Source organism: Haliotis rubra, unplaced genomic scaffold (genome assembly GCF_003918875.1).
Source record: "Haliotis rubra isolate DU_JTF1 unplaced genomic scaffold, ASM391887v1 Scf802, whole genome shotgun sequence".
In the NCBI taxonomy this organism is placed as follows: domain Eukaryota; kingdom Metazoa; phylum Mollusca; class Gastropoda; order Lepetellida; family Haliotidae; genus Haliotis; species Haliotis rubra.
Window position 1 is genome coordinate 392,764 of NW_025767527.1, and position 72,089 is coordinate 464,852.

General features: G+C 40.3%; 4 protein-coding genes and 1 long non-coding RNA gene across 5 annotated transcripts in view; 2 read left to right on the forward strand and 3 right to left on the reverse strand.

Annotated features, from left to right (window-relative positions):
- The first annotated feature begins 3,919 nt into the window (after positions 1-3,919).
- Positions 3,920-5,683, forward strand: LOC124261654 (toll-like receptor 4). Its single transcript, XM_046695996.1, has one exon. It carries the CDS (start codon positions 3,920-3,922, stop codon positions 5,564-5,566), a length of 1,647 nt encoding a protein of 548 aa, XP_046551952.1. The 3' UTR covers positions 5,567-5,683.
- Positions 5,684-8,342: 2,659 nt separating this feature from the next.
- On the forward strand, positions 8,343-15,819 carry LOC124261667 (MAM and LDL-receptor class A domain-containing protein 2-like). The gene is made up of 8 exons (XM_046696014.1): positions 8,343-8,653; positions 9,625-9,838; positions 10,247-10,402; positions 11,079-11,242; positions 11,590-11,700; positions 13,679-13,802; positions 14,796-14,993; positions 15,470-15,819. Exons 1-8 carry the CDS (start codon positions 8,402-8,404, stop codon positions 15,748-15,750), a joined length of 1,500 nt encoding a protein of 499 aa, XP_046551970.1. The 5' UTR covers positions 8,343-8,401; the 3' UTR covers positions 15,751-15,819.
- LOC124261668 lies at positions 11,263-26,013 on the reverse strand. Its single transcript, XR_006894388.1, has 3 exons — positions 25,932-26,013; positions 21,361-21,362; positions 11,263-11,273 (listed from the first exon to the last, which is right to left on the reverse strand). It is a non-coding gene; the product is annotated as an uncharacterized LOC124261668 (long non-coding RNA).
- Positions 26,014-27,477: 1,464 nt separating this feature from the next.
- LOC124261655 (sulfate transporter-like) lies at positions 27,478-49,659 on the reverse strand. Its single transcript, XM_046695997.1, has 15 exons — positions 49,208-49,659; positions 46,054-46,164; positions 44,358-44,545; positions 41,734-41,898; positions 41,121-41,276; positions 38,823-38,905; positions 38,262-38,409; positions 37,277-37,390; positions 36,073-36,150; positions 35,533-35,628; positions 34,484-34,590; positions 33,597-33,666; positions 29,333-29,497; positions 28,699-28,753; positions 27,478-28,285 (listed from the first exon to the last, which is right to left on the reverse strand). Exons 1-15 carry the CDS (start codon positions 49,503-49,505, stop codon positions 28,173-28,175), a joined length of 1,947 nt encoding a protein of 648 aa, XP_046551953.1. The 5' UTR covers positions 49,506-49,659; the 3' UTR covers positions 27,478-28,172.
- Positions 49,660-71,197: 21,538 nt separating this feature from the next.
- The window catches only part of LOC124261656 (solute carrier family 26 member 6-like), a gene marked incomplete at its 5' end in the record, with an annotated part of 3,818 nt that continues 2,926 nt past the window's right edge, over positions 71,198-72,089 (reverse strand). The window contains 2 exons of the mRNA XM_046695998.1: positions 71,198-71,242; positions 71,541-71,732. Coding sequence (XP_046551954.1) covers positions 71,198-71,242; positions 71,541-71,732 — 237 coding nt within the window. The remainder of the gene's footprint in view (positions 71,243-71,540; positions 71,733-72,089) is intronic.

Genomic DNA, 72,089 nt, shown 5'->3' on the forward strand with positions numbered 1-72,089 from the left:
CATTATCCACTCATGAAAATATTTCTGAGCAATAGAATAAGATAGACTTAATATGTGTATTAAACATTTGAAACAAGACAGTGGGAGAAAGATTTTTTAATTACGATGAAGCTGTTTAATTGGAAGAAGGGCTTTATTAGCTTTATGAACAAGAGTCTGGACTGCTTTTGACCACGGTAGTCTGCTGGAAAACAAAATACCAAAAATAGCTGTAATAGCTTCTAGTTTTCAACTTCACATGGTTAAACATCCATTTTTCGGTCTTCTTAAATATACCTACATTGCGAAAAACAATTATCTCTGTTTTTGTAAAATTAAGCTTTAAGCCCCATTTTGTGCAAAATTTGGATAAAATATTAATCTTCCGTATCTGTGTATAAGTGAATATATTTCCGCATATCTCCATCAAGGAAATACCTCTATAGTTATTAGCATAGCTCTTATTTCCCTTTTGGTGAAGAGGGAAGATAAATAAATGCTCTTGTGACCAAACAGAAGGAAACTCTCCACAGTTAAAAAATCAGTTAAAAAGTACACGCAAATAAGGTAGTAACATATTACATCCGTGTTTAATCATACTGATATGACAAAACTGCGTCTTTTTACGATGATGTTAGCACAACATAGTCAGTATCACTGACTTTCTTATCAGTAATATATGGCTCATGGTATCCAGCACGTTTACCATCACAAACACAAATATGTTCCTGATGTTTCTAATGAAGGTTGCCTTAATTTACTTTTTATTGAATTTACACATATGATAAATATGGATTTTCGGAAAACAATGATTTTCAAAAAATGACTTGTAGAAAGTACTCGTAGTTTTCTTTTTCCGCTTGAGGTTTGCGACAACTCAGCTTTACTGAAAAGGAATACTGAGAAAAACATTGTGTTTCATACGAGGAAGCACGCGAACATCACTCACATCAATATCACTCACACACAAATCAGTGGTAACGCCACTATTTATAATTACTATGGCATTTTGTATCCCATTTGTGCTTTAATGTTTCCAGCACATCCGTCAATCTCACTTACCTCTGTGTCGAAACTTCAGAGAGTCAAAGACTGTGTAGTTTAGGTGTTGTCGAGTTTTCACTATCATCTTCGTCTGCCAGCCCCCCAGGTAGATGCTATTGAGGTCGCCTTCGCCGGTTGGCATAGTGTGGGGTCGTGGGTAGGTGATGTCTCTTGATGGACGTGTCCCACCTTGGGATTCATAGTGGGAGGTGACCCTCCTTGGGACGCATGTTGTTGTTTTTTTGTCGTTGTTGTTTTTGGTTGTTGTTGTTGGGTTGTTTTGGGGGTTTTTTTTTTGGGGGATAAGGTCTCCTTGGACCTATCCCGCCTAGGGATGCATGAAATGTCCCTCTCTTTGGGACGCATGGGTTGTTCCTCCTTGGTACGCATGTGATATGACCAGGCAATGTCTTATGGTCAGTGTGAGGGTCGTATTGGACTTATCCCGCGTAGGGATGCATGGAATGTCCCTCTTTGCGACGCATGGGTTGTTGGAAGGGTCACATTATAAGTAGTTGGCCGGATGACGTCACAAATGACAGTTGCGTCATGTATTACTACGCCACGGTGATTATGAGAATAGATTTGTTGTTTGGTTTGTTGTTGAACGTCGCACTCAGCAACATCCCAGTTGTATGGTGGCGGTCTGTCAGTAATCGAGTCTGAACCAGACAGCCCAGTGATCAACAGCATGAGCATCGATCTACGCTACTGGGTTACGATGACATGTGTCAACGAGCCTGACTACCCGATCCCGACAGTCGCCTTCTTACGCAGATATATGTATCTGCATACTGCATATGAATCATAAATATAAATGCCCTCTAGTGATTTACCACCTTGAGATAAAGAGGACCAGTGAGGCCACCTCACCTGTTTCATAGTTAGAGTGCGTGAGTCTAGTTTTACGCCGCACTCTGCAATATTCCAGCTATCTGGCGGCGGTCTGTAAATAATAGCATCTGGACCAGACAATCAAGTGATCAACAGCATGAGCATCGATCTACGCAATTGGGATACGATGACATGTGTCAACCAAGTCAGCGAGCCTGACCACCCGATCCCGTTAGTCGCCTCTTACGACAAGCATGGATTACTGAAGATAAATTCTAACCCGGATCTTCACGGGCGACTATTCAAAGGTTAACACATAGACGCTCCATATACGTAAAAATGAATATCGAAAGTAGCGCAGGTCAGGAATCAGAATTAGCCAGTCAAATGTAACGTTTTTCTAAACACAATACACGCTCCTTCCATGGTGATGTGGGCAAATTGGCGAGGCTCCAGCACAAATTAACCCACCTCTTCGCTGTGGTCGCCCCCAAAAAAAAAAAAAGAAAAAAGAAAATGGATAAAAAATAAATAAATAAATAAATAAATAAATAAAATAAAAAGTAAAAATAAATAATAATAATAATTAAAAACAAAAAATAAAAATTGCAGTTTCATCTTCTTTGGGTATTTTGTCATACCGTGCCTGCCTGTGTGAAATCCGTTATTCATAGATGTATAGATATCTAGTTGTGTAAAATGTAAAATATTAAAATTGATTGTCACACACTATGGAAATGATCACGGTTACCGATTCTAATGTTTATTGCCCTGGTTATAGTGAGTGAACGAGTTTAGTTTTACGCCGCTTTCAGCAATATTCAAACAATATCACGGCGGGGGACACCAGAAATGGGCTTCACACATTGTACCCATGTGGGGAATCGAACCCGGGTCTTCGGCGTGACGAGCGAACGCTTTAACCACTAGGCTACCTCACCGCCCCTAATTACAAAGTCTGGGTGATGTATGGGTACTTACATAGATAGATATGCCATTGGTTATATCAACACTTCGAGCTGAAGGGAAAAAGGGTACATTGACTCTCTGAATACAATTGTACTCTTTCGTGATCAGATATTATCCCCGTCCTGATTATAGGATGACGCATAGATAGAAGACGTCACTGTTTTCTCAATTATGACTATCTTGTATTTGTATTGCAGTTTCTCCCCAAATGGCTACTAAAGACTGTGTTTGTTTGCTACTTCTCATAATGATATCCCAAGGACGAAGTGATCCCAAGGAAACAGACCTGTGTTCGCGATGTACATGTACAAAACCCATGCAAGGAGACTGTTACCATGCAGACTGTTCAAACCGTAATTTGACGACAATTCCGCTGTCCCAATACCACGATATTTGTCATCTGAATCTTCATGGAAACTTCATAACTATCCTTGGGAACTCTGACTTAAGCAACTACCCCATGCTGACCTCCCTGGATCTCTCCTCTAATGATCTATCTGAAATTCACAATGACTCTTTTAGTGGTGTTGGGGAACTGGCCCTCCTTGATCTGTCCACCAACAGACTAAAGTATATTCTCATGTCTACACAAATATTTTCGTCCTTGGAAAAACTCAAACATTTGAGCTTGAGCAACAATACATATGCCGAGATACCCACGTCGTTGCTCTGTCCACTGATGTCTCTCGAGAGTCTCACTATGGATGGTATTTTTCGAAGTCCTGTTGGTAGTGGGTGTGAAGTGATGTACAATCTTACATACCTTTCACTATCTGGATTAAATGGGCGTTGTAAAATTGATTATTTGTCCAAGGACTTCCTACAAAACGTCCCGATGCTACAGAGTCTGAATGTTTCTTATTGCAAGATATTTACAGTAGAGCCCGGAGCTCTTTCCTTCTTGCGGAACCTTGACACTCTTGATATATCAGGTAACACCTTCTTAAAATTAAACGGAGTCGCGAATGCTACAAGGGGATTAAATAATTCGAGACTAAGACAACTGTTTATCAACAAGATGGTGGGAGAACATACTATATGTGTTCTGGTACCAAAGTCGATTGGTTTAAATCTTCAAAATACGTCCCTGGAAATGCTAGAGGCCAACGACAACCGGATCGAATTGATTCACGAAGATGTGTTCAGGTTGTTGCCGAATACACTGAAGACAGTCAGCGTCAGGAACAACCGTCTCACCTACGGTGCATACATCTGGTACCTACAGAACCTGACAGGACTGGAGACTCTGGATTTAAGCACAACGAGGGGACTCCACACCTTACCATTTGCGGAACCGGAAAACCAAACCAGATATACGTTACCGAGTCACCATCAAACTGAAAACTGTTTCACAACACCAAGAGCAGAGAAATATTTGGAGGATTCTCCACACGAAAAAATACCGGAAAATGCTCATACGATCAAACCCTATGGCATTCCTCCAAATCTAAAAACACTAAAATACACAGATTGTAAGTTAGCATATGATTTGTCAAAGTTGCATTTTGCTGATAATAGCCTTAGACGTGTTGATCTGTCTTATAATATATTTGCTGTTTGGTTAGGTCCTATATATGGCTTGGAAAATGTCACACATCTTGATCTCTCAGGAAATCTTGCCACGTATGTCAAACCATATTTTTTTGCAACCTTTCCATCACTAACGCACCTAAATGTATCCCACAATGCATTCACTATGTCTGAAAATTGGGAATATTTTCGGAATCAAAGTAAAGTAGAAGTTTTAGATTTGTCTAGCAACAAGATATTGTTCTTGCATCGGTATTTCCTTACTGGACTGAAATCACTGACAACATTGAATCTTTCTTTAAACTACATGGACAGCCTATTTGTAGATCTGGACCATAACTTAAATCTTACAAGTATAAATTGTTCACACAACTACATCAAATATATATCGCCACGGTTGAGATCCCAGATGGACAGGCTAGCCGCTTTGCACAACTTTACCATAGACCTGTCTGGAAACGACCTCCGCTGTACATGTCAAAATATAGAATTTCTTGAATGGTTGCTAAACTCCAACATTCATGCAGCAAACAGAGACCTGTATCATTGCGTTGACATCAATGGGGAAGTAATACATTTTAAAGATCATGATGTACTAAAGAATCTGAAAGATTCTTGCTCTGATTTCATAGCTCTATCTATGGGACTACTTGCAACATTCGTCCTCATCTGTTCCCTGATAGCAGCAACTATCTGCTATCGTTATCGTTGGAAAATTATCTACTTTTTTTATGTGTTCAAACTGAAACTAAGAAAAAACAAAACTGAATATGAACGCATTTACGATTTTGACGTTTACGTCTCTTACGCCGACCATGACCTTCATTTTGTCCGCGAGGACATGATTCAGAAGCTGGAACACCAGAAGGGGAAGAGACTTTACATCCGGGATCGAGACTCTCTTCCAGGAGCTCCTATTGCTGAGAACATCATCGACGGGATCAGAAGCAGCAAGAAAACTGTGCTGTTGTTGTCCCAGGCGTTCCTGAAGAAGAAGTGGTGTAGGTACGAGTTACACATGGCCAACATGGAGACTGTGTCCACTGGCCGATCTGTCATGGTCATCATCATGTTGGAGGACATTCCGTGCCGGGACATTCCACCCGTGATACTTTACGATGTACAGAACAGCCGTTTTGTAGACTACCCAAAAGACCCCAGCGACCAGGAACTGTTCTGGGCAAATGTGTCCACGGCACTTGATAGTTAGACTGTCATATAGGTGACCTTACACATGCACACTGTTTTGCAGTACAATCCGTGAAGATCCGTGTTAGAAGTGATCTTCAGTAACCCATGCTTGTTGTAAGAGGCGACTAACGGGATCGGGTGGTCAGACTCGCTGACTTGGTTGACACGTCATCGTATGCTGTTGATCATAGGATTGTCTGGTCCAGACTCGATTATTTCCAGACCGCCGCCATATAGCTGGAATATTGCTGAGTGCGGCATAAAACTAAACTCACTCACTCACTCACTTTTGCAGTACATACGTTTAATTCGAACATCAACTGTCATAGGTATATAATATTTTAATAGTTTTAGAGTAATGTAACATTTAAAGTCAATGACTAATAATACCAATAGTCGGTAGAGTTTTACATTAAGTGCCTTTTCTAAGTCTACATGTATGGTCATTACGCATTTTCAAATTAGATTCGGACTTAAAAACAAACACTAATGTCACCTGGGAGTTGACTTGTGTGTGTGAGTCTTTATCGTGGTTTTCCTTTAAGTATCCTCAGAGTTTTACTCACAGACCAATACAACACCCTCAGAGTTGTACTCACAGAGCAATACAACACATGAGAAGAATCATGTAAAAGGATCAAGGAACACTTTAAGGTGTTTCCGTAATCGTATCCCACAATAGATCTAGACGTAATTAGATATTTGTTTCACCGTGAAGTCATACCAATCGTGATATGGCAAGCAACAGAATACAAACGCTGTTGATGTGTAAATAGACGCGGCAAAACCCTTTCCACTTTCATAAGAAATCTCTGCGAAAAGCAGGGTCGATTGTACAGTTGTGACTATATCATGGGCAGATATTTGTTTAAGCTGTATTACAGCTGTACTATGTTGTTTGTAAACAAATCGGGTCTGAACCAGACAATCCAGTGATTGTCACCATGCGATACGATGACAGAGCATGTGATTATGAATCACTATCAAATAGTGATGATACCAGGTGTTCGCGAAAAGGTGAGCGGATCCTGCCCCACCGGTAGCAACTGTCACAAACATATGCAAAGTCTAGTTCACCTGAAATAATTCGGGAACGTATGGTATAAGTCAAAATAGGGAATTGCATCGGACACTATTTTTTGTCACTGATGCATCAAATTTGGAAATTTCCTCGACATGTCTACCATTAAACCTCTAAAAGCTTTACTGAGGCCTTGAATGTTGTGTGGAAAGCACGTTTGTTGCATTCTCCAATATTGATATGTATGTAAATAAAAACCATTGAGAATGTTTAACCCGTTATTGTCGCATGTTTCGTGGTAGGAATGTAACTACTTTTTTGTCAGTTATTGTTGCTGTGCATTTGACTAATAGTTTCATATTTCACTGCATAAGTTACAGTGTCATGTGACAAAATTTATTTCGTATTTCGATAATCATCTTTACTAAAAGTAGATGCTAATTCGATGTCGACTTTATTTGATTTCGAGCTACGATATTGCACTGTTCTATATAGGACAGAATAGACGTATTTACAGACGGTTTTGGATTGTTGTCATTCTCGGTATCTAGCCTTTGATCAAGGATATCATTGCTGTCATGCTATGGAAGGAAAGCCAGAGGTGCCGCAAGTGGGTAAGTGTGCGTGATTGCGTGCGTGCGTGCGTGCGTGCGTGCGTGTCTGTTTGTGTGTTTGTGCTTGTTTGAACAAGTCAGGACGCATGCCATTTCTCTGCCAACAGATGATGAGTGAGTGAGTGAGTGAGTTAATATTTAACGTCACATCGGCAATATTTCAGCCATATCGTGACGAGAACATTCGATATTGAAATGAAATATATGTATATTATAAAAAACCTGCCGACACGGAGATGATGAAGTTTCATATGGATAGTTTTGGATACCCCACTGAAAACCAATGTGCTCATTTCTAAACTTAGTCTACCATTCCTTGAGTTTTCCATGTATTGTCAACAAGTACCATCTCCGCTGCCTTAAACGGTATTTCAGCCACATCTGGACGGGAATGCAATAAACAATTTCCTGTGTGGGAATTGAACATTCGACATTCATAGTTAGACAGGCAAACGTTTCAAGAATAAACTAACCCACTACCGCTATTGGTCAGTGAGTTTTGACTTTCACACTTTCAGCAATGTTTCAGACATATGATTACGTGACTGTCAACAAGTACATAATCGGTCATGGGTCATTTGAGAGTCACACTGACCCTCATGACTTTAATCAATGGAGCGAGTGAGTAGGTGTTTACGCAGCTTTTAGCAATATTCCAACAATATCACACCCGGAGACACCAGATATGGGCTTCATACATTGCACCCATGTGGGGAATCGAACCCGGGTCTTCGGCGTGACGAGCGAACACTTTAACCATAAGACTAACCCAACGCCAATTTGAATCAAATGGGTTATCCAGTTGTTCCTGTTGAAAATAGTGACATTCTGCCAGGTAAGTCGTGTGACTTAGGAATACATTGGTTATGAGTCTTGGTTGGTTGGTTTGCCGCAATCAGCAATAATATAGTTTATATGGCGGCGGTCTGTAAATAATCGAGTCTCGACCAGACAATCCAGTGATCAACAGCATGAGCATCGATCTCCGCAAATGGGATAAATTATGAGGCACTACTGATATTACCGTAAAAACGTCCCGCGTATGTTTTCAATATTTCCTGATCAAGAAGGTATCCTAAGAACCATAGTTATGAACGTGGTTCACATGGAGCTTAGTTGTACACGTATTGAGACTTGGCAGGTGGAAAACTGACACTCACCTTATCACTGGCACACTGATTACAGAGTTATTATACAGGACGCCCTTTACACAGCTGCCATGTTTGTGCTGTTACTTCTGTTGTCCCTGCTCCAATATGGGCCCGGGGACACATTTGACCCTGGATGTAGCTTCATGAATGGCCAGTGTCAGTACAGTGTCAAACTCGGTCACGAAGGTCAGTGCGACACTCACACCACTGTCGCCACCCCCGCCGGCGCTTCCTGCTGCGCCGCTGTACAAAATGACGTCACGTTGATGAAGGCGTCCATGGCACTGATGACGAAGAAGATTGAAGAGCTTCAGAATACGGTAGGTGATATTATATGACAATCCATGACGTACGGTTGCAAGACTTCCGTACACGGCTACGTCTGTGACGTACGGTGCACAGGTTCAGAACACGGTAACTGCGTAATGTACGGATTGCATACGCTCTGAGTACGGTACATTATGTTATTTAAGGATACTTAGAATACGTAGGTTATATTATATCAAGCCATGGTATTTAACTACTGACCATTACATGGTTGAAACATATCTTATTCTCCTATTGTCTCAAAAGTATAAGGGGGCGGTGGGGTAGCCTAGTGGTTAAAGCGTTGGCTCGTCACGCCGAAGACCCGGGTTCGAATTCCCACATGGGTACAATGTGTGAAGCCCATTTCTGGTGTCCCCCGCCGTGATGTTGCTGGAATATTGCTAAAAGCGGCGTAAAACCAAATTCAGTCAGTCAAAAGTATAAAACTGTGGAGGAAAGGCAGCTCAATTATTTGTCTCTCTGCCTACAGAAATTGTTGAATTAAGTATACAGATATTTATATACAACACACAAAATGTATGCATATTACATGAACAATGTTGTGATGGGACATATTTCAGGCATCGACAATGTACAGACACGTACTGTTGGTATTCAATTCGATGCGTTGGCCCAATTACCAAGTACATAGAGGAAGATAATCTCTTCATAACTAATCTACACCTTTTCAATTACACTCACGTCTAGAGAATATATTCTCATGCCTGTATAGTATACAAGCAACAGTTTGATACCAAGAATTCGGATTCGGTGACTTGCCTTCGCGTAAACATACTCCATATCGTTGGTAATAATAGCAGCGTAGTCTGAAATAGCTACACACACACACACACACACACACACACACACACACGCACGCACGCACACACGCACGCACGCACACAGGCATACATACACAAAACAACTGACACATTATATCCCCACAGATAATATATTTAATATGAAACCATTAATATTGCAGAAAGGAGTCCGGTCAACGTCTCCATATGGCGATCTAAGCGTAGAACAACTTCAAAGATTGTTGTTGGAAAAGGAAGATGAACTGAGAAACATCACGAAGCAAGCATCAGATGAAATTAGGCTCCTACAGAGTGAGTTAGACACCTGCAGAAAACGTCCGGACTGTACCCGAAGTACCCCAATGACGACTACATCTACCACGACTGTCAAACCTGGTTTGTTTGTAAAGCAATATTTAAACACAGGGAGAGAATATTTGATCTTTCAAACTCGTGCACAATTCAAGGGGTAGCCTAATGATTAAAGCGTCCGCTCGTCACGCCGAAGACCCGGGTTCGATTCCCCACATGTGTACAATGTGTGAAGCTCATTTCTGGTGTCCCCCACCACAAAATTGCTGGAATATTGCTAAAAGCGGCGAAAAACGAAACTCACTCACTGGTTTGCCCCGATTATGATTCTAAGGTTGTCAGCACCAAACCCCATGCCCATTGGATTCACCAGAGGAATACCTATGTAAGATCTGTGGGCTTTCCCATAATTTAGATGTAAGGTACTCGCATAACTGGATCACCTTTCAAAACAGCGTTAAACCAAACTCACCCTAGTCTCACTCCTTTCAGCGGTGAACTACAACCTGACCTTCTGTGACTTCGACAGCTCCAGCACCTGCGGCTACACCCAGGCCAGCAACAACACCGCCAAGTGGTACAGGGGCAGTGGGAGACCTAGCACAGTCACCGGACCTTGGAACGATCATACAATTGGCACTCCTGACGGTTAGGCGGGATACATATTTGATATTTATATTCCATTCCAGTGTCTTTAGGGGGGTGCTGACTTGGCTGAAATTACAACTTTATATCTATATGTTGGGCTTAAGAAGAACTATGTGGGCTGATGTGAGAAGGTTTAAGAATGTGTGGTAGAATGTTGGTAATAAGGTCATACACCATAAAAATACAGATCACTGAGTTGGAACAACGCGGTAGTGAGTAGAAGCAGTTTGATGATAATGATCATGAATTTATATAGTTCCTATTTCCAAAAAAGTGTTTGCTCAACGGCGCTGAAGAAGAAAGTCTGGAAGACTATAAGAGGGATATTCTGAACGGATGGGTTTTAGGGCATTTTTTGAAGAGTCTTTACAGTTGATTTCTCTGATAGTGCTTGGGAGGCTATTCCACAGTAGTGTGGCTTCAGCTGCGAAGTTTATAAAGGTGGAAATGTGTTGTGTGAACCTTTTTGAGGTTGCAGCATATGAAAACCCCTTTCCGACCTTCACGTTTACGAGCAATCTCATTAGCAAAGTTCTGATCGGTTGGATGAAGGGTCGTTCTGACATGAGCTGTAACTTAATGCTCTCAGAACTATGAGTAGATGTGATGAACATTGTGGTCTGATTTTAATAAGATTGCTTCAGGACATGTTTATGAAGGACTGAAATCGCCACAGGAAACTACATGCACATCGACCCTCATCGATCGGCATTATGGTACAAGAGGGAAACATCCGCCCTGCTAGAGTCGCCTCTGTTCAATCCATCACCTGACTATTGCGTCCAGTTCTGGTACAACATGGCCGGACGGGATATACAGGATCTCAACGTGTATGCCAAAGTGAGAGTGCAAGAACTTCAACACCAAGGAACTTAAATACTAATCCACTAAGAATACGAGTATGAAAAAAGACCCGTTAAGAATAATATTTGAACGCTAACACAAATTAAAAAGAAACCCAGAAATAATGTTTTCACAGTTTCACACAATATATTGTAACTAAAATCTAAAGCACATTTCATTTTGCCAACATCACTGGTCGCTGCCCGAGAGCAGATAACCACAGAAACTTTGAGCCTGGGTGAAAACATATACACAAGGATTCAGTTGTCATTTATCATTTGCTCCAAGCTCCACAGTACCCATTTGTACATCTTCTTGTCATCTGTACGTATTGTATGTCATAGGTTGGCAGCGGCCTGGGCTACCCTGTGTGGACTAGATCTGGTCAGGTGTCTGCCAAATGGCAACTCGGAGAGATTGACATCGGCTCTGAGTACACTTCAAAACCATTCCATGTAAGTATTGTCCTGGCGAATGGTTTATTTGTTTGTTTGTTTGTTTGTTGTTTAACGCCACAAAGAACAAGAGCATGATCGCTATAAAGGAATATACTTATTATTACTCGAAGCATACCACCTGCCTAAGAGGAATATATGCATAAGTGAATGAGTGAGTTTAGTTTTACGTCGCATTCAGCAATATTCCAGTTATATGTACATAATCGAGTCTGGTCCATATAATCCAGTGATCAACATCATGAGCATCGATCTACGTAATTGGAATGCGATGACATGTGTTAACGTTACCATCACGATTGGAATAGTAAGTGGTTTAATTTCCAGATGTATAGACCTGCATTGTTGAAAAGTTAACTGTGTGAGGTAATATTTGAGCACTCTTGGTACATGTGACGTCAGTTAGTTACTGAGACAAATGATCACTGCAAAATACTGACATCACTGAAGCAACTGGAACGATATTTTTTAAAACATATTTCTATATTTCTTGGTCCTCTCGGTTTACACAATAAATTTTATCTTACCTCACACTTAAAGGTCGTTTTCTGATTGGCTGAGGGTTATTCTATATATCATTTCCATTTTCTATGTCACCCGCTGGGATTGCCGAAGTGTGGGAATTCATATGGCACTTCATGTTAGTAATTTTTTATCTCGAATAATTGAGTCACGTATGATGTACGGGAATTACCGATGTTTGCAAATGCAAATCAATGGAAAGGATGTAACTCTAAATTTGTTTTCTTGTCTGTCTTTGTCGGTATCGGATAATTGCTCTGGTACTCCTTATTATGATCCGATACCCGTGCTTCAAACATTTTAAAATTAAAATTGAGGTGTTCAGTAAGATAATTATGTTGTTCACTGGTCCCTCGGTGCACATGGGTCGATGTACCCTCTATATTCGGTTATGTTCCCTGAGCCCGAACAACCCATGTACTCCTCTGGTCTGTAGCCTGTCAAGAAGGGGTATTGGAGAAAGTCACATTCCTCAATTACCTGTAATTGGTTGTAGATAGGCTTGACTCTGTAACAGTCGTGCACTACAGCAAACGTTTGTTTATTTAATCACTTTAAACTGATTTAACCTCTGCCGTTCAACGGTCAAATATTTCATTTTCAGTGTTTTTGAAGAAACACCACGCAGCCGCTACGAAAGTATTTGTTTGATTAATGAAACTCCATGTCAAGCTACTTCATCTCATACTAATCCATGTCATGCTACTCCATGTCATGCCACTCCATGTCATGCTGACCCGTGAAGATCCGGGGTAGAATAGGTCTTCAGCAATCCATGCTTGCCACAAAAGGCAACTATGCTTGTCGTAAGAGGCGACTAACGGGATCGGTTGGTCAGGCTCACTGACTTTGTTGGCACGTCATGGGTTCCCAATTGCTCAGATTGATGCTCATGCTGTTGATCACTGGATTGTCTGGTCCAGACTCGATTATGTACAGACCGCCGCCATATAGCTGGAATATTGCTGAATGCGGCGTAGAACTAAACTCACTCACTCACTCGCCCATGTCATGCTACTTCATGTCATGCTACGCAGTGTCATGCTACTTAATGTCATGCTACTTAATGTCATGCTATTTTATGTCATGCTACTTAATGTCATGCTGCTTCATGTCATGCTACTTAATGTCATGCTATTTTATATCACGCTACTCCATGTCATGCTACTTCTTGTCATGCTACTTCATTTCATGCTACTCCATGTCATGCTACTTCATGTCATGCTGCTTCATGTCATGCTACTCCATGTCATGCTACTTCATGTCATGCTACTCCATGTCATGCTACTTCATGTCATGCTACTCCATGTCATGCTACTTCATGTCATGCTACTCCATGTCATGCTACTTCATGTCATGCTACTCCATGTCATGTCATGCTACTCCATGTCATGTCATGCTTCATGTCATCATATCGATATGTTACAAAACTATTGTCCCTTAAATCCTATTTCAGTTAGTATTTGAAGGAACATCGCGTAGTTATTACGAACACGTCTTTGCGTCTGATTCCATTTACCACGACACCTATGGAAACATCGCCATCGACGACATTTACGTCTACAACACAACGTGTCAAAGTAAGTAAGACTTACAATATACACAATACATTACATACAATACATTAATTGGTCTTAGTTAAACAATATTAATTACTATAATATAGCCAGATGATATTCATTGCTCTTATGGGCGCAATATCAACAACATGACGTTAATTTCTCTTTGTATGTATTGGGACTGTTTGGGTAGCGTAGTAGTAAAAGCGTTGGCTCGTCACGCCGAAGTCGAGGGTTCAATTCCTCACATGGGTACAATGTGTTTTGCCATTTCTGGTGTCCCCCGCCGTGATATTGCTGAAATATTGCTAAAAGCGGCGTTAAACCATACTCACTAACTCACTTAGTGTGCATATGAACCAGAACGTGTTCCATGAGTGACGTGTGCCATTTTGGTGAAACTTACGAACACAATATCAGGGCAAGGAGGGTCAGGAGCTCTTGTGGCCTCCTTTCACAAAGCACTAAGGTGATCGTAAGTCACTAAGGTAACCTTAGTGCAATGTTAAAGAATGGGAGTTAAGGCTAACCTTAATAAAGGTTGCTTCGTGAAAGGAGTCCCAGGTATACAAACACAAAGAGGAACATTTGATGTAACCCACACAAACGGTCTATGTGTGGGTAATCTATATACTTCAAGTAAAGTGACGAAAGTGAGTTCAGTCACTAACTCAGCAATATTTCAGCTAAGCAATCGGTTTCAGGTAAAAAAAAACAAACAGTGGTTGAAATTATGAGTAAAGTAAAATCTGTCTGGCCTGATAACGCACAGCCAACGAAGTCATTCAGTCTGAACGGTTCGTACCTGAAATCACCAGGTCTATTGCAAATGTCAGGTTGATAATGTTCTAGTTGCGTACGATATGTCTGGAACATGGGCTGTTCCACAGCAACTACGTGCAGCCAAACCCGAACCCAATGAAACCCATGCAATATATAGTGTGTGGGCTCATGAGACATGACACAATCTCTAAACAAAACACTGTTCATGTGTACATATTATTTGATATGCAGATCTCCCTGACTGTCCCCCGGGTGCATATCGCCGAACAGGGAACGACAGTCGTTCCTGCTACACCTTCCACACCAAGCCCACTAGATGGTCTTATTGTCAAGAGGCATGTAAAGAAGAGAACTCGGCTTCACATTTGGTTGCCATTGACTCTGAGGAAGAACATAAGTTTCTGGCCAGCATCATCAAGAACGACCCAGGTGAGACAAAACTAAAAACAGGTTTAAGGGTTCATAGTTAGAGCAGATCAGAATATGTTGTAAGTACAATCAATTCAACTCTTAGGTCAGAGGTGGCTCTAAGATTTAAGCGTCTAAGACCAGTGTTACAGTTTCCTAAGACCAGATACGACCTCACACATCAAACTGACATGTCGTGATGTAACTGAAATATTGTTCGTAGCGGCGTTAAACCTTAGAAAATTTCTCAATCGATCTGCCATGGTTGGTGTCACTATATTCAATGATTGCCAGTGAGTACTTGTTGAAGAAAGCAGAAACTATGGCGAACACGATGTTGCCTTTATTTACTGATGGGCTAAAAAATATAGAATATACCTTATACATTTACCAAATAGGTATCTTTGGTTGATTATATGTATTCACTCACTATATAAATCCACTGACGCACTCACCGACCATCCGTCCACTCACTCACTCACCCTGTTTCCCTATAGCACTGACGGCAGCTGGTAGTTCCGGCTTCTTCACCTCAGGCAACGACGAGGAGACCGAGAACAATTTCAGATGGACAGGCATGGATATACCTTACTCCATTGGCTATACCAACTGGTATCCAGGGCAACCAAACAACGTAGGATCCAATCAGCATTGCTTACTCATGGAATATTCCAACGCAGACTACGAGTGGGGTGATAACGAGTGTTCCAGCTCATTCCCTTACATCTGTGAAGTGGACTTGCCCTTGCCATCAACAGCAACCACCACTTCAACATGAGACATCCCAGGCATTGTCATCATTAAGTGATGGTCCTTATAAATAAAAGATGCATTTACCAACAATGAATCTGTGCTTGGATGTATGTATTATTCATAAATATAAAACACCAGAACAAAAAAATTACATTAGACATAAAAGACTAAAAAATGAGAAAATTACATGAAGGATCACTGAAAATTGCATGGGGACATCACTGAAAATCACAGCAAAAAGGGTACGCATGTTTTGACCTACCAACAGCACCTGCCCCTTATACAATGGTGCGATGGCAAACTTTGATATCATTTAAAGTGCAAAGCCAGCTGAAATATATGTGGGAGGTCTTATCAGCATCGAAAGTGCCCAAGCAACTGACTGGTCAATCGATATTGAAACAAAAAAAGTCTTACATTTAAAGTCAGGGGTCAGCTAGAGGTGACCCCTATCTAATACGTGCAGGGAAAATTAGGGAACAACTGATCCAATAGGAGTGAGTGAATGAGTTTAGTTTTACTCCACACTCAGCAATATTCCAGCTATTTGGCGGCTGTCTGTAAATAATCGAGATTTTGCTGTTGATGATTTTTAGGGAGAAGCCTGTACAATGTGAATGACCTCCCTTAAAATTTATGTACAAAGTAAGCGACCTTCCTGCATGTCATGTACTCCCCCTTCCAATATTTTTTAAGCATAATTTTTAAAGATTTTTTTATGTACAAAATTGCTGACCCCCTAGAAACGAGTACAAAATTGATGACCCCCTACCTCCCTAGAACAAAATGGGTGACCCCTTAAAATCATCATCATCAACCCCCAACCCCTAAATTATGAACGGTCCCTAAGGGAGATGATAACGACCAAGAAGAAAAGGGCCAGGTCTACCGATGTGCCGAAGGCTAAGAGTTTGATTATTGAGGGTGACCATCCTTATGAAGAGTGAGTGAGTGTGACTTTACGCCACTTTTATCAATATTCCAGCAATATCGCGACGGGGGACATCGGAAATGGGTTTCACACTTTGTACCCATGTGGGGAATCGAACCCGGGTCTGTTTTAACCACTAGGCTACCCACCGCCCTACTTATGGAGAACGTAATAACAAACCTGAAGATGTGCTGATGCAGAGCAATTATGCTGACAATAAGAAATAAGAGAGTCAATGAGAACACGATTGTTAGAGCGAGTCATCAATTTAGTGTATTGAACCAAAGACAAATGGGACATTTGTATTTTGGCGGAGTCATGACAACAGCTTTGTGAGACATGACATTGTAGTACTTATGAAAATCATAGACATTTCAATAATGAGCTCCCAATGGCTTGTAATGTCAGTCATAGACCTTGAAGCTTGTTGGCGACTACTAGTACTTGACAGAATAGGACATAACACCACAGGACATGTGAAGATCATGACATAAGCGTCCAGTGAAGATCTGAGTTAGAACTCGTCTTCAGCAACCCCATTCACGTTAGAGGGGAACAATGGGATCGGATGATAAAACTCGCTGACTTAGTAAATGCATGTCACCGCATCTCAGTTACATAGATCGAAGCTCATAATGCATTATGGCAGTTAGATATTATGTTGCGATACACATATCCATGTGTATAGAATAGATTTGTAGGATAAAGAGGGTTCTCAATAGAACAGTACAATGGTAGTGGTTTAGTGTAGTCGTAATCTCCCTACAACTTTCGTTCCTTCAAACATTTACTGCAAGTGTATTGGCTTCATGCTACTTTCATTAAAGCATACTACTTTCTACTTTGTTAGTAACACATGTTCCAATTGAGATTACACTTTCCCAGTAAAATACATATTCTAGCATTTTTGTTGGGTTGATTCCATTCAGGATTCGTACCCACACCCTCAGAATCAGGCACCTAATCGCCAGCACTCAAAGTCAACCCTCTAACCCACTCAGCCACCACGGCTTCCACAAAATTGGAAGTCCGACAATTGGTAGTCAAGACTTTGAGACTTTGTGTACCCCTCAAGATACTTTGTGTACCCCTCTGATAAGTGTAACCTGGCACGGTTCTCGGATGGGAGTCAACCCAACAAAAGTAGTAGAATCTGTACTTTACTGAGAAAGCGTAATCCCAAATATAACATATGTTACGTTTGACCACTTTCTAAATGGCATTGAGTATTCGTACCTTGTTAGGTCCTATAAAACAAGCCACAACCCTGATGTGATCTGGTAACAATAAGGCTAAACTGGTGGCTACATGTTCATTTTACGCTAGGGAAGAGTGAGTGAGTTTAGTTTTACGCCGCACTCAGCAGCTAGGGAAGATACATCTAACTTCTCTAGAACATTTGATAGGCATGAAAACTATACGTTCCCAGTACCTTGTGCTTGATATGATCGCGGAAATAATCCTCCAGATTACAAAACAATTCCCTGTGATTTGTACTCGATTTGATAATGGAAAAAGTACTAATACAATAGAACTTCACCGTAATTAACGTCAGTCGAACTTTTCAATCATTCCTTACAAGAATGAGGCCCTACTAACTTCGCCGTAATCAACGTCATTCAACATTTGAGTAATTCCTTATCAAGATGTCGTTCAACGAACCACGGAAAGGAATAAGCAAGTTAATGCTTCATGTATGTAGGTGTTGCATGTGGAACCTTTCACTCACCTTATCAGCAAGACCAGTCACACTCAGGTGTCACTCGGTTGCGTAGTACTGCGACGCTGCCATGTTTGTGAGGTTACTGCTGTTGTCCTTGCTGCAGTATGGGGACACATTTGACCCTGGATATAGCTTCATGAATGGTCAGTGTCAGTACAGTGTCAAACCCTCGGACACGAGGGTGAGTGCGACACTCAGACCACCGCCGCCACCGCCTCCACCTCCGCCTCAACCTCCTGCTGACGTGCTGTAGAAGATTAAAAGTCTGCTTGCAAAGAACATTCTTTTGTCAGGGGTACTTTTGTGGATACTCAATTGTGTATTTTGTTGGTTTATAATCTTATTGCCAAGATTCTACCCCAAAGGTTTCAAATTTTCAGTTTCTGACAAAAGTCAGTATACAATGGCTTTGGCCAAACCACACTGCTCGACTGGACTAGAATGACAAGAATCTCCGAAACTCCTCATGTTACTGGGTACCTTCAGCAGCCTCCTACGAAGACATGAATCACTCTACTTAATTTCTTCGAAGTAGACAGTTACGCAACAGTTTGAAATGGCGGACGAGCCAGTGTTTACATTTTGCAAAAGGTTGAAATTTGAAGTGACAGTGGACAATACTTGACTGACTGTTGAATCTGAACCCTGCAGAATCGAAGAATCGATCCTCTCCTGATCAACCTACGACCTGTAACTCATCAAAGACTGTTGATTTTTATGACCGGCCGATCATGATTTCACGTACTGCCTCCACCCCGGCATGCGACAAAGGAGTCACAGTGCTGCTGCTTAGTGTACATGTGACTAACTTGTGATTCCTTGGAACTTCGTTTTCATCGTTTGGGACTGGACTGTGTCCAAGCGTTTTTCAAAGTAGATGAACATAACAGTGACAACCTTGCGGGGGAGCTGGCAGAGAGCAGAATTATTTTGTGAACGATGCAACGGGATATGATGGAGTATGACTATGAGTGGCATAAATGTGTTAGATCTATCTTGCACATTTCCCATTCTAAACGGAATTAAATATACCATTTACCAGGTAGGTAAATGTTTACTCATGTTTTGCTGCATATTTTGTATAGATAGGGATGTATTTTTACAAGGCTTTCTGGTTTATATGTTAGATATTGTTTTGTTTATGTTTGGGGCTGTGTATTGTAATTGAGTTTAAATATATTTATATTAGAAAGTAATATGATAGTGAGGTTCCCTCATAATTGGGGCTGGCGGAATCATATAACTGTATTTTTTCGAGTTTAATAAATGTTTCATTAGGATTTCCATCACGTCTGTTGTGTTGATATTAGTCATGTTGGTGGTCAAGGTGAAGTAGTGCGGCAGTGTTCTATACGTACGCAGTGAATCGCAATGAAATCAAACGCATTTTTAATCCAAAAATTTCCAATTGCCTATGTGTAAAATTCGAAAGTCAGCGTCAAAATCCATGGAGTTGTTGTTATGATCCGCCATCACTGTGGTCAAACGGAAGTAGTTCTCACAATAAGATTTGTTAAGGCTTTTCTCACACATTCATCTTACAAGGACTGACATAAACTGAATTAGAACTGAAAGCTGCCTTAAAACAAATTTCCTCACTCACTCAAACACTTTCAGTTGAGAACTACAACTTGACCTTCTGTGACTTCGAGGGCACCAATTGTAGCTACACCCAATCTAAGACCAACACCGCCACGTGGTACAAGGGCAGGGGGAGGATGAGCCCACTCACAGGACCTTGGAATGATCATACAATTGGCACTGCTGCGGGTTTGGTTTAAAAAAATGTTTCCACTCTTTTAGACAAGTACTTAAAATTTATAACATCTTTGAACGCACTGGTTGATTTGAAAGATTTTTTGCTGTAAGTGTCACGGTATATTTGGGACACATTTGTGTTGAACATACCTTCCGCGTGTGCTTATGAAAGGAAATAAAAGTTTAGGAAACTTCAAGGGAGAATCTTGGCATTTGGAGTGGGTTGTCGGGACTACAATTCTCTAGGAGACTTTGGAAAGTTTAGGACATACCACTGATGCAGATATCTGGTGGTTCTGTGTCACCTCCTGTAGGTGGTGGCCTCAGATCACCCAGAGACATGTACATGTGATTCCTTCTTTCAATGTTCACAGGATCTTACATGTACATAGATCCCTATAAATCAGCAACATTTTACAAGAGGAAATCATCCGCCCTGTTAGAGTCGCCTATGTTCAATCCTTCACCAAACTACTGTGTCCAGTTCTGGTACAACATGAATGGACCGGACATACAGGGTCTCAACGTGTATGTGAAAGTGAGTGTGATGACCCTTTGTCCCCAAGGTCCTTAAACACTACCACAACGAGGACAGTGGCCCTGTCAGTCTACTCTTAATGATTAATGAAAATCATAAATATGAGTATCGATATCAAAGTAATAATAACTGAGAAAATAGTGTCGCTGATCTTTACATCATCCCAACGGAAAATAACTTGCAAATCTTCCTTTCAGATTGTATTGAAACTAAATTCTACTTATTACACTGTTGTCTTAATGAGTTTGGATAGGTCATGGGTGACTGTGAGAGAGTAGAAAGCTGCTAGTGGAGTCTCTTGGGGTCTTTGTGAAAGCATGTGTACAACATTGTAGCTGTGGTTCTACCTTTTGCTCAGTCCAAACCAGTACCCTCATGCATATCTTCGTGTCACCTGTTGTACACGTTCATGTCTCAGAGTGTTACCTGTTGTACACGGTCATGTCTCAGATTGGCAACGGTATGGGAAAACCTGTGTGGACGCAATCTGGCGACATATCCCCGAGTTGGCAGCTTGGAGAGGTTGACATCGGTCCAGAGTACACTCCAAGGCCATTCAAAGTACGTTGAGGTTCATTTGGAAAACACTGAATTTTGATTGGTCTATCAAAGGTATAAAATTACAATAACGACCTCGGATTGATTGATATATTACCTGTATTACGTGAATTACTATTTTATATACTTCTGTAACTGAAGGTGAGCATTTGAAAATGAATGTGCAAATATAAATTACCAACTAGAGATGTGTGGTTACTATAATATTCCCAGTATGTGTAACAATGCATTTTGGACTGAAAAGACGATAGAAATCGATTACCAGAGTGTTGTGCCGGAGAAAGGATTTGGAAATGTGACAATTTTCTTCAGCTGAGCATATGTTTGCGCGGTTATAGATGATATGACGTAATAATAGTGGCATGCGACATGGAATGGAATCTAACGAGTCTTGAGTAACTTTCAGTTAGCCTCATGCAGTAAATTTGGAAGACATTCTCGAATTTTCGAGTTTTGAAATATACTTGAAATATTAAGACAATAATCGAATTTACGCGAAGTTTTGAGACAGTGACGGAAACATATTGAAAACACTGGAAATGTCGAAAAATATTGAAATGAGGGTAAAGGTCGATTTATAAAAAACAAAACACGAATTGAGGAAATAATTCAAAGTACTCAAAAACTGTCATAGTTAAGGGCTAATGTTTAACTTATTTTGAACAGGTGGTTTTTGAAGGAACATCGCTAAGCTACTACCAACACGTCTTTGGGAAAAACTACCATGACTTTCGTGGAAACATCGCTATCGACGACATTTACATCTACAAAACAACGTGTCAAAGTAAGTAGGACGTTAATGATCTTGATTGGTCATAGTTGAAACAAGAAAATGTTAGTTGCGTTTTGCAAAATATAGAAAAGATAGGGGCAGTCCAGGTTTATGGAGATCAGTTTTAGTCACCACGGTTGTATTAATGTAGTAATGTAAGGGACATAACACGTCGAAAACCTTTTTCTGCCTTGTTTTCTTTTATAAGGTTGGCTGGAGAGCCTAATGGCATAACGTTCGGTCATCATGTCAAAGGCTCGAGTTCTATTGCCAAATTGTAACATGTCTCCTCTAGGATTCCATACAATTCTGATGCCCCCTTTCCTGATATTTTCTGGAATACTCATAAAGTCATTTTCAGCCACACTCATTCATCAGTTACTTTTAATACAATTTAAACGATGGGGTATTTAAACTACCCAATTTGTAAAAGGTATATTCTAGTTCGTTTATTTACCAATAAAATGTTTGATGTTTTAGATGTTTTAGTCCAGAAATGCTTCCATATAGGAAGGCGTTTCCTATTCTCGCGGTACTTACGGATATCGGCTGAAAAATTAACACAAACAATTCTTATCGTATGAATGCTTGTTGTTTTTAAATGAAGGGCCTTCTCCTCTAACATCTGCATCTATCAGCTGCCAGATCCATCAGGTGAATTACCACTCGTCAGCCCGGTGATAAAGAATGCCATCCGCCATTGATGAAATGAGGCTTCTCCTATTCTCGACGTATTACCAGGAATTAACGTTATTGAGTGTATGTAAGAGTCATCCTGCCGGAAAGGGTGGGAAAAAGTAATGATATGTCCAAGTTGGTATAAACTCCCCAATATTCGTGACACTGCAAGATTTTGATCATTCACCGACTTGGTCCACTTCCTATAGTTACCAGTCGGTGATGTAACAACCGCTGAGTTTCACGCATTGGCGATTTCGGCAGAAAACGTATTTACCGCGAGAATAGGAATCCCGCGAGAATAGGAGACGGACCTATACCAGTATCCCTATGAAACGTTGTGTAGTTTATACGCAGTGAAGTAGCACCTTTCAGCAATAGCAGTTTTCTGAATATACATTGAGATGCCTGACCCCTCCCGTTATTTGTAACTGTTCTTCTCTTAACCGTTGCATTCCGATTCTGAAAATAATTGACAGCTTACCTCCGTTATGAGTGACAGTAAGCGAGTTTCGTTTGATGCTGTTTTAAGCAAATTTACTATGTCTCGTGAACTTTATAAGGGATAAAGGTCAGAATTATCTAGATCACGATGGCAAAGTTACATTATAAAAGAGCAAATCTCGGGTTCAACCACGATCAGAGGTTCCTGGTACGCCTAGGAGAGGCAACTCTTCATTTCTGATTGCGGTGGCATGTATGACGAGGTCTCCCGTCTCGCCATAACATTATGAATGAAGGAATGATATAATTGATTATATAGCGCCTGGTTTTCAGATTAAATATTACTGCTCAACGGCGCTTGTTCAAGTGAGCGGAAAAGAGATGAGTTTTGTTGGACAGCTTCCAATTTCCAGTGGTAGAGTATTCCAAAGTTTTGGAGCTGCAAAGCATAGAGCCATTTCACCAATCTTTGTTTTAGTTTTAGGAACATGAAGTAGTTTATCATCGGCTGATCTTAAAGCTCTTGTTGGTTGGTAGCGATGTAACATGCCCTTGATATAGGCTGGTGAGTTTTCATCATTTATTGCTGAATACGTGATAGAAATAGTCTTGAAAGTGATTCGGTGCTCTACGGGTAGCCAGTGGAGTGATTTCAGGACAGGGGTGATATGGTCAGTTCTCTTGGTACCAGTCAGCATCCTCACAGCACTGTTCTGTACTTGTTGCAGTAGTTTGAGGTTAGCGGTAGTAGTCCCATTGAGCAGGGCATTTCCATAGTCAAGACGTGATGTGACATAAACTTGGATAACTGTCCTCAGACTGTCATTGTCAAGGTATGTCTTGATCTCGCTGATCCTAAAGAGTTGGAAGAAGGCAGATCTGCACGTTGATCATTATGATACACAGGTACCAATTACATACACGTAGGCTGTTCACTTATGACGTAAGCCTATCCGGCGCCAAACAGTGTTTGATTTGAAAGTAGTATTTGATTTCCAGGTGTCCATGGCTGTCCCCCCGGTACATATCGCCGAATAGGGAACGGCAGTCGTTCCTGCTACTCCTTCCATTCTACATCAGCAACATGGCAAAACTGTGCTAAGGCATGTAAAGAAGCGAACCCGGCTTCTCACTTGGTTGCAATCGACTCTGAGGAAGAACAGTTTCTGGTCAACATCATCAAGAACGACCCAGGTGCAGTGAGACAAAAATCAAAAGGGGTTTATGGGTTAAAGGTTAGAGCAAATCAGAATGGTGTCTGCAGTTCCAGTATTAGGACAGGGCTGGAATTTAAAAAAAATTATTTGGTTTTGTTTTGTTGTTGTTGTTTTTGTTTGTTTTATTGTTGTTGTTTGTTTTATTGGGTTTTTTTTGGTTATTTTGGTTTGTTTTTTTGTTTGTTTTATTGTTGTTTTGGTTTGTTTTTTATTGTTGTTTGGTTTGTTTTATTGTTGTTTTGGTTTGTTTTATTGTTATTTTGGTTTGTTTTATTGTTGTTTTGGTTTGTTTTATTGTTGTTTTGGTTGTTTTATTGTTGTTGTTTTGGTTTGTTTTATTGTTGTTTTGGTTTGTGTTTTTTGTTGTTGTTTTGGTTTGTTTTATTGTTGTTGTTTTGGTTGTTTTATTGTTGTTGTTTTGTTTTGTTTTGTTGTTTGGGTTTGTTTTATTGTTGTTGTTTTGGTTTGTTTTATTGTTGCTGTTTGGGTTTGTTTTATTGTTGTTGTTTTGGTTTGTTTTATTGTTGTTGTTTTTGTGTGTGACATCCCACGTCAAGCAGACTCGCCGTGATATCGTGATATACTATTCACACTTTGCCAAGGATCAAATCATTGATTCAACCGAAAACTAAGATGTGGGGTCAAATTTGGTTTAAATAGCTAAGCCTATTGTAAGCATGGATCCAAGTTTTCAGTATGTCATTTCATCTGGTGGATCCCATGACTGCTATTGACAGGTGTTGTGTACTTATCAATGACCGTACCATGATTTGCAAAATGGCTGATTGGTGCCATGAAAACCATCCATACGGATAGCTTAAAGCGGCTGTTTTCCTAAAGATGTGTTACCATATCATTATTTATCCAGTTTTAAATTGATACAATTTCTAATTATAAATCTACGTTTAAATAAAGTTGCGAATTTTTGTGATCCTTAGTAAAGTGTGAGAAGTATATAACTGAAATACTGTCCAAGCGGTATTATACCTAAGTACGACTGAATGTATCCATACTTCCCAGGCAATGTTCGCAGATTGCACACTTGAGGAGTAGAGCAGACAGTATTGGAATACTTGCAACTGATGGTTACTTTTAGAAATATGCTTCAAAACAATATGTTATGGAAAGTGTTTTAACAACACCGATTATCTACTTGTTTTCATTTGAATCCCTGTCCGCCATTGAGCTGGACATAGCTTTTTCGGTAGTTGGTTGGTTGGTTGTTTTGTTGTTTAACGCCACACTCAGCAATATTCCAGCTATAAGCGGCGGTCTGTAAATAATCGAGTCTGGACTAGACAGTCCAGTGATCAACAGCATGATCATCGATCTACGTAACTGGAATACGATGACACGTGTCAACCGATCCGGTTAGTCGCCTCTTACGACAAATATGGGTTACTGTAGACCAGTTCTAACCCCGATCATCACGGGTTTTTTTTATTAGTATAATATCAGTGTATGAAGTAAGGTCCGTCCGTCCGCTCGAGACGGGCTAGATTTCTGACGGACGGTCTAAATTTACAGCTAGCCAGTTCGATGATCTGGTAAAAATGTTAGATGTTCCATACATCTAAGTAAGTTCACCATATTTGGTTTGCTTAAATCGATTTTGGGCTGGTAACCTTTTGAATACCAGCCCTGATGTGTGGCTGGATTTTTGGGTTATTTCACAGTGATAATATTCATGAAATAGCAGTTGGGAAGCATGGGTAGTTAGCTGTGGACGTTGCAGTAGTTACTACCTTATCACAGCCGTTTTTGAGATTCCGGTTCATCCACTCTACCACCCATTACACCAAGAATCACTCACTCACTCTATTTCTGCAAATAAGTAGTTGCTATTATTAAGTTGTAGTTTAGTTGAAGTTATGGCTTTTAAATTTCTAACACCCACACGCTCATCCATACTCCACTCACTCACTCACTCACTCACTCACTCACTCACTCACTCAGACGATTTCCTTCCTAGTCCTGACGGCGGCTGGTAGTTCCGGCTTCTTCACATCGGGCAACGACGAAGACAACGATAGCAACTTCAAATGGACAGGTATGGCAGTTCCTCAAGCCATTGGCTATACCAACTGGTATCCAGGGCAACCAAACAATGTAGGATCCAATCAGCATTGTTTAGTCATGGAATATCCCAACACGGACTACGAGTGGGGTAATGACGAGTGTTCCAAATCACATCCCTACGTCAGGTCGCCTGCTGCACCACAATATTCTGTATTGGAATTCAGTAATCCTGGGTTCGAATCCTGATTATATTTCTTGGTTTGTCAGCACCATACCTTTGCTTGTAGGTTTCCAAAAGTGGTAACATCTGGGACTTGCATCAGGCGCGGCTCTCCTCCTATATACCGCTGACATGTGACAACTGGGATGATGTTACAGTACTAAGCGGCATTAAACCCTTCAGTCGCTCTATGAACATGCATGACTAATTGTGTTAAATGTTGTAGAAACATGGCTATTCGGAGAAGAAACTCTCGCGGTGAAACGAGTTGAAGAACTGTGATTCAGGAAAAATGCCACAAATAGTAATCGTACAGAAGATAAGATTTGTATCGGATTTCACACAACACCGTTCTCAAAAGACATATGCTGAATGAATGTTGTTTTAATGGAATCATGAAAGTGCATTGCCCATAGTCCTCGATGCCTTAGGTTTGATACTTACCAATGTATTCAATAACATTGAGAGGGTATCGGGTCTGCTGCCAGGAACTCAGCCCTTCTGACACTATGGGTAATGTGGAAGGTTGCATTGTCGGGGAGGCTTCACATTCTCCCAAATGTTACTGGAGGGTTCCACTAGCCAGCGTTTCCTTGAAGAAGTACCAATCGTTCTCTTGACTACATGTACAGCGGGCTAGGACCCTGACCTGATGATCAACCTCCCCTGATTGACTGTGCCAGGATCATCCGAGCCCCCCTTGCTGAGTGAGTGAGTTTAGTTTTACGTCGCACTCAGCAATATTCCAGCTATATGGCGGCGGTCCCTAAATAATTCTAAATAATCAAGTCTGGATCAGACAATCCAGTAATCAACAGCATGAGCATCGACCTACCCAATTGGGATACGATGACATGTGTCAACCAAGTCAACGAACCTGATAACCCTATCTTTCATTGCTAAAACTATATATTCATCTGTACAATAACAACAAATGTGTTATAAAAATATAATCTAAAAACTGTAGATACTAAGTATCGGCACAGAACGCTACATGATATTATACACAGTATATGTTTTTTAACACCAGGAACATGTATCAATCGAACTGAAGAAAGCTTGTGTTGGAAAGAGCGGGATATCCGGGTATCATGTGGCAGCTAGTTGTACCGAACTGGATCTGAGCAGCTTTAGGGACGGAACCCAAACGATTTATTGTTTATATGATGTTTCTGCGTTCTCAAGATATCGAGCAGTGATCGTTCAGCCTCATATGGCTTTGACCTGTTTGATGAAAACGACAGATGTGAGAAAGCATCTTGAATTCTATTCTTGCTTGCATCAGCAGTTGATGCAAGGGTTTCAGAACTGGCGAAATATGTGATCTGTTTCTGGTCCTGCTGAGCATTCTGGCGCCGGTATTCTGTACCTGTTGGAGTCTTCCATAGATAATACAGATATCGGTATCACACTGAGGAATGTCTTTCGTCATTTGGTCTCACAGTATGTTTTACGTCCGGTATTTTCTCATCACAAAGTCTGGGCATTACATGTCTCGACAGATAGGAATACCTTCTACATTTCTGTGTGAACATTCTGAGTCTTCAATATGAGACAAAATAAAATGTCCAAGTGCTGAAAACCAATGGTTAAAAGGCGATGGTGCTGTCGACAGAGTGGAGGGCGTGAGACATGTCCAAGAACAGTTGGTGTTTGTGTTGGGGGATGAAGTCGCTGGTCTGTAGAATATCTAGTACTTCCTCTGTAACATATATGTTAAATATGGCCCTACTACAGACATTGGATGAAGGAATTGCAGAAAATGGGAATAAGAAAACAGTAAACCCTGAAAAAAGTATACACTCATTTAAAAGTGAACAAGACCTACATGTATGATGGGACTGTGTGGTCCTCAGTGTCACCATTGCGAGTGGATGGGTGAGTTAGTGAGGGGGAAATGATCTAAAGTCGCTTTTAGCAATATCTGAAACTATCAAAACAACAGATTCCAAAGTTACTCTACCATTACCATCCGCCACATACTTGACGGAATTTGCATACAAATATACCTGGACACGCACAACAGTGCTCCTGCAATATAATCCACGCAAATAGTTTAGTCAGTTTGAATTGAAACGTGAACCGTTTTGTACAGAACTGGGCAAACATGCCTACCTCTCAAACCAGCAATCAATACTTTGATGTCCACGGACTCAAACTCTGCCATAACCTGGAAATATTTGGAAAATACTTTAAGGAAATATGTACTAATTATTCTGGCTACATCTTCATTTAAAATTGCCTTGCACTATAGTGTGCATATATGTGAATGTAATATTTGATTTTGATTGCAATTAGGAACTATACACATATGGGGAGGGAGGAGGTGACTATGGGTGTCAGCTTCTGTATTTTGGGGAACACGACGTTTCGGAGAAAATTCCTTCATCAGGTTTCGGAGTATATTCTAACTCCTTCATCAGGTGATGAAGATGGAAGGTTATAGTCTGGAATGTACACGCGTTGACATTCACAACACACACGCAGAGAAAACAACAATCATGCATGGATAAGTGAGTTTAGTTTTACGCCGCTTTTAGCAATATTCCAGCAAAACCATGGCGGGGACACCAAAATTTACTAAACTCACTCACTAAAACTAAACTCACTCACTCACGCATTCCATCAACAACTTGCAAACATTAATTAGAGGTCGGGAAATAATAGTTTAGACGTAGATATTCGCGGCAAAAATACAAAACCAATACTTATATTATTTTAATTCATTTAGGAGTATATTACTACTTACCCTGGACAATGCTTTAACACCCATGGTGTCAATAAAGTTTACCCCTGTCATGTCCAAGATAATGTAGGTGACATGGGAGACATTCTGAGATTCTGGCTCCATCGGCATTCCATTCTCCTCCGTGGTTCCTTCGAATTTCACCTTCCGAATGGTCGTGTTTGTACTCTATTGAAGGTATCGAGCAAAATACAATCGCTTTGTTTGTCATGATTGGAACAATATATTTGGTGCTCATGTTATCACCCATCATTTGGATGATCCTGTCACGATGATTAACATCCCCGTGATGAGATTTCATATTGCTGACTTAAAAAACGTTAACATTCATTGCATACTCCCTTCCCTTTTGACTCTCTTCAATGGGCTTGACCTGTGTCATCAGATACAAGCATTACTGCTACTCATTAATCTTAAAGACCTGTTTTCTTTTCTTACTATTTCAATGGACTTGACATTTACCATCAACTACCAATGATACTGTTACCCATTAATGTTAATTACCTGTTTCCTTTTCTCCCTCTTTCAATGTGCTTGATATGTGCCATCAAAGACAGGTATTACTGTTACCCATTGTGGTATTGTTCATCAATGTTAAATACCTGTTTCTCTTTTCTCCCTCCTTCAATGTGCTTGATATGTGCCATCAAAGACAGGTACTAATGCTACCCATTATGGTATTGTTCATCAATGTTAAATACCTGTTTCCTTTTCTCCCTTTTTCTTTGTTCAGCTTCCAGGGCTGCCCTCTTCCTCTTTATTTTCATGGGATCGATACCAGAATCAGTGAAAGAGTTAAGAACAAACTGTTCCGAATTTGCAAAGTAAAGAGGCGCTTCAAACGTCAAAATCACCATGCCTGGGGGGAATCTTTACCTGAAGTTGAAAAGAAACTACTCTCATGAGCCTGAATTATATCCGAAAATGTGTCAGCCGTGTGAATTTAGTGGAGTTGTGTTACTTTTCTCGTACTGAGTAGTGAGGGTTTTGATAATCATTTATCTGTTTGTAAGATATGTACATAATGACCAATTATATCAAAGAACGCTCTGAAACAGCAAGATCATTAGTCTCACTGCCCACATGGTCAAGGTTAAGCTTTTGGAATTTGAACCACTGGAAACGTTATAAAAGGGTTTGAAGAAACGCAACCAAGGAAAAATCTCACTGCTGTTATATGTTAACTGTTAGAAATAATATACATCCTGGAAACATTATTTCAGATGTTTTGTATACAAGGACATATCAAATACCATATTAATTCAGGAAACCACTACTTATGACACACATCAGTGAAAATGACTATGACAATCCATTGGAATGCTTGTATCGTGTACTTTGCAGTTTGACTTCAGTTCAACAGAACACAACGATAACATCGCCACCATGACTCAAGTTCCAAAAAGCAAATCTCACATATTTACTTTTTGCGATGAATTTTACTATTGTAAAGAGAGGGCCTGTCCACTGGTGAATCACAATACCAGTGACATGTCCTGCACGATACCCATATCTGTCACCAAACGTCTATATCTGGGATAAAATGGTGGCCAGAGAACTTCAAGAGGCGAAGAGGGAGCCAAGAATACCTTTAACTGCCACCACTTAGAATTTCTTTTCATAAAATACATGATATGTTTGTATCTGATAGACGATGAAGCACACGTCACAAAGCCAAAAGAGTAAGACTCTTAGGAAAGAGTTGACAAATGAATTGGGCACAAAGAAGGTTTCAAGGTTCTGCGTTCATGGCTTCCAGCTCCTGATCAGAAACCATCTAGGTTCTTCATCTCTTGGGAGAATGTACGTCTTTTAGAAAAGGACTTCAGACAAATAACCAGAGGCCTAACAACAGCGAATGCAATGGAAAGCTCTGACGTCTAGTCCCCTGAAGAAGGTACGGTCTATTCCATCAGTTGTGAAGGTGATAGTGTTTGTTTTCTGGGATCCTGGGATCCTACTGTGGACAACCGCCCTAAAGGTCAGACCATTAATGGGCAGTGTTGGGCTTATCTGATCCGGCAGCTAAAACAGGACTGAAAGCCGCGGAGAACGCATTACGGTGTGTCGTTTAACCAGAACAATGTACATGTTAGTCTGTTAGTGCAAAGGAAAGAGCTGTCTGTCAAGCATTTTTTATACCATCTGTTGTTAGATACTAATATATCGCTAGTGGGCCAGTATGTCAGTTTGGCCTTAGGCCGCCTTGGTAAGTATTCGATCTTAGTATGAAATTCACTCTATGTAGGAAGGTTTGTTTTTGTTTTTATTTATTCCAGCAAATCAGGTTACAAGCAGGGGTGTATTCACTGACAATGGATACAAATGAGTAGCGAATGAGCAACAATTCTGAGTTCAAACAAACAATGACAATGTTCACATACATATGGGTGTTAACACAAGTATGCCTTACACAAAGGGTTAAGTTGCGACTGGCTAACAAATCATTGTCAAATGTATGTATACTGTTAAAGGGTTATGGCAAATACGTTCAAAGCGAATGACACAGACATCATGGAATGTAAGTGAGATTTTATTAAAAAAAAAATTAATTTTTTTTAACAAAATTGAATGACTAAGAACAAATGTGCAACGTGAACGTGCCGTTGGCATGTTGCAAGCGGTAAGATCAGTTATTGACGTCGCAAGATGGGATGCAGCCGTCGTACTGTGTATGACTTGCGAGGTCGTCTACAACAAACTGGCACCACTTCTGATCGCCCAAGGTCGGGTCGTCCACGTGTGACGTCACGAGCAGAAGACCGTCAAATCGTCCTACGTCACCCCTGAACTCGTTCCTTTTATGGCGGCTCATGGCCCAGGTCTACAGTTCCAGCATGACCCATGACCACCATGACCACCATGACCAATGGCCACCATGACCACCATGACCACCATGACCCATGACCAACATGACCCATGACCACCATGACCACCATCACCACCATGACCCATGACCACCATGACCCATGACCACCATGACCACCATGACCCATGACCACCATGACCACCATCACCATCATGACCCATGACCACCATGACCCATGGCCACCATGACCACTATGACTTATGACCATCATGACCACCATGACCCATGACCACCATGACCACCATGACGAACCATGACCCATGGCCACCATGACCACCATGACCCATGGCCACCATGACAACCATGACCACAATGACCACCATGGCCACCATGACCACCATGACCACCATGACCCATGACCACCATGACCAACATGACCACCATGACCAATGACCACCATGACCATCATGACCACCATGACCACCATGACCATCATGACCAACATGACCACCATGACCACCATGACCAACATGACCAACATGACCACCATGACCACCATGACACATGACCACCATGACCCATGGCCACCATGACCACCATTACCCATGACCACCATGACCCATGGCCACCATTACCACCATGACCCATGACCACCATGACAAACCATGACCCATGACCACCATGACCCATGACCACCATGACCACCATGACCCATGACCACCATGACCCATGACCATCATAACCACCATGACCATCATGACCATGACCACCATGACCCATGACCAACATGACCCATGACCAACATGACCCATGACCACCATGACGAACCATGACCCATGGCCACCATGACCACCATGATCCATGGCCACCGTGACCACCATGACCCATGACCACCATGACCCATGACCACCATGACCAACATGACCCATGACCACCATGACCACCATGGCCACCGTGACCACCATGACCCATGACCACCATGACCACCATGGCCACCGTGACCACCATGACCCATGACCACAATGACCCATGACCACCATGACCACCATGACCATCATGACCACCATGACCACCATGACCACCATGACACATGACCACCATGACCACCATGACCACCATGACCACCATGACCACCATGACCACCATGACACATGACCACCATGACCACCATGACCACCATGACCACCATGACCCATGACCACCATGACCACCATGACCACTATGCCCACCATGACCATCATGACCACCATGACCCATGACCACCATGACCACCATGACACATGGCCACCATGACACATGACCACCATGACCCATGGCCACTATGACCACCATGACCCATGACCACCATGACCACCATGACCCATGGCCATGTTGCACAATGTGATCGTAGGGCTACGGCCGTCTCAGGTCTGGGTGAGAGGAAAGCAGTTGGGATTATCTTCAACAAACGCTACTCACACATTCGTACCTCTTCTTTGATCTGTACTGCGATGTTAAATCTACTTCGCCTTTTAATGTGAAACCAGATCTGAAAGAAGGCATATGTCTACAATTATCAACAACGAAACCCTGGAGAAATCACAATTCACCAGAATAGGTTATGTTCATTGTTTCGTATTCAGATTTAGTTGATCCGGACACAAGGCTTCTGTCTGTGATTCTCGAAACTATTCAACAATGCAGAGTGTATATTGTAGGAAAGGTTACCATCAAATATCTAACTGTCAAGTTTCTGTTCATGACTGGCAAGGTTCCTGCAGCTCGAGTCTTTGGTGTCAACATATGACAACTATTTGTGTGATGTTCTTTCTACGAAGATTGGAAAAGAACGTCACAATAAAGCTTTAAAAAGATTCATGGTAAACATGTTACGATATTTTAAATTTATACCCACCAGTGTTTAAAATGTTATACTGACTTGTATCATATATTCCCGTGTTTTCTTTAACTTTTTATTTAAGTGAAAAACTATCCTGCCCCTGCAAGTGCTTGTGACTAGTTCCCCAGTCGGGCAGGACTAGCCATAGATTGAACAGGGACTGAGTTTAGTTTAACACCGCTTTCAACAATATTCTAGCAATATCACGGCAAGGAGACATCAGAAATGGTCATTAAACAACAAAGGAATTGAATCATTAACGAGTGACGTTGAAAAATCAACAAATTCAAAATACACCCAAATCACGAAATAAACAAAACCTATATACAATGTGTTGACATGCAAGATGTCTGCAAAAGGAGATAGTGTTTCTACTTGACAACTACACACCAACCCTGCAGCCAGTAGTGTTAACTCAGTAATGCTACACAACCAGTGGGAGAAAACTCGTACGATGTTACCATACCTCTGGGTTCTGCACACCACGGTGAGGATGGAGAAGATGATGCCGATCCCGAGGCCGACGTCAGCATCCAACAGGATCACACACATGAGAGTTATCACCCATATACTCTGAGGGAGATGACACAAGTATGGTTATACACGAGCCGAGTTGTCGCACAAAATAACCACTAAAATAGTAAACAGATAACTAAAGAAAACAAGCAAAATATATTAAGCACAGTTAGGATTTTAACGTTTATATAAAAACGCTGATCGAGAGTGATTATATCTGTCATATTCATTTTGGGGGTATATTTGATATTGATCCAACAAAATAGATTGAGACAACAGTCGAAAGTAGCTATACTTTAAAATATTTTAAAGTATATAACTCCCATAGACATTTTAGAAACTGTAATATCAAACACTTTCGCCATTGAGGTACACATGATAGGGCTGCGCAATATAAACGGTTTACCGGTATTTACCGGTTCAGACATGAAAACGATACATATTGCGATACGCTGATCGAAAACCGGTATTTTGACATGCATTTCGGAAAAGTTCGTAACAGTCGGAAATCTTCGGATGTTTCCGTTTTTTTAATGCTTCCTTTCCTTTTTATTTGTGGCAACTATTGTTTATATTTTTATCAAACTAAGCTTAATCAAGCATAGTCATTTTTTGTGTTTTTGCTTATAAATCAAGCATTAATTCGATTATAAGTAGGGTTTTTTTGCTAATACATATCGCAATATATGCTTTCGCATCGCAATATATCGCAATATGAAAATTCTCTGCAATACCCACCCCTAACACATGAAAGTACATTTATTAAACATTTCCGACACCCCGGAGCATGTGTTGATACATTTATCAAAGAAACGTCACCTTGACCATATAAGACATAACGGTTGTAAACGGTATCAACTCCACCATGTTCATCTGTACAGTGTAAATATGAAAACATTTGCTTCTGGCTCCCTGTCGAAACAGCTACGTTAAACCAACGTCTTTGCTGTTACTGAAACATTTCATGGATGTTTTCAATTTCTCCCTATATAAACTTACAAAATCCCACTTTGACCTCCTCCACAGCACTGGGAGCTGCAAGAGCTGCCTGAACATGCTTCTCAAGTTGACGATAATGACAGAGGACAGGATACACTGAAACAATTAGACACAATCTATTTCACAATTTTCTTAGACATAAAAAATATGTTGCAAGGGATTTCCATGACAAAATGTAGTCCTCAGGTAATGTAGAAAAATAGCTATTGTTATCAGAGTCGATTTGAAGATAATTACTGAAAAACAGTTTTGTTATTTGTCCATATGAAAAAATCATTCCCGTTTCTCATTCTGTGTAAGAACATCGCCTCTTGACTTATGTTTTAACTGCACTGACTTTCTGGTCACCAGAATGGGTCATATGAAAAAAGAGCAATTTCGAAATTAAAATTTAGCGGAAATGGAATGTAATTTTGCATTTGAGAAAAAAACAAACAATATGCTTCAGGCAGTAGCTTATGAGAGATGATGTATTCATGTAGCCCCAAACCAAGGCACGATAACACGTAGTATGAAAGTATAAATCCTATATGTACTTACTGAGGGGAGGGAGTAGAAGAGTGGTCCAACAGCCATGACAACCACCAGGACTACACAACACCCTACCAGGGAGGCAATCTGTGACGACAACAGCAATCAGCTACAGACTACAGTTCGTTTGAGTCAGAAACGGACCGATGAATTGCAAATGTTATCATTGTACAAAATTGCCACAAAAATATAAATAGTACGCATGTTTATCATTTACTAATACCCAACAGCTTTCTTATATTTGAAAATTTTACGGACCCCACCAAAAAAGTTGTTTAAGAAACTATCATTAAAATATTGACACAGTTCACTATTTGTTACGAGGGAGGAGTACAGAGAAAGGAACAGCCAGGTGTTAGAGAAGCACGAGCACAAGTACCGACAAAGTTATTGATTCATAAACCTGTGCTGTGCCGTCTCCATCCTTTCTCGAACACCTGGCTGTCCCTTTCTCTGCACTCCTCCCTCGTAACAAATAGTGAACTGTGTCAATATTTTAATGATAGTTTCTTAAACGACTTTTTTAATTTTTGGACATAAATTCTGCAAAAACCTCACAGAGTTGGTCTGACGTTTTGATTATGATCAGTGTTTCATTGAGTATTTTCTGTTTATTAGTTTTCGAGTTAGATTGCAATTCATCGGTCCGCTTTTGAGCCAAACGGACTATAGCCATGACTGGTATGACATGTATGTACAGAACGAGATTGCAACACAACCCTGATTTCGACCACTTTTAACGATAAAGTATTATGGCTCTAATTAATATGGGAAACGTGTACCACAGCTTATTGATTTCATACAAGAAATTGAGTATGTTTAGATTAATGCTCTTTTGTTGTTTGATTAGGTTAAGGTATAAAAATATATTATGTGGGTTTTTTTCTATTTCCTATGGCACGGTTTATATTTACTTTACCATTAAACCAGGTTCATACAAATATTTTGAGTATGGAAGGAGAAATGGTGTGACTTTTCATTCAAGATAGTTTTAAGAGGACATTTCAACATTTATGTTCGGATTTTAGACAAATGGACTCAGTGTGGTTGAATGAACTGTCACTGAAGAATCTATTTGTGTTAAAAATATTACATAACAATATTTGTAATAATCCAGAGCATATTTTTTAAAAATCTGTTGGATAAAAGGCCCCGGTTCCATTCGTTTGGAAAGGGTCTGATGGATCTGCTGTAGCTGTTGTTGAAGATTCACCTGGGTGATACCCCCAGCACCGTCCTGCACGACACTGCGCGCAACAGAGGCAGCAGGGATGTAGCCGGAGAAAATGGAACAGAGGACGCTCCCGGCACCGTACGCAAACATCTCCTGGAATCACAATGACTGATTGGAAAACGTCTGTGACATCCAACATATCCTGGAATCACAATGACTGATTGGAAAACGTCTGTGACATCTAACATATCCTGGAATCACAATGACTGATTGGAAAACGTCTGTGACATCCAATATATCCTGAATAGGATGGATCATCGTAGAAATGGTCAAAGGAAAAACTAAAGATCAAAACTTCGAATGTTTGAAATAGTCACTATTCCAAGCGATTGTTTGTGAATATAAGAGAGATTGAGTTTTCGTTTTACGCCGCTTTTAGCAATATTCCAGCAATGTAACGGCGAGGGATACCAGAAATTGTCTTTATTTGGAGAATTATACCCATGTGGGGAATCGAACCCAGGTCTTTGGCGTGACGAGCACACGCGTTAACCACTACGCTATCCCAACACCCCGCATATTACAAATGTCCATCGCTTATAGCAGCAATGTTTGCACCACACCCGTTTTCTTTGAATTCACGGGAGGGGCTAAATGTCTGAGAATTGCATAACCACTTTCTGGTAGAACAGCCAGGTGTGCGAGCTGTACGGTGTAAACTTGAAATTTCACTGCACACGCTTGTTGATTACCTGGCTGTTCTACAAGAAAGTGCCCCCAACCCCCAAACCACCCCCCCCTAAGAAATAGCGAAAAGTGACAACAAAATAATGATCGCTTGTTAAACAACTTTTTTATTCGGGTCTCCAAAATTATGAGACAAATCATCAGAGTTGGTCTGTCGATTTCATGTGACTGTGCAAAATTTGGTTTTATTGCAATTATTAGATTTTGTGTGAGTGATCAATTCATCGGTCTAAAATGAAGTCAAACGGACTTTCGGGAATAACTGTTTAATCCTTACCTGATTTGCATTAACTGTTTGTTTGTTTTTGAGCGCTAACATCTTAGCCATAGACACTGACTGTGCAAAGGCTATGACTCCAATGATGACTGCATCTCCTAGGTGTGACGTCACTAGGCTGACGTCAGGGATCTTGGGTTGGGGAATACTGCAAGAGAGTACGCATGTAGTGGGCATTATTGTCATTTTAACTATATGACGATAACGTGGACATAATGAACTTGGATGCAGGTTCCTGCTGCCACTGGTGGCATGGGAGACTATTTGATCTCTTGCCCTGCAACCGACTGGGGGAGTTGCGCCCCTTTACCGTAAAAGTATCCGATGGTCGTCAGTTGGAATACTCACTCACTCACTCACTCACTTAAAGACTCATTACCTAGTTTAAGTAGACCTTTACCATTGAAAACTATCTTGTTTTCACCAATACGAAAGACTGCACTCAAATAATACTTTACAGATGTACGCAAGAACATAAAAGACGACAAACACACATAAAAAAAGAAAGAAAAAAAGATACACAAAAAACTGTATTATTTGATATATATCATTTCTACTTACCCTGCGGGGATTTCACCTATTACTTTGACGTCGAAGTCATTTTTAAAACGTGCGAAATGAGAGACGACCGTTCCAATTATCACCTGTAAACAGAACGATACAGAACCAATGTTTCCAAGACGTTGTTACAAGGACCAGAGGCACAGTTAAGTGTGTCCCTCGCAACGATTAAAGAAGTGATGATACAAGGTAGTGGTGACAAATACACAGTTGGTCTGTACACAGCCAGATGGTCTGTACACACACAGATGATCTGTACACAGCCAGATGGTCTGTAAACAGCCAGATGGTCTGTACACACACAGATGATCTGTACACAGACAGATGGTCTGTAAACAGCCAGATGGTCTGTACACAGCCAGATGATCTGTACACAGCCAGATGGTCTGTAAACAGTCAGATGGTCTGGCTAAACAGCCAGATGGTCTGTACACACACAGATGGTCTGTAAACAGCCAGATGGTCTGTACACAGCCAGATGGACATGTTATCAACGACAAAAGTTGATTTCTAAAATTATTACTGATCCAGAACAATCCAAAATACAGTAATATTACTATGAGCATACATGCATATCATCATCATCTGTGATACTTTGGTCTTCAAGAGATAAACTGAGAATCATATGGAAAGTCTCCATTCGTCACCACTCGCCCCTTTCCGTAACCTCCAAGAAGACTCGTCCCCCTATCGATGCTTATCATGTGCGAAAATACGACAAACCAATCAGAACGCGCGTAATGGTGGCGGTGCTTTGATAAAAATAATCCCCAGTACTTAAATCGGTTATGGCATTATGTGTTTGTTTAAAAATCATGAAAAATATATATCGTCATATTGGAAGTACTGAGAACGTAGCTAACAGAATTGTGCTGTCTAATGTGAAGTTTTTTATAAGAATCATGCGATTGATGCTCAGAGATTCAAATACACGAACGTGCGTTTGTTGACATAACGGCTCTCACTGGTCCAACTGAGAGTATTTCTGACAATTTTGCGAGCTTGTTATAGTGATTGTACCTGCGCTTCCAACAGTTTTTAGGAAATTTATAAATCGCTACACAATAACATTCAACACAATAATATTATATCTGTATGTAACTAATCAACTTTAATCTTTAATATTGGACATGTGTTTCACATCTGTGGGTATATTTTAGTCAGACCTTTTTGGTCTTTCATATATTTTTCAGCGAATTCATTTACAATTTTACTTGGGGTGTGACAGCAAGATTACACGAATGTTCAGTTTGAGAAATATTTTAAAGTCATTTTTTGAGTCTCTGATTTTGGGATTTAATGTAGCTTTTTCTTTAATATAAATCTTATTTGCATATTCAACAAAACATATCCAATTTGTTACTATTAAACCATTTCAGAAATATAATTGGAAATATAAGGTGAACGTTTGGTAATAATTACTTCAGAATATGTCTTTAACAAATATGTTCTTCTCCTTCTTTTAGTTGTATCAAGGAGGTTTAATTCTTTAAAATGAATAAGCAAAAACAAAAACAGCAAGACAATCTATGTGTGCTTCGGTGATATTAAGTACTATTGGAATCAAACAGGAATAGAGTTATCGTTCCTTTTCGAAGTAGTTCTGATGATCCTACGCCAATATGAAATCCCGGAATAACACGAGTTGGTCACGAATGGGAAAAGCCTCATGTCAAATATATAAATTGTTACGCTATCGTTTCCGTGTACTTCATGCAAAAATATACCTTGCAAAAATATGCAATAAACCCCTTAAACTAAGAATAGTATGTGTATTGAATATAAGTATAGTCTTATTGCATAATGGAATATACAGATGTATTCAAGTACAATGTAAACTTACGGGCGAAAGAAACGTCACCTCGCTTTTTTGAACATGTCACAAAACAACAAACTCAGATTTTGGCAATTTAACAATCATATGTGGAAAATTAATGGATTTACAACATTCTGAATGATGAAACTACAGATATGAATAATCACTTAGTGTACGATAAATGATAAAAAAATCATTTTGGTTACGTTTCCTTCGCCCGTGAGTTTATAAAAGGTTATGGGACAAAGTGCCAGGCAGAATTTGGATGTTCACATCTTAACTTGAAATGAACATGTTGTTAGAAATCTAATTACAATAAACACGTATTACACATTAAATTGTGAGAAGAGACATAAGACATGGTCGCAGTTACTTTTGAGTTAACTACCACTTTAGAGTATAGTTCAACTTTTAAGTATAGTTCAGCTTTTGAGTATAGTTCAACTTTTAAGAATAATTCAACTTTTGAGTACATTACTGACCACTATTAGTTCAATGGGTACAGGGATGCGGAGCCTCTTTTTGAATCTCTCGTTAATCTGAGTCTTGATGACGTATATGATGACCATGCTGACCGCTGACGTCACCAAAGGTATCCAGTTGGTGTCTGCGATGTTCCGCAATATCTCTATCCACGTCTGATAATAAAACATAGAATGAGACAGTAAGTGAGTAAGCATGGTTTAACTTCGCTTTTGGGGTTTCCTTTCTTGTATCAGTGAGTGAGTGAGTGAGTATGATTTTACGCCGCTTGTAGCAATATTCCGGCAACATCACTGTGGAAAACACCACGGCTTCACACGTTGTACCCATGTACGGGTCCGGGTCTTCAGCGTGACGAGCGAACGCTTTAACCACTAGGCCAGTACATCCCCCCTCCATTCTTGTATCAAATTAATGATGACAGTCAAATCCAAGCCTTGGACATGAGTGATCGCTTTAAACTCAGGGCAACCATCTCACTGACCCAAACCCGACAGTTTACATTGGTAAAGTTCTCACAATGAGAAACATCTACACAATGCACTTTGATTCTTTGAACATGTAAGTAAATAAAACCATGCAGCAAGATTTCAAAGCATATTCCAATCATACCTTTACGACTTTGAAGACGCCATTAAATCTCTTGACCTTTAACCCGAGCACGTTTTTCGTCTGACTGGAAACCACATGGACGGCGACGCCGGTGGTGAAGCCGCTGATGAGGTACTCCGACATATATGTCGTCAAGAAGCCCATCCCGAGCTTCCCTAGGACCATCTGTAAGGTATACAGCGAAACCTTCTTAATCCGGACAACCACTGCTGGACAAACTTCTTTGTGAAGGTACATACAGACAAACACACAAAGCATCAAACATGGTGACAGGTAGGGCATTAAAAAAACAGATATGGAATTCACACATACAGACAGGCAGATAAACAGGGAATTCACACATACAGGCAGGCAGATAAACAGGGAATTCACACATACAGACTGGCAGATACACAGGGAATTCACACATACAGGCAGAAAGATAAACAGGGAATTCACACATACAGGCAGGCAGATAAAAGGGAATTCCCACATACAGGCAGGCAGATAAACAGGGAATTCACACATACAGACAGGCAGATAAACAGGGTATTCACACATACAGGCAGGCAGATAAACAGGGTATTCACACATACAGACAGGCAGATAAACAGGGTATTCACACATACAGGCTGGCAGATAAACAGGGTATTCACACACACAGGCAGGGAGATAAACAGGGAATTCACACATACAGGCAGGCAGATAAACAGGGAATTCACACATACATGCAGGCAGATAAACAGGGTATTCACACATACATGCAGTCAGATAAACAGGGAATTCATACATACAGGCAGTCAGATAAACAGGGAATTCATACATACAGGCAGGCAGATAAACAGGGTATTCACACATACAGACAGCCAGATAAACAGGGAATTCATACATACAGGCAGGCAGATAAACAGGGAATTCATACATACAGGTAGGCAGATAAACAGGGTAATCACACATACAGACAGCCAGATAAACAGGGAATTCATACATACAGGCAGACAGATAAACAGGGTATTCACACATACAGGCAGGCAGATAAACAGGGTATTCACACATACAGACAGGCAGATAAACAGGGAATGCACACATACATGCAGTCAGATAAAAAGGGAATTCACACATACAGGCAGGCAGATCAACAGGGTATTCACACATACAGACAGGCAGATCAACAGGGAATTCACACATACAGACAGGCAGATAAACAGGGTATTCACACATACAGACAGGCAGATAAACAGGGATTTCATACATACAGACAGGCAGATAAACAGGGAATTCACACATACAGACAGGCAGATAAACAGGGAATTCACAAATACATGCAGTCAGATAAACAGGGAATTCATACATACAGACAGGCAGATAAACAGGGAATTCACACATACAGACAGGCAGATAAACAGGGAATTCATACATACAGACAGGCAGATAAACAGGGAATTCACACATACAGGCAGTCAAATAGGGCACACCGACAGAAATACAGACATGGCATACAGATAAGGCATTCATACATACAGAGAGACATATGTAGGACAGATTGGGCGTTGGTTCATACAAGCGGAGAGACATAAGGGCACAAAGGCAGACAATAGACGGGTATCTTCAGATAGATAGGGCATACAGAATATTCAGGTAAGAAGACATATAATACATGCAGACAGGTTGGCAGAACGCACAAGCAGATTGCAGATCTGCAGACATGCAGATACGGCATACAGGCGGACTGAGAGACAGATAGATAGGGAACGGGGGACATCCATACAGAGAAGGACAGGCAGACATGGCAGAGTGGATGCCATAAAACAGACAGACACGACATACAGGCAGACAATCAGACCGACCTTCAGGGCAGACACAGTCAGACATACACATACAGACAGCGTTCGAAATTAACGTCGGTCGTTAGGCCGAAGCCGACTGAAAACCACTCGGACCCACAGCTTTTGTTTCCTGCAGGTCCTTGAGGCCGACAGCTTTTTCATCCTAAATAACTAAGAGAATTATTTCCATATTAAAATATAGGGCCTACACATTCTGATCAGGACCCACAACTTTTTATAGTTCTGGGTCCTTAGGGCCTACAGCTTTTCAGGGTTAAGGACAAACACTGTATACAGACTAACACGATAGACAGCCAGGCACACGGAGGCAAAATGATATACAGTATATGCTGACAGGGAGACAGACAGATGGGGCAGGGTAGACAGGTAAACAGGTAGACATCCGTGAAACAGACACAGGGCTAGACACAGACCCTGTATAAGGCACAGCAGTAAAGCACACTATGTGCTCTAATGTAACCTATGATAAGCATAAGATGTACCCCCTCACTTCTGCTATACTCATTCTAGATGTATGCTTGTGTTGTAATTAAATGAGGGGGGGAGGGGGGTCTACTAGGTTAGGTGTCAGCAATTTTGTACTTGACATGCAGGCGTGGTCACTTCCTTTGTACATAAAGTTTAGGGGGGTGGGGGTTGTCATTCACATAGTGCATCTCCATGAAGATCATCATCAAGCCTCACCCCCTCACCATATAATATGAACGGTCCCTTAAAGTACTACTCGCTACTACACTTGGTATAGGCCGAATTGAATGTTTCAAATGGACAGGGTTCTTGCAGAATAGCGCCATTTACCATGACTAAGCCAGACACGAGTGTCAGTGCTGTAGCAATTTCTATCTTTCTGGAATCGGTGGCCCTCTCAATGTCAAGGTCGGTTAGGTTCCCCGGTTGGGTAAAGTTGAAGGTGGTTCCAGGAATGTCAGCTGCTAGGCGAGTGTCAAGGACAGCGGCTATCATCAGGCTCACGACAGCTATCGTTCCTGTCATATTGGAATTAAGTAATTCAAGTTCATAAACACGTGTTATATAAAAAAAGCATCGCAATAACGTCTTTTCATTTAACTAACAGTTGAAGTGAAAATACTTGAAATATATCAACAACAATATTCTGAATATTCTTTTGACCTAATCCATAAACATATTGTTCAATCTGAACAATAAGACGTATAAACATGCACCTCGCCCATAATAGGAAACCGACCTATTCGTCGGAATCCCCGTTTTTTCTGTTTGTTCTTATTTAAAACATATTTATCCTTTACACTGTCTTTCACATTATGCTTTACTCCCATCCAAAATGTATTCCTTCGTTCCGTCCTAATCCCTATCTATGATGCTATTTTGTCTCATCGGGTTTTTTCAAATATGCTCATCCTGTACATATACACAGCTTCACATGTTAACGCAACACCGCCAAGAATTGGCTGGAACTTTGTCACATCACACAAAACAACTACAACAACGAAATTCCAAATAACTTTACAAGGTTTCGCAGTTGTGGGCAGGAAACATTAAAAGTATAGCTTAGCGAGGACCATCATTTTACTCAAAAGCATAAGCTGTTTATCTTCCATCTCTCTGGTCTGACGGTAACTTAATATGGAGTGACACAAATAACTACTGAGATAAGGTAAGAAATAAGGTCAGCATGACCTTACAGAGTTAAAGGAAGCCGTCACACACTCATTCCATGTACTCCTCAATGCCAAAACGGCCTCACATCGTCGACACTGGGGTTTCTACACACCAGTCCTTAGTGACGCCGTTAGGTCACATTTTACTTGAGGTATTCCATCCTTGGAATATCTCTCGATGACTTTCTTATACATAAGGTGAAAATGTTTTACTTATATAATTAGACATATATTTAGTTTTCACGAACACCTGGTGTCTTCACGGTTTGATAGTGAACCATAAACACTTATTCTTGATGTCTTTGGAAACGTACAATGGACTTTAATTTCTGCTCATTATCGAAATGATTTTATAGAATTGGAGTTTTATACAATGAGCTGTCGGTCTCTGTTCGAATCCAAGTTATCTGCACTTACAAACCTTCATCTGTTAGTATTATGCCTGATCTTGTTGGTTTATCGAAAGTGGTTCATGTGCACGATATTTGTTTAACAATATTTCCCAAAACGTCCCAGTGTAACTAAAAGACTGTTCAGACCATTCAACTCTCTCATCCGACTGTTGCATTACAATTATTCGTGGACTACGTGTATATTGTTTTTCATATAAAGTTTGTTAAATACAGCTCACCCACTTTATTTCTTACTCAGCTTCCGTCACCGTACACCTCCACGTGATAGTCACGTGTACGAAAGTATGGATTCCTGGGTCCCGATCCACAAAGCTACGACATTCGTAAGCCTATGATAAACTATAGAGTAAAGACGGGTCGTAACGTTACGAACGACTTGTGGATCGGGACTCTGCATGGCTATCCATTGTGGTAGAGGGAGTCCAGTCGAGTGTTACTTACCCATGGAAGCATGTCTGGATGAGCCAAAGAAGAAGTATATAAGTGGGGAAAACAGGGATGTGTAGAGACCGCAGATCGGGGGAAGAGAAGCTAGTGCTGCGTACGCCATCCCTAGAGGAGGAAACAAAATTTGCTTACATATCAAAGCCCTGACAGACTTTAAGTCACTCCAACATCCCATCCTTCCGGGTACCCATTCACTGCTGTGAGAACACAACCAAATTTCGAACAGTCAGTTACCCTGAGGAGGCGAGGAATGTAATAATTGTTTCAATATGGTTGTTCAAATATGCCACTTCAATATCATGCAATAATTTGATGTTTCATGTTTGAACCGGTGTCAAGTTTCAAGTTGTGCTTGTAAAAGCGTCACTTGTCTCCTATTCACTCACTCACAACATGTCTTTTCAGCTATTTGTGATCTACAACCGCTGCAGTTGTCCCGCACGGCCTTGTTGACAAAACGAAAATTTGTTCTTAAGTGGGTTATAAAGATGCCACACCAGAAAGACTTGACTGACTTATATTACACCTTGTGGAAGTCCTACTTGTGGCAAAATATTTATTAATGTCATTGAGTATTTTATTTTCAAAATAATTTTTATTGTCTACCTTTTATAATATTCTGTTTAGTGTATCAAGGCTTCCAGTCCATTTAAAAAGCATGTTATGTGGTCCTGTCCATAGAGCCCAAGTCACAAATCAGTTCAGGTTAAGGAGTGTTGGTCATGGAGAGTCCTTGGATGGGTGACCGTGTTTGGCAGCTTGACTCACACAACGGAGCACGAGTGACACATGTGGTCTCACCTTAGGCGAGTGAGCTTGTTTAAAAATTGTCTCTGTTCACCAAGCAGTGAATGGGTACCCGGTGGGATATGGATGTTAACCAGACAATCAGCTTGGGTTACCATGGAAATAACGTCTGCGCTTTGAGCATAATTTGTCCTTACCGCCAAATGAGAATCTTTGAGGTGAATTTTAGGCGCTATATGAATGCACAATATCACATACTACAACATTTGTTGAATCACTAACCATGACGACGGTAAATCTTTACCTTGTGTCCCAGGAAATATGTTATTCTACAGTTTTGAGTGTGTTGTGTAAACAATGAGATGGAAAATGTGGACACATTGGCTTGTACGCTCATGTTTCATATACCTATCAACTGTTTCCCTATCACTAGGAAAAGAAATATGTCCAAAATAAGTAAAAATGATAAGTTTTGGGGAACCAATTTTGTCACTGCATGTTTTTTCAGTCTTTACCAGAATTTCATAGTCAAATAGTTCATGTTCATATATTATGAAGACAATGCCAGTTAGAATGAGATCAAATGAGATTGGCGGGCGAGGAAATGAGGCTTGAACTGTATATTCTTCCATAAAATAACTTACCAAATACCAAAAGGCCTAAGTTTCATAAAAAATATAATGTTTGCTGGGCATGCTAGCTGTGCTTAGAAATGGTTCAGCATTGCCTTCAGATTATAGATATTGCTTCGAAACAAGGACCGAACACATATATTGTCGCCAACAGAATATTAAATAGTCGGTTCCTTAACTTTGATGATATTGTGCTTGTGATATGTGGCCAAGTAGCTACGATGGACGATAAATGACTTCTCATATCAAAAAGATTTTAACTCGGTAAGAGTACACAATCAATGGTAAACAAATACATACTCTGATAAAGTTGGCTCTGATCGGCTGATAACCTGGGATTAATGTCTTTGGGTTTAATTTACCACTTTAAAACTGATAGTCCTCATGACTCACTGCGTGTTATTGTGTAAGGATTTAGCAAGAAGAATTTGCAGTAGATCCGAGAAAGAACTCAGTGGACGTAAGATGGGTTGCAGTGGACGTAAGAAAGGACATAGCTGAACAAAATAGGGACGCAGTGGACGTTAGTGACTTAGTAGGAATGGACACATGATCATAAGTGACTTAGTGGGTGTAAGAAATGACGCAGGGGACATAAGTGACTTAGTGGATGTAAGAAATGACGCAGGGGACATAAGTGACTTAGTGGATGTAAGAAATGACGCAGGGGACATACGAAGGGTTTCAGTGGGTGTAAGAAATGACGCAGGGGACATACGAAGGGTTTCAGTGGACGTAACAAATGGACACACTGGACATAAGTGACTTAGTGGATGTAAGAAATGACGCAGGGGACATAAGTGACTTAGTGGATGTAAGAAATGACGCAGGGGACATAAGTGACTTAGTGGATGTAAGAAATGACGCAGGGGACATACGAAGGGTTTCAGTGGACGTAACAAATGGACACACTGGACATAAGTGACTTAGTGGATGTAAGAAATGACGCAGGGGACATAAGTGACTTAGTGGACGTAAACAAAAGATGCAGAGGACATAAGTGACTTAGCGGATGTAAGAAATGACGCAGGGGACATACGAAGGGTTTCAGTGGACGTAACAATAGACACACTGGACATAAGTGACTTAGTCGATGTAAGAAATGACGCAGGGGACATAAGTGACTTAGTGGACGTAAACAAAAGATGCAGAGGACATAAGAGGACATGACTTAGTGGATGTAAGAAATGACGCAGGGGACATACGAAGGGTTTCAGTGGACGTAACAATAGACACACTGGACATAAGTGACTTAGTCGATGTAAGAAATGACGCAGGGGACATAAGTGACTTAGTGGACGTAAACAAAAGATGCAGAGGACATAAGTGACTTAGTGGATGTAAGAAATGACGCAGGGGACATACGAAGGGTTTCAGTGGACGTAACAAATGGACACACTGGACATAAGTGACTTAGTGGATGTAAGAAATGACGCAGGGGACATACGAAGGGTTTCAGTGGACGTAACAAATGGACACACTGGACATAAGTGACTTAGTGGATGTAAGACATTCTAGGTAATGCTATGTTGAAATACTTCTTGAACCTGTGGTGGTATAACCGCCTAGGGTTTACATTCAAGTCGTGGCTTCCACTGGATTATATTTGTAAACACATGACAGAAATCGGCGCACTTGTTAATATTGCTAGAACCAATAACACAACACGGATAATATAGGCTCTTAGGTGGTACCAAGTAAATTAGCTAAGAAACACCATCAACTAGATCAGAATCTGTTACAAATGTACATTAAATACTGAGCTTTACCTTGAGGAATTTGCATAATGCCAACTGTCATTCCAGCAATCACATCATTTGGTAAATACCGAAGAATGTCGTAGCCACGCATGATCTTCAGAAATGGAAAATTCCCCAAGACAGTCTTCTTGATGGCCTGTCTGGAACATATCTTCTTCAGTCGCATGCTGCACTTTTCTCTGAAGCTATTCTGGGATGGTTTTCGTCTGTAAAGTTCTTCAAAGCCATATAAGTACCTGGGATGACCGCCATCTTTGTCCTGACCATCAGAAGTCAACATGGACAGTCCAGCCTCAGTGTCTGCCATATTGCCAGCAGTATCGTTTCCTACTGATCGCTTTAAATCTTCATGTTGTGTTAAAGGTGTCTTGCACTATTGTATATCATTAAACCGTCACGTCTTAAGGTCTTTGACCGTGTGGTTTATGGCGGTAATACTTGTTAGCTCCTCACGTTCTGACCTTGACCTGTGAAGGATTTCATGGAATTCATCACGTTCAAAATATACAATGAAAGTCAAACACAAGGGACCAGCAACAGCATTCTCAGGATAAAATATGCCCCACAATATCTGAAACTATAAAAAAATATTCCGCAAAGCAATCAGTCAAATCTTAACCTAAGATAACATTGCGAGCTACCCCAATGATAAAGTGCACATGTCTCGGCAGTATGTTTAATTGCTTATGCTGATTTAATGCTGAGATAAACATATAGTGTTTAGGTTATAGAAATGAATAATGCTTATGAACCTGTTTGATCAAATTGTAGATTAACATATAATTACAATATGTCTTGAATAATCCTAAATGATCAACAAAACAACGGTGAGGTCGTTCAGAAATGAACTTGACCTTGAAACATGGCATTTGGACCCTACGAATCGCGGGACATGACCGTCCATTATGTGTCAAGTTTAATGTCAAAGGCAGAAACATATTTCCGTGAGCACTGTTGCCTTAATTTCAGCTTTACATTTTGTTTTATATTGTACTGTCGAGAAACAGTTGGGATCATGAAAACATATATGGGAATCTGTCGTTTGAAATATGAATGTCAGAAAATGTTGAAGCTTAATGAAGGATACGTCTTTAAGGGTGAGTGAGTGAGTTTAGTTTTACACTGCACTCAACAATGTTCCAGCTATATGGAGGCGGTTTGTAAATAATCGAATCTGGACCAGAAAATCCAGCGATCAACAGCATAAGCATCCATCTACGCCATTGGGATACGGATGACATGTGTCAACCAAGTCAGCGAGCCTGAACACCCGATCCCGTTAGTCACCTCTTACAACTAGCATGGGTTACTGAAGATCAATTCTAACCAGGATGCATATGTTCACGGGTCACGGCTTTAAGGATTACAACAGATAATGGTTTCGGAACCAAAACATTACACCCAACCCTTCCGAAACATTTCACGAGGACCATGTGATTGCTGATTTCCATGTGAGTATGGATCATTCTTAATATTGAAACACTTCAGTGAAACGTCATAATCTGTATAAATAGTATTGTTTATTCACGACATCCACAGTCACGGATAATCTCTCTTTTTATGCTTGAAAGCAGTATTTGGGATTAGACTGGGAGTGCATCATCAATAGGGGGGATAACGTGGGTTACCATGTAACATGAAGTGGAGGGGGTGTATTATATACCTGCACTTCTTGTTACATTCCTGCATGACAACGGTACAAACATCTATTGTATCGAAACGTCGGACCACAAAATAAAAGAAGTTCTTGTCCATAACGTTTGTCTGCATTGTACTTCCCAACCTCTAAAATGGCACTCAGAGAAGTTCTCGCGGAGTTGGACATGAGTCTGTGATAATCTGAGGCAGGGTGGCGATGATGGAGACAACACCTCTGGATGTCGTCCATGGATGAGTCATTCGTCAGTACTACTGATAGTAATATCGTCGAATGCATGATACCACTCAATGATTTAGGGGCGGTGGGGTATCCTGATGGTTAAAGAGTTCGCTCGTCACGCCGAAGACCCGGGTTCGATTCCCCACATGGGTACAATGTGTGAAGCTCATTTCTGGTGTCCCCCGCCGTGATATTGCTGGAATATTGCTAAAAGCGGCGTAAAACCAAACTCACTCATTCACTCACTCACTCAATGATTTAAGTAACGCTACACAATCCCATAGTTTATGAATCAGCATTGTGGCACCATAACAATCTTAGAGGCAAATGTCAAGTAATTAACAGTTTCTCACGGCTGGGTCAGGCGTCTTGTAGCAACCCCGTTACTCGACACCACTTTCACAATCACATACAGAACTGTTCCTCTCGCCTTACAGCTGCCTGCCATGACCAATGACTTTGCAGTAAATCAATATTTACATTTGCGAATTAATATTCCATTAATAATATTCGTATATTTTTTGACATGTTGAAATATTTAAATATTTGATAGCAGCTGTTATATACTTCGATATCACATTAAAACCATAACATGTTTAGTACAAGTGATAATTAAGCTTTCCCGTTTTAACGTTATTTATTTTATTTATGAGTTTAGAGATGATGATTATTCATTTGTCAATACATGTCGCTATTACGTGGCAAAATGTTAGTTGAAAACTTACTAATTAAACCCTGACTAAACAGTACGCTATATTATTGTTATATTTCTTTTTTGATCGTCAATGAACAAAATGTGCAAGTAGACATTATGTAAAACACAAAATAGACAAATATACAGACAGAATATTCACGAGCACATACCTCCCCCAACGCGCTGCCTCCCTCTAACAGTCTACACGCGGATGAGGGTTAGAGAAAATCTGTGTCAATGTTAGATAAGGCAGACCTAGGGGTTCCCGGCTTTCTCCGGCTATCGCTGGTGAAACTGTCACTGATGTATATGCCGTGTAGAGTGAAGGGGTTTATTCATACTTGACGTTAAGGTCCCAGTCGAGAGTATTTGTGAAGTACGTGGTCGAACTTTTTTCGGTAGAGGAGAAAAATGTGTAAACAAAATGATAGTGTGTCGTTTAACGCTGCGTTTAGAAATATTTAAAGGACCACCATGCCAACTAACAAGACATGGTTCACGGGCGCTTAAAACAAAACACTTTCCCCATGTTGTAAAAACAATTAACAACAATATCGACAATGTATGAATGCATATGTCAGTCATTACACTAATGACATAATTCTGAATTTATTAATAAGTTCTAATTTACAGTATTTTCCCACATTTCGGCATAACATGTCGTATTTGTATTTATTACCCACGTGGTCAACGTATGGGTAGTTGCATATTAATCTCGTACATCACACGAGTGTCGTATCGCGTTGACCTGTGTCGTAACGACTTGACCTGAAATTCGAACGATTTGATTGATAACCGATGACCTCTCAATTAGGTCACATTCTGACGTAAATATTTTTTCATTCATAACAAACACGTGAATTCATTCATTCTACAACTTAAATGCATTGTGGGAATGTAAACATTGCGAACGTTGCCGTGTCGCTGTTTAATTGTGAGTCGAACTGAGACATTATATCTGTCGCGTTAGCGCGCGCAAAGGGAGCAGGGAACCAGCTTAATGTTATCTGACCTCGCTTTCGCTCGGTCAGATACCATAGGAAGGACACTCGTTTCGTATAATTCGTATGTAATGAGACCTCGTGTAGTATTCTCTATATATGTTTGTTTAATATAAGCCGAATTCGCCAACATCTCCATTCGTGAAATACTGCATCACAATGATGTTGTAAGTACATCCTCATGTACAGGTCAATGACAGTAGCAGGGGTTTGGGAGACAGAGAGAAGGTGGGCGAGAACCAGGACCCGCTTGTACAAAGCAGTATAGAGTAAAGACAATCACGACGTCTTCACTTTAGCATTGGCTTAAGATCGTCGGAAACAGGGAATACCTCACTTTGCACGGTGACGTGTCTTGTAGCCACGACGTGAGTTTACTTGGACGGCAGGACATGCTTAACCTTTTCGCGAACACCTGGTGTCCATTCTGTTTTTCAGTGATCTGTGCAGATACGTCTGGTTAGTGTTTTGCGTTGACGTGTATATATAATGAGTGAGTGAGTTTAAGTTTACGTCGCTTTTAGCAATTTTCAAGCAATATCACAGCGGGGGACACCAGAAATGGGCTTCACAAATTGTACCCACGTGGGGATTCGAACCCGGGTCTTCGGCGTGACGAGCAAACTCTTTAACCACTGGGCTACCCCACCGCCCCGTATATATAATGTATTATTTAACTTACTCCACTGAATTGACCCATCATGTACAGGTATGAACAGTAACACACTACAAGCATGACCTCTTGGATTGTGTCTTGGTCGGAGGTACAGACGAAGCGTGCAATAATGTTACTGTGCTACTCAGTAGAATGTGACGATCAGGAGCAGAGGGTGGGTAAGCAACAGACAATGTCTTCATCCATACTATCTTCACTGTTCGCAAAAACACATGATGACGTCGGGTGAACGCTTTAAACATCAAGTCACACCGCCCTTAACTTAATAAATAGTGAGTGAGTTTACTTTTACTTCGCTTTTAGCAATATTCCAGCAATATCACTGCGGGGCGCACCAGAAATGGGCTTCACACATTGTACCCATGTAGGGAATCGAACCCGCGTCTTTGGCGTGACGAACGAACGCTTTAACCACTAGGCTACCCCACCGCCCCTTAATAAATAGTGAGTTTACTTTTAAGTCGCTTTTAGCAATATTCCAGCAATATCACGGCGGGGGACACCAGAAATGGGCTTCACACATTGTACCCATGTAGGGAATCGAACCCGCGTCTTTGGCGTGACGAACGAACGCTTTAACCACTAAGCTACCCCACCGCTCCGACTTAATATATATAAGGATGTTTGTGCGTCCTCATCACTCAAGATACACTCAGGAGTTTATGTTGTTTTCTGCCACCATCAACAACAGATAAACAGTACAAGTGCCCAACTTTAAGCAAGTGGCCATGCTGACCACACAAGTTACATAACGAATAAGGATCACGCCGGATGAGAGAGTGCATTTGTGTAAGTATAAACGTTCTTACTTTTGGTATGGAGATTATGAAATCATGCATTCATTACATGTGGGCTTTTAGCAATATTCCAGCAATATCAGGGCGGGGGACACCAGAAATAACTAAGGCTTCACACATTGTAATCATGTAGGGAATCGAATCCGGGCCTTCGGCGAGACGAGCGAGCGCTTTAATCACTAGGATACCCCACCGCCCTTACTACTGACTGACTGACTCAGTAAGGTCACAAGTTACGCCGCTTTTAGCAATATTCCAGCAATATCACGGCGGGGGAACAGCAGAAATGGGCTTCAGACATTGTACCCATTTGGGTAATCGAACCCGGGTCTTCGGCGTGACGAGTGAACGCTTTAACCACTAGGCTACCCCACTGCCCTTACTAAGAACGATGAGTTCAGGGGCATAATAATTGTTACCCTATAAGTGAGGGAGTGAGTGAGTTTGGTTTTACGCCGCTTTTAGCAATATATCAGCAATATCACAGCGGGTGAACACCAGAAATGGTCTTCAAACATTGTACCCATGTGGAAAATTGAACCCGGGGCTTCGGCGGGACGAGAGAGCGCTTTATTCCCCAGGTCATCCCTCCATCCCAGCATCCTATCACCTTTGGTGGTAGTACCAGCCAGCGGTATGGATCGGAAGTAACAAGATGTTGGGTGAGAATGGGCCACTTTGCCCCAACGGATAGCTGACCCCCGGGGACCAGAGGAGGCTTGAACTAACCTTTGCTGACTGTCGCCTTCTGAAAGAAGATTAAAACAAATTCAAGAGACTTACATTTAATGCGGGGGCGGTGGGGTAGCATAGTGGTTAAAGCGTCAGCTCGTCACGCCAAAAACCAGGGTTCGATTCCCCACATGGGTACCATGTGAAGCCCATTTCTGGTGACCCGCCGTGATATTGCTGGAATATTGCTAAAGGCGGCGTAAAACTTAACTGACTCTCTACAGTTAATGCGAGTCAAGTATTCACCTGAACAATCCACGATGTGCCTTTGTCCGCTAGTTCATTTAGTGAGTGAGTTTGGTTTTACGCCGTTTTTAGCAATATTCCAGCAATATCACGGCGGGGACACCAGAAATGAGCTTCACACATTGTACCCATGTGGGGAATCGAACCCGGGTCTTCGGCGTGACGAGCGAACGCTTTAACCATCGGGCTACCCCACCGCCCCCGCTAGTTCATTGAGGTAAAGTAGACACCAACGTACGATCTTCCAAGTCGCCGGCTGGTTGATGACACCAGATGTTACCCTTTCTTGCCTTGCATGAAAAAGCGCCTTAGCCAAGGTTCACGTACATGTATAACAATCCGGGAGGCCTTTTTCAGCTTAACAAATGATGTATGTGCTGACGAATGATATTAGCAGATAGTTGACTTAGTATTCGGGGACACGACAAAAGTGATCATGTGTTACGAGATGGTAAAAATTCATCTGAGCATCTGAAGATCGAGTTGACTGGTTCAAGTTCAAGAAACCTTGACTCACTGCCTTGAATATGTCCACATTTAATGGCAGCCCAGTCAAGTAAGGCGCCCAGTTCGATGTGTTTCGTCCCTTGGGCACACCGGAAACCTATTAGTATGAGTTCGAATCCCGCTTTGCAGATATAGTTTCTAGCTTGTTCAGCAATATACCCGTACACGAGTGAGTGAGTGAGTGAGTATGGTGTTATGCTGCGTTTAGAAATATTCCAGTAACATCACGGTGGGGAATCGTAAGGGGTCTTCTGTGCGACGAACGAACGCTATAACTCCCGCATTAAATGTAAGTCTCTTGAATTTGTCTCTGACAAAAGAAGGTATCCAAATAAAATGGATTCCATCTCATCAAATACTGCGATCACTACAGTGGTTACAAATGGGACTCCATTGACGTCCCGAGGGATCATCGCCACACTCTATATTGCACCATGCAGAGGTTTCATATACGCTGAAAGGGATCTTCACCACGCTCTACATTGCATCATGCATGCAGAGGTTCTATTGACGTCCCAAGTGGTCTTCACCACACTCTACATTGCACCATGCAGAGGTTCTATTGACGTCCAAAGGATCTTCACCACACTCTACATTGCACCATGCAGAGGTTCTATTGACGTCCCAAGGGTTCTTCACCACGCTCTACATTGCATCATGCAGAGGTTCTATTGACGTCCCAAGGGATCTTCACCACACTCTACATTGCATCATGCAGAGGTTCTATTGACGTTCCAAGTGATCTTCACCACGCTCTACATTGCATCATGCAGAGGTTCTATTGACGTCCCAAGGGATCTTCACCACACTCTACATTGCATCATGCAGAGGTTCTATTGACGTTCCAAGGGATCTTCACCACGCTCTACATTGCATCATGCAGAGGTTCTATTGACGTCCCAAGTGATCATCACCACACTCTACATTGCACCATGCAGAGGTTCTCTTGACGTCCCAAGGGATCTTCACCACACTCTACATTGCACCATGCAGAGGTTCTATTGACGTCCCAAGGGATCTTCACCACGCTCTACATTGCATCATGCAGAGGTTCTATTGACGTCCCAAGGGATCTTCACCACACTCTACATTGCACCATGCAGAGGTTCTATTGACGTCCCAGGGATCTTCACCACACTCTACATTGCATCATGCAGAGGTTCTATTGACGTCCCAAGGGATCATCACCACATTCTACATTGCACCATACAGAGGTTCTATTGACGTCCCAAGGGATCTTCACCACACTCTACATTGCACCATGCAGAGGTTCTCTTGACGTCCCAAGGGATCTTCACCACGCTCTACATTGCATCATGCAGAGGTTCTATTGACGTTCCAAGTGATCTTCACCACGCTCTACATTGCACCATGCAGAGGTTCTATTGACGTCCCAAGGGATCTTCACCACACTCTACATTGCACCATGCAGAGGTTCTATTGACGTCCAAAGTGATCTTCACCACACTCTACATTGCACCATGCAGAGGTTCCACATACTTTGCAAAGGATTTTCACCACACTCGCTATTGTCCTATGCAGTGGTTCTATCAATGTTCGAGATGACTATCACCATACTCAGTATGGTGTTCTGCTGACGTTTGAAGGGATCTTCACCTCGCTTGTTGCCCCACAACATAGCACATATAACATTGCCTTGTTTCACTCAGCAGTGAATGAGTACCCAGTGTCCTCAAAAACACCTACTGAGGCAACAGCAACACTTCTGATGTCACGCAACAAACTGACAAGATTTCATTCATTACATGTTTATTTTCTGTACATATCCCCAATCACACATCCAAATGTATTTCGATATGGCAACATAATCAATAATTGCAGAATCAACAGAGATCAATAAAATCAATAAATTAACTAATCAATAAACTGTTACGTCTGAATGATATAACAGGTCACATAAACAACATGAGTCACCTCACAATTCTGGCAGCCAGATCTAGTTCTTGATCCATTCACTCTCCCTGAATGACACAAGAATACTGATATGTCTGCATGCATTACCACATAATATTGAAGTTTGGATCATTGGAAATATGTCAGTGTTTGCCTTAACCCCTTGTTGTTTGTCAACACAGCTTGTTTCACAAAGGCCAGATTCAAGAGAATGAAAATATGGTTCCATTGACACCTATCCTAACCATAAATCTCAACGGGGAATTTTCAGGTTCTTATGTAATTGACAATAATGTCTCTGCTCCTACCTAAGTCACACAACCAAAGCCCAGCAATGATAACTCAATAGGTAATTGATGGTCTCATAATTATTACATTATGACCCTTTGCTGTCTATTCCGGCATCCATTTACTCACATTAACTGTCCAATATACAACACTGTAGTCTGTTTCTCAAAGTCCCTCAACCAACTATTTTACATTCTGCCCAGCTATACAGGGGTGGAAATAACCCCATTGCCCGACGTCTGGGTCCAGAGTTTTTCCGTGGGCAAGCAAATTTGTATATCACGCTATACCGGTGTCCAGTTGACTTTCCAATGTTAATTATGTTGTTTGTTTAAAAAATCAACAAGAACACGGACGGTATAGTGGAAAAATTATCAAGGCAAGTGATTTTACATGTGCCACTGTTCCGGAGTACACTAACAATTTTAAAGTTATTTCCACCCCTGCTATATCTGTAATGCAAAAGCCCCAAATTACAATTTTTAATTTAAAAGTGTCATTTGTTTCTATAAAAATATATTTTCTCAAATAGTCTTTCAAAACTGCCATAACTCACACAAAAACATATTTAACTAAAATGTAATTTCATAACACAATTTTTTTAATATAAGAATATTCATGTTTGAAACAGTTTACAAATAAGGAAAGAAATACTTTAACAAAAATATATGCACATGAGACATCTGTACAAACACACAATGGATCTTCATTCTAATTTTCATCAACAGATTACATCACTGTCTACATTTGTCCACTCAAGACAGTAACTAATGTTATGCATTGCAGTAATGATTAGCTGTTAAATTAAAATAAAATAAAAACTGAGTATAAAGAATAAAGGCAGCACAGATTGACCTCAGCTTTGTTCCTCTGTATGAGTGAGTGAGTGAGTGAGGAGAGTGAGTTGGGTTTTATGCCGCTTTTAGCAATATTTCAGAAATATCATGGCGGGGGACACCAGAAATGGGCTTCATACATTGTACCCATGTGTGGAATCAAACCTCGGTTAAACCCTGGTTTTGGGTGTGGCGAGCGAACGCTTTAACCACTAGGCTACGCCACCTCCTTATGAACAATTGTACCCTTGTGTCAGTGATGCTGAAACCCACCAGTGTTATACACCTAAAATTGAGGCAAAAGGAAATACCTTGGATGACTGAACATAAACTGATTAGAAAATGGTTGAGGAAAGGTTAAGGAGATGTTCATGATGTATTTCATTCAGACATTTGGGCAGAATTATTTCAAAATAATGTAACAATACCATCGAAATCATTGTTGCAGCTAGAGGGTATTGGAAAATAATTATACACAAATATTTTGTAAAGAACCAGTTTAAAAACATTTGTTTGCATACTAATTATAATGTCTCTAAGTCTGTCTGTATTGTCACCCCTGTGTATCTACCCATCTAATATTAAGTTCCTGTGCCCTTTCATATCATAATTAGACAAAGCCAGTTTATGTTATGTGGTGTGTATATAATTATTGCAATCTTGACAAAGGTTAAAAGTGACTACATTATCAATGATGTTTATGATGTTTTCCTTTTCAACATATAGAGTAAGTTCATCTTTTATTGAACATAAATTTACATTATAAATTTGTAAGGGTACTGCTACTAGGCCTATTCACAAAGATTATAACAAAAGAAAAATGCAACACTGGCATAAATACAGGATGTCAGTGATACCAATATATGTTTTGCTGACAGCAAACTTTCAACCCACCCACCCTGACCCCACCCCCAGTTATATGCAAACAATAAAATTTCACGAAACTTTCACAAAAAAAATGTAACCCCAAAAAGATTAAATCTCATTGCATTACATGTTGCACTATCTGCACCACAGAATTGTATTTTTGTCAAAACATATACACCTATTCATTCTTTTGGCAAAGCATGTTAAAAGAAATTAGTGCATCACATTCTGGTGAAGATGGATACATCATGTCACAAGTCAACTCATTACAAGTGGCAATAAAACAATACAGCCAGTTGCATGAACATGTCTGAATTCTATTATCAAATTTGGTCTATGTTGATAAATTAGCTACATAAAATGAGTGGGTGAGTATGGTTTTACCGCTTTTAGCAAGATTCCAACAATATCATGGCAGGGGACACCAGAAATGGGTTTCACATGTTGTACCCATATGGGGAATCGAACCCTGACCTTCGGTATGACAAACCAATGCTTTAACCACAAACCCCTAGCTAATGACAGACTATATGTTTTCATAAATACATACAAATTAAACAAGTGAGTGCATCTGACTTTATGCCACATTTAGTAGTATTCCAGCTCTGTGATATTTAAATAATTGAGCCTGGACAAAACAATCCAGTGATTAATATCATGAGCAATGACCTTTTCCTACTGGTTACATTCACACTCAATCAGATAAGTCACAAAACCTGGCTAAACAGTTCATTCAGTCACCTCCTCAGATACACATTCTAACCAAACATCTATGCATGTTATGTATTTAATTATATAAGTTTAAGTATCAAAGCATCTACGTGAAGGGGCAAACAAGACCCACAGAACCTACATATCCAGAATTTGACTATAAATGATTTTACATATTTAAAAATAAATGATGAACAAAACCATCTCTCCAAGTATGCAGTTTTACAGGGTTATAATATCCTGTTGCATGAAGTAATCTCAGTTATAAGACAATAGAAATGCCAATAATTGAACACAGATTCAATTGTAGAGTTAAGAACGCTTTGTTTAAGGGTCCACATTCTTGAGAGTCCACTGTATGTTGATTTCACAACAAAAAAAACCCTACTTAGCAAAATACGACTTTCAAATGAATTCGTTAATTCCCCAAAACATGTTAACTTGGACAACTGGTTAAATTAGACAAATTGTTAAATAGGACAATTTCAGTTGGTAAAACACTGTCCAGATTAAGAAGGTTTCACTGTTTACACACTAAATGTAAACTTTGAGGACGGATGTCATTGTCCTTGGAAGACTGGTAACATTGTACATGACAACAAACAACCTCTTTAACAACTGATTGACAACTCACTGATACTTCAGCTCATGGAAATATTCTACAACTTAAAAACACACATTTGGTAAAATTCTTAAAATTTGTTCAAGTTATTGCATTTGTGCATGGATAAAACATGTAAATCTATGTATAGGTATAGGTTAAAATGCAGAGTAAAATAACTTATAATGTACACCATATAGAGAACTGTTTCACTTCATCAGTACAACATGTTAAAAAAAACTTCTATGAAAGATAGGAGAGCGGAAGGTCGCGGGTTCGATCCCCGACCGCGTCATAACAAAAGACGTTAAAATATGGTACTTGTTGGTCCCTGCCTGGTGCTTGGCATTAATGGGTTAAACAAGGACTGGTCGGCTCGGAGTCAGTATAATGTGTCTGAGTGGGGTATTCATGCTTCACTGCAGCATGGTACCTCAGTGAGCTAGCACTATAAAACCAGCTTCAGTCTGGGCTAGTACAGCAGCCCCACATACACATACACACGCATGCACGTCGTCATATGAGCGAAATATTCTCCAGCGCGACGTTAAACCCAATTTCACCTCACCTCACCTCTATGAAAGATAGATATCCCTGCAATCACTGTTCCTTCACGAAAATCTGAAAGATATGTCTAAATACTACAAACTTAATATATCTCTATTAAATATAGAGAGTTAATGGTGTTTTGATATGTCTTCTAGCTATATAACACTGATAATGGTATCAGTAAAACCCTAATATGGTAGCAGTGCTGATAAACCAAGGATTATGATTAGTGTGACTCTGGAATTCAATCCCATAAAAAACAGACCATGTAGCTATGGGGCACAACTCTTTAAGTCACGTTTTTATGGTGTATATAATTATTCAAGTACATGACAAGCCAGGTCACATTATCACAGTGGCTTCACATTATGTAAACACATATAGATTCAAACTGTGTCAGTTGTTGCTTGGCTAACACATTCACCACAGGGCTATCACCTGATCTAGCCTGATAATCGATGATACCAGTGTTTTGGGATACAGCATACAAAGCAATCATTCAATAATATTGTAGCAGCAAGGCACTGCATACAATATATCAGGACATTTTTAGCGTAAAATTAAAATATACCAACTTGAAAAATTCATTTTAAAAAATTCAATACAACTGAACTATGTATTTAATGTTGACCAGTGAAAACATCTTTTCCCGTATGTATCTCGATGCTCAAAACATGAAATTAGTCTGGCCTACAGACATTACAAATACAGCAGTGATGTTATTTTCATTTCCACCTTTAAAGCGTTTTACCATAACAACAATAAATACAAATTATTATCAACAAAGAACTCTATTTTGAAGCACACATACCATATCTGAGGTTGCCATACTAGAAAAACACCCCATGTCTTTTAAAGAGAAAATCTCATAAGTGCTTTATTAATTTATATATTGATAAAATAACACACATACTTCAATTCATATCTGAAGAGTCATCACTTTTTAAGATAATTTAGAATGAATAACATTAACCTTTTAAAAATACAAGTAAATGGTACATTGGTTCTAAAATCACTGACACTGGTTAAAATGGTACAAAATAAGTGATTACTATGTTTACAAATACAATTTAAAAATACAATTTTCTAAAATTAAGTTATGTTTCTCATGATGCCAATACTTTATTAAATATATCATGGCACTGATAAAATCATACAAATTTGGCAGGGAAGCATAATCATAGTAACCATGGCCTCGGCTTATATCTTTATAATTCAAATCACAAAGGCCAAAAGAGGTCAAATGGTACAGTAGAATTAGGCTTATGTTGATAACTGGATATATTCTCAAAAATAAAATCTTCATTCCTACCCAGTAAGTTGTCATGAGAAACTAGAATAGTTTTTACCAACTTTGTTCTGGGACCAATCATTGCAGTCATTGTGAGTTACAACGCTTTCAGCAATATTCCAGCAATATCACAGCGGGGGACACCAGAAATGGGCTTCACACATTGTACCCATGTGGGGAATCGAACCCCGGTCATCAGCACGATGCCCGCACGCTTTAACCACTAGGCTACCCTACTGCCCCCACAGCAGCCATTAAAGCCACTTGCAACCTGCATTGTTTCCACTGTTTGGATCCTCTATGTCATCACTACACACCTGGTCACAGTCAAGTACCACAATACACTACCTTGTAAATCTAACTCCCCCTCAATAAAAGACATTTTAGGACATGCCCTCGATCCGTTTACAGAGTTATAAGGTACCGATCCCAATCTAAACCCACAAAAACACAATCAAGGGAATGCTAGTTTTTAGACCATACTCTATCTAAAAACATAATTAACTGAAGGCAAAAATTGTTAATAACTGATACAGATTCTTTATCATTGATTTGCAAAAAAAACTGATTATCTGCATTTGGGTATTTTAATAAGATTATGATTCAGTAATTAGATTATGTGAAAACAAAACAACATGGTCAAACATATGAAGAATAATTAGTTTTTCTTGCCAAATAACGTGTTTGTATCATCAGTGGCTTGCTATATGTAATAGGGATGTCACGATACATAAATTTCATGAATCGATACATATCACGATACCTATTTTCGCGGCATTATTGCGTAAATTTAGTTACATTTTCAACATTAATATTTCAAATTTTATAACTGTCCATGAAAATATCAACATTTTTTATTCTCAGAGATTAAAAAGTTCTAATTTCCTATCTTTGTGCATGAAAAATAATCATTTAAAACTCTCATAACATCAAAAAACATGGTACAATTGCAAAATGTAACCGATACATAAAAACATTCAAACCGATACTTTCAAAACTAAATATTGATACAGTTTTGAATGTATCGATAATTGTATCGTCTTCGTAAAAAGTATCAATACATAGATGTGTCAATGTATCGTGGCATCCCTAATATGTAACAAGTGTTATGTATGGGATCACATATTCTTAGTAAAGTACACATTCTTGGATATGAGTCCCATCTGGGATTCGAACCCGCACTCTCACGGTAAGGTATCAAACTGCCAGCACTCAAAGACAGGTACCTATCCAATTAAGCTATACTAAAATGTCCAAAACGTCCATGTGTGTGAATGAGCATGGTGCTAGGTTGCTTTTAGCAACATTCCAGCAATATCATGGCAGGGGACACCAGAAATGGGCTTCACATATTATTTCCACATGGGGAATCGAACCCGGGTCTTCGGCGTAATGAGCAAACACTTTAACCACTAGGTTACCACAAGAAAATGTACTCCCAAAGATACACTCATCACATCTGACACCTTTCTAAAAGGCATTGTGTATTCCAGACAATAAAAACTATTGTACTGTCATGAACAATGGACAAGACGAAATATACACGTTATTTGGCAAGAAAGGACAAACAATCTGTTTAATATGTACTTTCTTTCTCATTTTCTTCATGATCTGACAACCATTGTGTCATAGAAGAATACTGAAAGTACTTACAGCATAAAGTGCTATATCACTTGAGTGACATATCAATAGGATTTCTTCTGATTAATAAAGTATTTCATAACTAAAGCATTATGGTAATGGGCGATGCCAACAGCTTGACAACAGTAAGTACTCTTGTGCATGAAGGCACTCGTGAACTGGGAGGATCTATACAAACAAGGACCTAAGACTAGGGGTGAAACAGTACGCTCCTACCATGGTACAGTATGTATTGCGGTTCAAGGCCTTTGGGTCGGTCTGTTTCGGTTCATTATATGAAAACTTACTTCCAGGAAAATAGCGGCCTCGAGCAAAGAAATGAACAGATTTTGACGAAATGATTTGATTTCTAGACATTTTAGAAAAGGTTTGAAAAGGTTAATAAAATGAAGGTACAAAGACCAAAATTTTGGAATGCATTACGGTATACCGAATCGAAGGCAAAATACTGTGGTTCTACTAATACCACGGTTTACCGTTTCACCCCTTCCAATGACAACAAGATTTATCACATAAAAGAGATATATATCATGAATTTTCAGATTTAAGAGTATTATTGAGTATTTGATGCTTTGGAATTTCATTTGGAATTGAGAACATTAATTAGTATTGGTATTAAATGTCAAAATTTTAACATCATACAATGACAAAACTACTAAACCATATCTGTATTCCCTTCTCCCAGTGCGAACTCTCCTGGTTGTAAGACAGACAGGATGTCACTCTGTAATACAATGACATCATGATACAATGGATGACGTCATGACACAATGGATTATGTCACATACTTCTGTGATAACAGAACCTGTTCACAAAACAAGAAGGAACAGAGTAATCAAAGATACTCTGGTAATAATGGATCGCAATATAAAATAATTCAGGGTCCATTTCTTGAAGCTGGAAGTATTTTCAAATTTGGGAAAAAAATATATATGCATTCAGAAATGAATTCATTCACAGTAAAGCATCAGATAACAGAGGACACCAGAAACTGGCTTCCCACATTGTACCCATGTGGGTAATTAAACCCTGATCTTTTAGTGACACACCTGTGAAGATCCGGATTAGAATTGGTTTTCAGAAAACCCATGCTTGTCGTAAAAGGTAACTAATGGGATGGGTGGTCATGTCATCGTATCCCAGTTGTGTAGATTGATGCTCATGTTGTTGATCAGTGGATTGTCTGGTCCAGACTTGATTATTTACAGACGGCCACCATATGGCTGGAATATTGCGGAGTTGGCGTTAAACAACAAACCAACTATCCAAAGTTTTAGTGGGGAGTGAACGCTTCAACCACTCAGCTATCCAACATCCCTGTGTTGCATAATAATTTCACTGATTGCATTTTTATCAATTACTTAACTCAGAGGGCAGGGTTTCAGCCAAATGGAGGCAAATATGACCGGATCTTTCTCAGACCATTTCAGTCTTTGTTCAACTCGGTAAACAAACTGAGAACAAAGTGACAACAAAGTGACAATGAAGTGACGATGAACTGACGATGAAGTGACGATGAAGTGTATCAGCTACCTCAAGAAGTAAGAAGTTAAACCTTGAACAATATCTCTCCTTTGACCCACGGTACATTTGGCAATGGTAATTGTTTTCTCACAGAGAGAACAAAAACAAACAGAAACAAAGAACAAGTTCTCCGCTAAACTGACAGCATGATAAAGCAAGGAAAACCAAATTCTCTGTTGACATTATCTCTTTCAATGTTTCAAATTCCTAGATACAAATTTTAATAAGAAAACAATGTCTTTTGAAAGTTGACTACCCCAGCAGAACTCTTGATATGGACATTGAAATTTGAACAAATTGAAATAAATGTAAAGAAAACACCCAAATTCAAAAATACATTAAAATTTAATTTAAAAAAAGTGTTTTTGCATCCTTTGGTTGTGAATAAAGAAACAGAATTGAGGCCACAACTAAGGGACCTTAGCATAACTCATATACAGTAAGTTAACAGCAATCACTGCCATACTAAGATCTTTTTGTGGGGCCAGGTTCTGTCAATACTAAATATTGATAAACTGTTTGAACTGTACTGGAGCCATTCGACTTGGAATTCATACAGCCTCATATAAAACAAAACAAACATCAGTTAATAACGCTAAACATAACAAACAAAAATAAAAGAAGTTGCTAAGATACATGAAATATTTCTGTTTTGTTTGGAAATTGAGAATACAGTCAAACATTGTTGAGTCGAAATTGACGGGACTATACCTAGAGTTATCCGACATTCGACATAACTGGGAAATGATAAAGAAAGCATACGAACGGATCAAATCTTTCTCATCAAGATAACCATATCTTTGACACATGAAAGTTCGACACAACAGTGTTTGAGTGTACTTCGCCGAGTATAAAATAATTAAATAGTTCCTGTTTGTGAACTAACGCAACATTACTCCCAACCTGGTGGTAACTCTAGACCGAAGACCGAATACAACGCCCAATCATATAAAACAAGGAACCAATTAGAATTGTCTAAAAATACTGTATACATAGTATATATCTTGTACTAATGAAGTGTGATCCCAAAATAAGAACTCTGTGAACCTTTGTAATAACCATGGTAATTACAAACCACGGTTACCATGGCAACTACAAACAGCACCCTGATTGGCTGGTAGAGGAACTTGGTGTGACCCCATGTCCCCATTGATATCTTGTGTCCTCTGGTGAGTCTTTGGAACAGGTGAGTTCTCATGTACCCTGGTGAGTCCACTTCAACCCTGGTGAGTCCTCCTGTATCACAGTACATCTTTGGTTGGTCCTGGTGACGACACGGCTTGATACACGGCATCATCACACGTTAGATACAACAGATCTCCGAACTTCTTCATGAAGCCTGTAGACTCCAGTATCCCTAGACTGGCCTCTAGAAACAGAGTCAAATCAACGATATAGAAGAAACTGCTAGTTGGTCTGGGTGCCGTTTTACCAAGCAGACTCAGCACTACAATTGTCGTCATATGTTAAGATATTGGAGTTACCATCACATTAGTGCTCAGATCGCTTTGTACAACGGCACCCTGGTGTATTAAAAATTGTCGGGTTGTTAGGAGTGTTGAAATAGTGATCAAGGAATTTGTATCCTTAAGCAGATTTTTAATGTACCGTATATGACCGTCTATAAGACGACCCCATGGATAAGACGACCCCCAAACTTGACCCTTAAAATCAGTGTCAAAATGTGCTTACCACGTTCATGAGGGTCCGTATAACCTTAGTGTTGATTATATATATTTTACATAAAAACTGTAAATAAAATTACACAATGCTAGGATATATTTCTTTGGGTTAAATAATAGTATTCTGTATTATATTTTACTGACGACTGCGTCAGAATTCATCCCGTTATATTATTGTGCATGTTTGAACTTGTTCGCCGGGAAACGTGTGCACAGCTGATTGCTATTTCCGGCTCAAATACACACGGTAATCTTAATTAATTTATAGAGCAAAACTGTAACTAAAATTACACAATGCTAGGATATATTTCTTTGGGTTAAATAATGGTATTCTGTATTATATTTTACTGATGACTGCGCCAGAATAGGTCCCGCTTATATTATTGTGCATGTTTGAACTTGTTCGCCGGAAACGCGGTGCACAGCTGATTGCTATTTCGGCTTTGTGTACGACGAGACAAACGCGACGGTAATCTTAATCCCTGCAAATAATACAATGCCCAGCAAAAACAACTTATAACTTAAAAGGTAAATAATCTTGTCTAGTGATGTTTAATTGCAAATTTGACGTCTCTACTGACAAAGTCGTCTTCTGTTGTTTGTTCACGCGAAGTGATACGATGTTGTTTTCTTACCCCTGGAAAAAAGTTTGACGAAAGCGTGACCCATGGATAAGACGACCCCCTTCTACAGACTGCTTTTTTTGGTCCTCAAAATTCGGCTTATAGACGGTCATATACGGTAGTATGTATGATTTTACTATCATGTTGTCCGTATATCCTTGAACATTTTGTAATCAGGTTTGTTCATGTGAGGGGACTGTATATCGCTGTCATATTACCTCATCTTTATTCTGATAAAAGCTGCATATATATTGGAATAACCTTGATCTAAGCATCTGGTAAAATGTAAACTCACGTCCACAAACCAGGATGTACAGAATAAACAGTGCTGTCACTGAAAGTTCAGTCATCACAGTTACTTATGATCAAAATATTTGTAAACTTCTTCAGAAAAAGATAACAATTCTTGTGATCCTTACCTCTCACTTCTGATAGAAAAACTTCAACATTTATAGACTTGTATTCTGCTATAATCTAGAACAGAAAAAGAATAAATCAAAATGGAGTCTCACGAGATATATGTAATTTTGGTGTCAAAATGTCACGATCTTAATGTCACAATAAGTAATACTTCAGCTTTAGTCTGTAAATAATCAAGTCTGGTACATATAATTCTGTGACTGATATCATGAGCATCGTCTGTGTAATTGGGATTCCATGATGTGTCAACCCAGTCAGCTGGCCTGATCCTCTGATCCCAGTAGTCGTCTTAGCATGGCATGGGTGCAATGTGTGAAGCCCATTTCTGGTGTCCCCTGCCGTGATGTTGCTGGAATATTGCTAAAAGCGGCGTAAAACCAAACTCAGTCAGTCAGTCAGTCTTAGCATGGGTTGCTTTAGACCAATTCTAACCTGGATCTTCACGTGGCATGATCAACAGTGATTCTGTTGGATTTTAGGCTACTCTCAGTATTATTAGGGGTTGTAGGGTTAGCCTAGTCATTAAAGCATTCTCTCGTCACTACCAAAGATATGGGTTCAATTCCCCACATGGGTCCAATTTGTGAAGCCCATTTCTGGTCTCCCCTGCCGTGAAACAGCTGGAATATTGCTACAAGCGGCGCAAAACCATACTCACTAACTTACTCAGTATTATTCTAGTCATGAACGGGCTTCACACAGCTAACAAGATTATCTCGGAAACTGACCCTAGGTGCTTAGAAAGGCAGCCAGCATATTAACAACTTGGGTAGCAAGGCTGTCATGGGTAGGAGGGAGAAGGTGGAATTAATCGCAAAGGGACTCAACCAAACAAAATTACTAGAATCTGTAATTTACTGAGAAAGTGTAATACCTAAAATAACCTTTGTTACATCTGACCACATTTGACATGGCATTGTGTTAAATCAATGTTGTATGAGAATCAGCAAAGTAAAACAGCTTGTTGTATCCATACTCAGTGGCCATTTTGACCAATCAATTACATACATACAGGACAGTGTGTATTGATGGTGTATATAACAAGCTACTGGGATATATGGTGAGTGTACTGGATTGATTTTCAGCTACAACTCCCAAACCAGTTCTTTTTTACATTAAGTACAATCTATTTCAAACGTGTTATCTTGCAACAATTTTTATTTGTGAGGATAAAATCCCTGGCTCCCTTCAACCAGGTTGATCCCTTATCACAAGTATAAACTAGCGCACAGAATAATCTGAAACCACTTTTATTTCCATGGGATGAATTTGACAAGTGACAGCTTTACGTAATATAGACCATGTACCAAAGCTTGAAACATTTGTAAATTTAATCTGTAACATTGTGCACAAATCTCACATTTCCAGGAGTCCTTAAATAACTCAGTCTAGCCATTTATCTAGCGATTTATCTAGCTTTTTACTCTCTCTTACCTGCTGTATAGCTGTAACCCCCATGATATCTAGAAATGTGACGCCAGTCATATCTATGACAATATGGTGTAGTGAAGACTTTTTGCTGCCTGGCAACAGGTAGATGGCAGTGTCTGGTGCACTGTCAGCATTGTTGGCTGCTTCGTGTCGTGGCAGCATCCCACGCCTCAGCTGTTGAACAGTTCAACAGTTAGTCAGTTACAGATCTGTTATAGTTTGTGCTGAATTGAGTGAGTGAGTTTAGCTTTCACGCTGCACCAGCAATATTCCACCTATATGGCGGAGGTCTCTAAATAATTGAGAACTGGTTCAGACAATCCAGTGGTCAACAGCATGAGCATCGATCTGCGTGGGATACGATGAACGGTCAACCAAGCCAGTCTTTGGCCACCTGATCCTTCTAGTGCGCTTTTATGACAAGCATGGGTTACTGAAGGCCAATATTCTAACCTGGACCTTCACAGGTTCCATCTTGTGAGAAGCCTCTGTGGGTTGGGATTGCTGACTTTAGATGCCTTACCTGAGAAAGTGGTTTGATTTGGTTGGTGGATAATTTTAACAGTCTGTAAGATCAATATTCTAACCTGGACCTTCACGGTGAGGTGAAATTGGGTTTAACTAGTGAGAATATTTTGCTCATATGACAGCATGAGCATGTGATGTGGGGCTGCTTTGTAATTAGCCCATACTTTACGCTGGTTTTATAGTGCTAGCCCACTGAGATACCATGCCGCAGTGAAGCATGAATACCCCACCAGACACATTATACTGATTCCGAGGCCGTTAATTCAGTCCTTCTTGTACCCGTTAATGCCATACAAGTACCATATTTTAACGCTCTTTTGGTATACTCGGGATCGAATCAATACCTTCGCTCTCGACCCGGACCTAACCACTACACCATGGAGTTAGTCCGACCTTCACGGGTTAGTTTGTGCTAAAAGCTTTGTGATAAGGAAGAATATTTGCCATTATTCTCTGCATATTTTCCACCATATAGCTGGAATATTGCTGAGTGTGGCGTAAAACTAAACTCACTCACTCTGCATATTTCAGTCTCAGTACAAGGACTAGCATAATCTCGTCTTATTCAACCCAGGGATTTTTTTCAGGATTGTAAACTAGGTGACCCTGGAAGTGGATACACAACATGTCCAATTCATAGCAGCTTCAAAAGAAAATCGCAAGAGCAGCCAGCAAGTAATATTGAAATAATTGAATAATCTGAACCTCAATAAGATCAGACATCAACTTTGGGTGGCCTAGTGGTTAAAGTGTCTGCTCATCATGTCGAAGACCCGGGTTCGATTCCCCACATGGGTACAATGTGTGAAGCCCATTTCTGGTGTCCCCCGCCTTGATACTGCTGGAATATTGCTAAAAGCAACGAAAACCATCCTCCTCCCCTAAGACATGAACCTGGCCATACCTCCCGGTAGTTGTTGCCTACATGGTTTGTCTCCTCCTCCTCCTTATCAACCACAATCTCCTTCGTCTTCTTCCGCCTTTTTAAGGGATTCACTCCCGACAACTTGTACACTTTCTTCTTGAAAATGTCTGCATTGGCAAAATACAGAGGCGAGTCCATGCGGATCACTCTGACCCCGGACATCTCCTTGACCTGTAGAAGGAAGACATGATAAGACCGTTCTATAACATCGCATTTGTGATGAGATTGTGAGTGACAGGGTGAGGCTGCATGGATCTAAATGTATTAAGAGGTGAGGTGGGGTGAGGTGAAATTGGGTTTTACGTCGTACTTGAGAATATTTCGCTCATTTGATGACGTGCATGCGTGTGTGTATGTGTATGTGCGGCTGCTTGTACTAGCCCAGACTTAAGCTGGTTTTATAGTGCTAGCTCACTGAGATACCATGCCGCAGTGAAGCATGAATACCCCACTCAGACACATTATACTGACTCCGAGCTGACCAGTCCTTGTTGTACCCATTAATGTCGAGAGCCAGACAGAGACCAA

Excerpts from the sequence above, each read along its gene's own strand:
- LOC124261654 (XM_046695996.1), top strand. The coding sequence starts at position 3,920 with ATGCTAGAGGCCAACGACAACCGGATCGAATTGATTCACGAAGATGTG.
- LOC124261667 (XM_046696014.1), top strand. The coding sequence starts at position 8,402 with ATGTTTGTGCTGTTACTTCTGTTGTCCCTGCTCCAATATGGGCCCGGG. Across the intron at positions 8,654-9,624 it reads TTGAAGAGCTTCAGAATACG|AAAGGAGTCCGGTCAACGTC; the intron begins GTAGGTGATATT and ends TTAATATTGCAG. Across the intron at positions 11,701-13,678 it reads ACACTTCAAAACCATTCCAT|TTAGTATTTGAAGGAACATC; the intron begins GTAAGTATTGTC and ends ATCCTATTTCAG.
- LOC124261655 (XM_046695997.1), bottom strand. The coding sequence starts at position 49,505 with ATGGCAGACACTGAGGCTGGACTGTCCATGTTGACTTCTGATGGTCAG. Across the intron at positions 46,165-49,207 it reads CATTATGCAAATTCCTCAAG|GGATGGCGTACGCAGCACTA; the intron begins GTAAAGCTCAGT and ends TTCCTCCTCTAG. Across the intron at positions 41,277-41,733 it reads GCGTCTTCAAAGTCGTAAAG|ACGTGGATAGAGATATTGCG; the intron begins GTATGATTGGAA and ends TTTTATTATCAG.